The following is a 60,948-nucleotide window of genomic DNA, read 5'->3' on the forward strand; positions in this document are numbered from 1 at the left end:
GATCGCGCCACTGCACTCCAGCCTGGGCGACAGAGCAAGACTCCGTCTCAAAAAAACAAACAAACAAACAAACAAACAAAAACAAAAATTAAAATAAAAGGCTGTCCTTTCTTCATTGAAGTGCTTATACAGTTTTGTCAAAATACAATTGTGCATATTTTGGTGGGTCTATTTTTGGGTTCTCTATTCTACTATATTGACCTATGTATTTACCCCTCCTTAACCACACTGACTTAATAACTATATAGTTATTAAGCTATATAGTAGGTCTGAATACCAGATAGAATTATTTCTCTTACTTCATTCTTCTTTTTCAAGATGCTTTTAGCTATTGTGGGGCCTGTGCCTTTCCATATGAATTTTATGATAACTTACCTATGTCTGCAAGAAAACATACTGATATCTTGATAAGAGTCATAACTATAAATAATTTGAGGAGAATTGATATCCTTACTATGCTGAGTTTTCCTATTCACAAACACAATGCATTTCTTTTCTGATTTCTGTCAGCATTTTAAAATTTTCATCATACAGATCCTATACATGTTTAGTTAGATTTAAATCTAGGTATTTAATTTTTTATGTGCTTGCAAATAGTAATGTCTTTCTAATTTCAGTTTCTACATGTTCAATCTTAGTATATAGAAATCCTGTTAGTTTTTTTGTATTGATCTTGTAAGATCCTAGAACCTCGCTGTACTCATTATTGGAGTATTTTTGTATATCCCTGGGGTTTTTCTATGTAAATAATCATGTCATCTGCAAACAAGAACAGTTTTATTTTTTTTCAAATCTTTATTTCTTTTTCTTGCCTATTGTGTTGCCTAGAATTTTCAGCACTATTTAGAATAATAGTAGTGAGAGTGAATAGGTTTGCACTGTTCCCCATCTCAAAGGAAAGACATTGTCTTTCAATGTTATGTATCCTATTAGCTTGTAGATATCTTGTGGATTTTTAAAAAATCAAGTTTACGAAGTTCTCTATTCCCAGTGTGCTGAGAATTTTTATAATAAATGAGTGTTGGATTTTGCCAAATGCTTTTATTGGTGCTAGCTGACATAATGAGAAGATTTTTTTGTTGTTGTTTTTTAGCTCATCCATACAATGAATCCCATTGATTGCTCTTTGAATGTGGGACAAGCCTTGCAGACTGTAATAATAAATACATTTAAATTGTTTTAGAATAAGATGAGGTATTTCTAAATGTCTTTTGTGCAGCCATAAGGTGAAGAACCAATGAAATAAATCTCTTTTGGTCATGGTGTATAATTATTTTTATACATTGCTGAACTTGATTGGCTAATATTTTGTTGGAATTTTGCTTTCTATGTTCATATAAGATTTTTTAAAATTATACTTTAAGTTCTAGGATACATGTGCACAACGTGCAGGTTTGTTACATAGGTATACATGTGCCATGTTGATGTGCTGCACCCATTAACTTGTCATTTACATTAGGTATTTCTCCTAATGCTATCCCTCCCCCATCCCCCCACCCCATGATAGGCCCCAGAGTGTGATATTCCCCGCCTTGTGTCCAAGTGTTCTCATTGTTCAATTCCCACCTATGAGTGAGAACATGTGGTGTTTGGTTTTCTGTCCTTGCGATAGTTTGCTAAGAATGGTGGTTTCCTGCTTCATCCATGTCCCTACAAAAGACATGAACTCATCTTTTTTATGGCTGCATAGTATTCCATGGTATGTATGTGCCATGTTTTCTTAATCCAGTCTATCATTGATGGACATTTGGATTGGTTTCAAGTCTTTGCTATTGTGAATAGTGCCCCAATAAACACATGTGGGCGTGTGTCTTTATAGTAGCATGATTTATAATCCTTTGGGTATATACCCAGTAATGGGATGGCTGGGTCAAATGGTATTTCTAGTTCTAGATGCTTGAGGAATCACCACACTGTCCTCCACAATGGTTGAACTAGTTTACACTCCCACCAACAGTGTAAAAGTGTTCCTATTTCTCCACATCCTGTCCAGCACCTGTTGTTTCCTGACTTTTTAATGACTGCCATTCTAACTGGTGTGAGATGGTATCTCAATGTGGTTTTGATTTGCATTTCTCTGATGACTAGTGATGATGAGCATTTTTCATGTGTCTGTTGGCTGCATAAATATCTTCTTTTGAGAAGTGTCTGTTCATATCCTTTGCCCACTTTTTGATGGGGTTGTTTGATTTTTTCTTGTAAATTTATTTAAGTTCTTTGTAGATTCTGGATATTAGCCTTTTGTCAGATGGGGAGATTGCAAAAATTTTCTCCCATTCTGTAGGTTGCCTGTTCACTCTGATGGTAGTTTCTTTTGCTGGGCAGAAGCTCTTTAGTTTAATTAGATCCCATTTGTCTATTTTGGCTTTTTTTGCCATTGCTTTTTGTGTTTTAGTCATGAAGTCTTTGCCCATGCCTATGTCCTGAATGCTATTGCCTACGTTTTCTTCTAGGGTTTTTATGGTTTTAGGTCTAATATTTAAGTCTTTAATCCATCTTGAATTAATTTTTGTATTAGGTGTAAGGAAGGGATCCAGTTTCAGCTTTCTACCTATGGCTAGCCAGTTTTCCCAGCACCATTTATTAAATAGGGACTCCTTTCCCCATTTCTTTTTTTTTTGTCAGATTTGTCAAAGATCTGATGGTTGTAGATGTGTGGTGTTATTTCTGAGGGCTCTTTTCTGTTCCATTGGTCTATATCTCTGTTTTGGTACCAGTACCATGCTGTTTTGGTTACTGTAGTCTTGTAGTACAGTTTGAAGTCAGGTAGCATGATGCATCCAAATTTGTTTTTTTTTTGCTTAGAGTTGTCTTGGCTATGCGGGCTCTTTTTTGGTTCCATATAAAATTTAAAGTAGTTTTTTCTAATTGTGTGAATAAAGTCAATGGTAGCTTGATAGGGATAGCATTGAATCTATAAGTTACTTTTTTTTTTTTTTTGAGACAGAGTCTTACTCTGTCACCCAGGCTAGACTGCAGTGGCACGATTTCAGCTCACTGCAACCTCTGCCTCCCAAATTCAAGAGATTCTCCTGCCTCAGCCTCCTGAGTAGCTGGGATTACAGGCATGTACCACCACACCCAGCTAATTTTTGTATTTTTAGTAGAGACGGGGTTTTATCATGTTGGTCAGGCTGGTCTTGAACGCCTGACCTCATGATCCTCCTACCTCAGCCTCCCAAAGTGCTGGGATTACAGGCATGAGCCACCAAAGATTTTGTTTTGTAGCTTTTTTTTTTTTTTTTAACTTTTTCTAGTTTTGGTGTCAAGGTAACAGGAACTGTTTCTTCCTTCTCTAATTCTAAAAACAACTGATTAAAATTGGTCGTAATCTTTTAATATTTGGTAAAATTTGTGAGTGATTCCATTTGGGCCTGGAGATTTCTTTTTGGGGAGCTTTTTAATTACACATTTATTTAATGTTTATAGTACCATTATAGAACAGGCTATATATTTAATCTTGATTGAATTTTGATTATGTTTCATGGAATTGGTCAATTTATTCTGAGTTGTTGAATTTATAAGCATTAATTTGTTCATAGTGGCTGCAGAATCTGTAGTGTACATCCAGTTTATTCCTGCTACTAGTGATTTGTGTCTTTTGTCTTCTCTGTCTTGTTAGAGGTTTATCAATATCACTGATATTTTTAAAGAAAATTCTTTGGTTTTGTTTTTTTTAAGTTGTATTCCTATTCTCAGTTTTATTTTTACTATTTCCTTCCTTCTGTTTATGTTGGGTCTACTTGCTTTTCTTTTTCTATTTTCTTGAAATAATCAGGACAGTCTTAAGAGTTACAAGTGTTTCTATGAATAAATGCACTGGGAGAGCAGGTGTCCACTGGGATTATCAGGCCAATTAGAGAGGGTTGTCACCCTATTGATGACCTTAAGCAGTGGGACTGTAGGAATTAGATCCATGGCCACTTCATGTGTATCACAAGGGTCCTGGATCAGGATAACTGGTCAGCACTGGCTCTTTCGCTTCTTGCATGAAGTCCCTCATTACTAATCACAAAGAGCACAAATTGTTATCCTGTGAAGTTCCATAGTCCTGACACCCTAATATACTCAAGTTTGGTCTGCATTGTTGTTTTGGTACCAGGGGGTATGTGCTAAGTCTTATAATAAGGTTTCATGTATAGGTGAAAAGTCAGAAGTGGTAGCTAATATTTGTTGTGCCTCTGTTGTTGAATATGTTTAAATCTATAATTTACTCCTCATAAAAATATTGAGATAAGTATCAAAATCTTCATTTTGTAAAAAAGGGAATTAAATCTTGAAGAGGCTAAATCCTTTGTATAACATGTAGCAAATGGTAGAGAGGAGGTAAGAGATAGATGCCTAACTCCATCCTACTAAAAAGCTTTCCAGTGCACACTGTTTGCATCAACACCTGCTAGCTGTCATTACATACAGAGGAGGGTGCTCTGATCATGTAATCACAACTGTAGCTTCTAGAAAGGCCCCAGTGTATAATCATGATGAGATATGGTGATGTTGGATTCATATATGTAGTTGTTTTGATGAAGGAAAATAATAAATATATTTACATCGTTTTAGGAAAAATTAGATTTGTTAAATGTCCTTTGTGCAGCTATAAGAACCAATGAAGTAATATTTAAGCTACATTACCTCAGGAGAAGGTGTTGACCATGTCCTGAACAATCCATTTTATAGTTGGGAAATATTACCAGCATGTATGTAGTGTTTAAACCATAAATTATATACACACAGGGTCATAGGACATAATCAATGACATATATAGACAAAATTTGGAGATTGAGATCTGACAAAGATAATCAGTAGAGCCCAGTAGAAAATGAAGTGAAGGATTTGTGTATGTAATTATATTCAGGGTCTATCAAAATGTATACAGCTTCATTTTGTCTGCTTTAAAAGGAAACAAGTTATACATTTTCCTTTCTTTCATTCATACTAAGATGTAGATAAAACACATTTATTTACTTATTTACATTTAAACATTTATTCCACAGCTTTTACTAAGAAGTGCAATCTGTTGATTAATTTGTATTAAGTGCACAGAACTTACTATTCAGTCATGAAAAGGCAACCTAATTTTAAAATGGGCAAAGGACTTGAATAGACATTTCTCCAAAGAAGATATACAAATGGTCAATAAGCACATGACAAGATGCCTAGCATCACTAATTGCTATGGTTTGGCTGTGTCCCCACCAAATCTCAACTTGAGTTGTATCTCCCAGAATTCCCATGTGTTGCAGGAGGGACCCAGGGGAGGTAATTGAATCATGGGGACCAGTCTTTCCCATGTCATTCTTGTTAAAGTGAGTAAGTCTCACGAGACCTGATGGGTGTATCAGGGGTTTCTGCTTTTGCTTCTTCCTCATTTTCTCTTGCCACCACCATGTAAGATGTGCCTTTTTCCTCCCGCCATGATTCTGAGGCCTCCCCAGCCATGTGGAACAGTAAGTCCGATTAAACCTCTTTTTCTTCCCAGTCTCAGGTATGTCTTTATCAGCAGCATGAATACAGCTAATACAGTAAATTGTTACCAGTAGAGTGGGGTGCTGCTGAAAAGATACCTGAAAATATGAAAGTGACTTTGAAACTGGATAACAGGCAGAGATTGGAACAGTTTGAACGGCTCAGAAAAAGACAGGAAAATGTTGAACAGTTTGGAACTTCCTAGAGACTTGTTGAATGGCTTTGCCCAAAATGCTGATAGTGATATGGACAATAAGGTCCAGGCTGAGGTGGTCTCAGATGGAGATGAGGAACTTGTTGGGAACTGGAGTAAAGGTGACTCTTGTTATGTTTTAAGAAAGAGACTGGTGGCATTTTGCCCTTCGCCTAGCTATTTATGGAACTTTGAACCTGAGAGAGATTATTTAGGGTATCTGGCAGAAGAAATTTCTAGGTACCAAAGTATTCAAGAGGTGACTTGGGTACTGGTAAAGGCATTCAGTTTTATAAGGGAAGCAGAGCATACAAGTTTGGAACGTGCAGCTTGACTATGCATTAGAAAAGAAAAACCCATTTTCTGAGGAAAAATTCAAGCTGGCTACAGAAATTTGCATAAATAGCAAGTACCCTAATGTTAATCCCCAAAACCATGGAGAAAATGTCTCCAGGCCATGTCAGTGATCTTCATGGCAGCCCCTCCTATCACAGGCCCAGAGGCCCAGGAGGGAAAAGTAGGCTGGGCCCAGGGTCCCTATGCTGTGTGCAGCATGGGGCCTTGGTGCTCTGTGTCCCAGCTGCCCCAGCCTTGGCTGAAAGGGGTGAATGTACAACTTGGGCTGTGGCTTCAGAGGGTGGAAGCCTCAAGCCTTGGCAGCTTCCACATGGTGTTGAGCCTGCAGGTGCACAGAAGTCAAGAATTGAGGTTTGGGAACCTCCATCTAGATTTCAGAAGATGTAGGGAAATGCCTGAATGCCCAGGCAAAAGTTTGCTGCAGGGGCAGGGCCCTCATGGAGAACCTCTGCTAGGGCAGTGCAGAAGGGAAATGTGGGGTCAGAGCCCCTACACAGAGTCCCTAGTGGGGTGCTGCCTAGTGGAGCTGTGAGAAGAGGGCCACCGTCCTCCAGACCCCAGAATGGTAGATACACCAACAGCTTGCACCACGCTCCTGGAAAAGCCACAGACACTCAAGGCCAGTCTGTTAAAGCAGCCAGGAGGGAGGCTGTACCCTGCAAAGTCACAGTAGCAGAGCTGCCCAAGACCATGAGAACCCACCTCTTGCATCAGCATAACCTGGATGCAAGACCTGGAGTCAAAGGAGATCATTTTGGAGCTTTAATAAAAATTTGGTTTCCCTGCTAGAGTTCAGACTTGCGTGGGCCGTGTAACCTCTTTGTTTTGGCCAATTTCTCCCATTTAGAGTGGGTGTGTTTACTCAATACCTGTACCCCCATTGTATCTAGGAAGTAACTAGCTTGCTTTTGATTTTACAGGCTCATAGATGGAAGGGGCTTGACTTGTCTTTGATGAGACTTTGGACTGTGGACTTTTGGGTTATTGGGGTATTGCTGAAATGAGTTAAGACTTTGAGGGACTATTGGGAAGGCATGGTTTGTTCTGAAGTGTGAGGACATGAGATTTGGAGGGGCCGGGGGCAGAATGATATGGCTTGGCTGCATCCCCACCAAAGGTCAACTTGAATTGCATTTCCTAGAATTCCCACAAGTTGTGGCAGGGACCCAGAGGGAGGTAATTGAATAATGACGGCTGGTCTTTCCCATGTTATTCTTGTTACAGTGAATAAGTCTCATGAGATCTGATGGGTTTATCAGAGGTTTCCACATTTGTTCCTTCCTCATTTTCTCTTGCTGCCACCATGTAAGAAGTGCCTTTTGCTTCCCGCCATGATTCTGAGGCCTCCCCAGCCATGTGGAACTGTAAATCCAATTAAACCTCTTTTTCTTCCCACTCTCGGGTATGTCTTTATCAGCAGTGTGAAAATGGACTAATACACTAATCATTAGTTAAATGCAAATCAGAACCACAATGATATACCATTTCATACCCATCAGATGACTATCATCAACAAAACCCCAGAAAATAACAAATGTTGACAAGAGTATAAAGAGATTGGGACCATTGTGCATTGCTAGTAAAAATGGAAAATGATGTAGCCACTGTGGCAAATAATGTGGCAGTTCCCCAGCAAATCTAACATAAAATTACCATTTGATCAGAAGTTTCACTACATTTAACGTAGTGAAACAGTTAATGTATATACCCAAGAGAATCAAAAGCTGGATCTTGAACATATGCTTGTGCACTGCTATTCTTAGCAGTATTATAAACAATAGTCAAAAGGTGAAATCAACTCAAGTGTCCATCAACAGATGAATAGAAAAAAATGGTGTGTACACACAATGGAATATTATGTAGACTTAAGAGATGAAATTCTGACACACTCCATGACATGGATGAAACTTGAAGGCATTATGCAAAGTGAAATCAGCCAGCTGCAAAAAGACAAATACTGTATAATTCCATTTATATGAGGCACCTACAGTGGTCAAATTTATAGCCACAGAAAATAGAATGATGGTTGTCAGGGGCTTGAAAGAGGGGAGAATGGAGAGATATTGTTTAATGGATATAGCGTTTCTGTTTGGAAAGATGAAAAAGTTCTAGAGAAGAATGGTGGTGATGGCTGCCCAACAGTGTGTATGTACTCGATGCCACTAAACTGCACACCTAAAAATGATTAAAATGTAAATTTTATTATATATATTTTACCACAATTTTGAAAACTTAGCATCTTTGTCTGTCTAGCACCCTCCCCTGATTCAACAGCATAAATCAACTTAGCAAACTAAAAGCCAGTAAACTGATGTTTCATTTATTTCCTGCAAATAGTCTAAAAGTTATCTTTAGCATTTTATTTTAAAAATCAAGTTAGTTTGGTGGCTTGCTTCTCTACCTTAAAAATAGCATGGGTTATTGTTGAATGAGATAGTATGTAATGTAGATAATAAAAATAGTTCACGTGTTGGGCACTTTTGTGCCTGGCAATCTACTGTTTTACACGTTAGCTCATTTATTCCTCACCACAATTCTGTATGATAGCTATCATTTTTGTCATGCACCAATAAGCAAACTGAGGCATGAAGTCTTTTAATAAATTTCCTGAAGATAGTAAACCAGTGTATGGTGCATCCAGGATTTAAGCCCAGGTAGTGTAACTCTAGAAACACACCATTTATTCATTATCTGATTAATTATCTAATAACCATGAATATTACTCTTGATCTTGCTGAGCTTTTGTTTATTTCGTGGGTAATTTTGTTAGAAACTTTCTTACCTTTAGCCACATGAACCACATGCCAGCAGTGTGATAAGCACTTTCATTCATTATCTCAAGCTTCTGTACCTCCAGAGCCTACAACAATGCGTGGCACACTATGTGTGTTCTATAACTTTAAATAAATGAATAATGCAAAAAGAATACGTGCTTAATAAGGAAGGAATGGAATTTATTTCCAGTTCTGTGGCCAGAAGCCATTTGTATCTCGTTTGTGTGTCTAGGACCCATTGGAATGCAATGCAGCCAAGTTAATATTCAGACAAACTGCAAACTAATAAACATTAAGTTTCCCTAAGTTTCCTATTGCTTGACGGCACTTCATTGATGTCAGTGCTGAAATGGGCCAGCTCCACATCAGGACGTGATTGGGAAGAGGCTGTGCACTGATCTAAGAAAGAAATCTGATGAAAATATGTTTCCACTGCATTATTCAAGGAGATAGTATACAAAACTCTGTATATACAAGCATACCTCTAAATGTAATCTGAATATTAAATTTTAAATTAGTGCTGTACTTTTATCTCTAAAATGAAACTCAGAAAGGATGGCATAATTCCAAGAAAAAGAAGTTTGGAAACTTCCTTAACAACACTGTTAAGCATTCCTTAACAACAACACAGGGAGGTGCTGTTTTAAAATAACTCATGGGTCAAATAGCAACTTTTTGGATATTGGTCACTGTTTTGGTGTGGCCTGTGGAATGGGTCAGAGGGGGACAGTTTTCACACTGAAGGAAAAATATGAATATTCTATTCTTGATGGTAAGTCTAATGAAAGGGAAATGGAGAAAGAAGGCAATTTTGTCTCACTTCGCACCATAAGTGTGAAAGGACTCATAGACAATCAGACCAAAAATAAATGTTTTGTTTCAAGTAACCAGATACTTGAGGCAAAAGCATTTTTTGTACCTTCCTGTGTGTAAAATTATCTATCTCATTCACATAAAATTGGTTTTGTTACCATTATCGAGATACTTACAAAACAATGGTTTTTATTTTCAGGAGAATAGTGAGTTCATTTCTATTTGTTTGTTGTTTAGTTAGTTGGTTGACTGTTATGAGGGAGCAGGTGGGAAGGCTGGCTAGATAATTGTCCCAATCAATTACTTTTCTCCTGTGTGTAGGGTTGCTCTAAATAAGGATAGTACAGTGATCAGGCAAGTTACCAAGGTTGCCTGCTTCCCAGGTAATAAACTTCAAATCTGACAAATAGCCATAGGCACTTCATTCTTAATGCCACCAAAATGAATGGTGTCTTTCTAGTTTATTGGATGTTCTACATTAAAAAATGAGACAATGTGAGCATAGCTTTAAATTATTAAAATGGAGAAGATTTATGTTCATACCTTGTGTAAACTGGTTTACAGGATGCATTCTAAAACATGTAAAAAACAGAAGGTAACAAAGTAATCATGCTAGTGGTCAAGGGAGATTTTGCTTAAGTTGTGTTTTTGTAATTTGCATAAAAATTTATATGTTGTGTCAACTAAAATAAACTAGAAATGATTAAAAATCATACATACTATGTGATTATACATTTAGACATTTACACTTGTGTGTGTATTTGGGGAAAAAGACTACAGGTAAATACATCCATATTAATAGTATTTCTGGATTGTGGAATTATGGCATTTTTTTCTTTGAACACTTCAGATTTACAAAGCACTGGATAAGCAGGAAGAATTACTTTTATAATCAGCTATGATGGTAAGTTTGTTTGAGGTGCAGTCTCATTTTTCCCATGTAACAAAGGAGTGGGCCTTGACCCAATCAGACCTAAGTGTTGTTTTTGTTTTAATTTACATCAATCTGTTTATTTCATTTATATGAAAAGCACAGGCATGTCCCAGGTTCATAAAAAGCAAATAAAATCATTGCCCTTTGCTCACCTTGCTCTCAATTCAATAAACTAAAAAGAAAGGATATTTATTGTGAAAGGCACGATTATCTATTCTACATATCTATGTTGAGAATATAGCATGTGCAAGGAATTATTCTAGGTGAAACAGGGAATGCAGCAGTGAAAAACACAACCAAAACAACTTCCTTTAAAAAGCTTACATTCTAATGGGAGGAGAAGACATTAGCGCACCAACTATATATTATGCTAGAAGATAATACATGCCATGGAGATTACAAAAAATAAAACTGAGTACATGAAATGAATTTAGAAAAGGAGTGAAATTGAAAAATGGCTAGTTGCTAGTCAGGGTAAGCTTTATTTAGATGATATTTGTTTTTTCTTTTTTGATAACTTTTTATAGCTTTATGTTTAATGAATATCAAACATACTGTCAATATTTAAAGTGTAAATGAGATGAATTTAACATGTACGTGTGCCCATTAAACAATCACCATGAAAGAGATAGTGAACATATCCAACACACCCAAAGCTTTCCAGTTCATCTTTGTAGTGCACACTCATACCTCTCAGGTGTGAAGTAGTGAGCCATACGCATACACACAAATGCACACTGGGCTATCTCATTGTTTCAGGAGCATTTATTCAAAATGTTACCCTTATGTCCATGAATTGTCTCAGAACTTTATTAAAACTTAGCTGATATACATGTATGTAACTATATTAGTACTACATTTTCTTAATTACTATAACTTTGTAAGTCTTGAGACCAGGTGCTGTTCTCCAAATTTGTTGCCTTTCAAAGTAACTTGTCATTGTAGGTCCTTTGCATATCTATGTAAATTTCAGAATTTTTGTTTGTCAATTTCCAAAAGAAGAAATCCAGCTATGATTTGATTGGGACTGTTATAGATCAATGTGGGAAGAGTAGACATCTTAACAATATTGAGATTTATGACTTGTGAATTCCATTTATTTGTTATCTCAGCAATATTTTGCAGTTTTCAGATGTTCTGCTTTTTTCAGGTTTATGCCTAATAACTACACATTTTGATATTTATAATAATATCAAAATTACTGTAGTATTATAAATGTTTTAATTTTTTTCTCCATTAATTGTCAGGTACCTTTAAATCATAATTTAACTGGATGATACAACTGGATTTTGAAAAAAGTATACATATACGTATATTAAAAGTAATGTATTTTCTTGTTTGGCAGACTGACTCTGCTATCATATCATGTATTAGTCCAAATTCACAATGCTGATAAAGACATACTCGAGATTGAGAAGAAAAAGAGGCTTAATTAGACTTACAGTTCCATATGGCTGGGGAGGCCTCAGAATCATGACGGGAGGCAAAAGGCACTTCTTACACGGCAGTGGCAAGAGAAAATGAGGAAGAAGCAAAAGCAGAAACTCCTGATAAACCCATCAGATCTCGTGAGACTTATTCACTGTAACAAGAATAATATGGGAAAGACCAGCCCTAATGATTCAATTACGTCCCTCTGGATCCCTCCCACTACACGTGGGAATTCTGGGAGATACAATTCAAGTTGAGATTTGGGTGGAGACACAGCCAAACCATGTCATATCATAATGTAAAATTGCACTCAGTACCACGTAGCCTCCTCTCAAGGACAATATATCAAAATATATGGCTTGTTTCAGTTTATTTAGCATCACAAAACTCTAAAATTGCACTTACTTTTAGAAACCTGGAATAATAATATAAATGCCAGCTCATAGACAGATATAAGACTACATATGACAATTTTCTAAATGTCAATCTAACCACTTTTTAATTCTATATTCTCAATGTTTTTCCTCCTCTTGAAACTCACTCTTATTTTTTTTTTTATTTCAATAGGTTTTTGGGGAACATGTGGTGTTTGGTTACATAAATAAATTCTTTAGTGGTGATTTGTGACATTTTGGTGCACCTATCACACAAGCAGTATACACTTTATCCAGTGTATAATCTTTTATCCCTCACTCGGCTCCCATGCTTTCCCTCAAGTCCCCAAAGTCCATTGTATTATTCTTGTGCCTTTGTATCCTCATAGCTTAGCTCCCACTTAAGAGTAAGAATATATGATATTTGGTTTTCCATTCCTGAGTTATTTCACTTAGAATAATAGTCTCCAATTCCATCCAGATTGCTGTGAATGGCATTATTTTATTCCTTTTTATGGCTGAGTGGTATTCCATGGAGTATATGTATATATACCAGATTTTCTTTATCCCGTCATTGACGGATGGGTATTTGGGCTGGTTCCACACTTTTGCAATTGCAAATTGTGCTCCTGTAAACATGCATGTGCAAGCGTTTTGTTCATATAATGACTTCTTTTCCTTTAAGTAGATAACTAGTAATGGGATTGCCGGATCAAATGTAGCCAACTGATCTTCAACAAAGCAAACAGAAACAAAGTGGGGAAAGGACACCCTATTCGACAAATGGTGCTGGTATAATTAGCAAACCACATGTAGAAGAATGAAACTGGATCTTCATCTCTCACCTTACACAAAAATCAACTCAAGATGGATCAAAGACTTAAAGACCTGAAACCATAAAAATTCTAGAAGATAACATTGGAAAAAACTTGTAGACATTGGTGTAGGCAAAGACTTCATAACCAAGAACCAAAAGGCAAATGCAACAAAAACAAAGATAAATAGATGGGACTTAATTAAACTAAAAAGCTTCTGCAGCAAAATAAACCATCAGCAGAGTTAACAGACAACCCACAGAGTGGGGGAAAATCTTCAGAATCTACACATCCAACAAAGGACTAATATCCAGAATTTACAAAGAACTCAAATCAGCAAGAACAAAGCGAACAATCCCATCAAAAAGTGGGCTAAGGACATGAATAGACAATTCTCAAAAGAGGAAATGGCCAACAAGCATGGAAAAATGCTCAGCATCACTAATTATCAGGGAAATGCAAATCAAAACCACAATGCAATACCACCTTACTCCTACAAGAATGGCCGTAACAAAAAAATAAAAAAAGTTAGATGTTGGCGTGGATGTGGTGAAAAGGGAACACTTTTATATGGTTGGTGGAAATGTAAACTAGTACAAGCACTATGGAAAACAGTGTGGAGATTCCTTAAAGAGACGATATTTGAAGAAGAACTTGAGGTGAAAGTCGAAAATGTATAGCAATCTGGCAGAAGAGTGTTCCAAGCATATGGAACAGCCTGTGTGACAACTCTGAGGCAGGGATGTGCCTATCATGAGCAAACAAGAACAAGGAGGCCAGTGTTCCTAAAACAGAATGAGTGAGGAGGACAAATAATAGGTGATGAGGTCAGTGGTAATCAGGGACCAGATACCATGGCCTTGAAGGTTGTAGTAAAAACTTTAACTTTTATTTTGGTAAGAGGAGTGAGGTAATCTAGCCTAACATTTTAAAGTATCATGCAGTTGCTGTGAGGAGAATAGATTGTAGCAGGACAAATATACCAGCAGGAAGACCAGTTAGGAATCTAATGCAGTAACCCAGGTAAGAGATGAGGATGCCTTGGTCAGAGTTGCTAGCAGTAGAAGCAGTGAGAAGTAGTAAGATTCTATACATATTTTAAAGATAGAGCCAAAAGCATCTTTTGTCTGTGGAGATGGAGAGGCCTTAAGAATGACTCCAGAGATTTTAACCTCACCACCTGGATGGATGGAGTTGTCATTACTTGAGATAGTGTGTAATATATTTTTGTAAAGCACAGGAAATTCTGGTACATGCAGATTGACATGAGTTTTAAGTATTCTGTTGGAAATAATGAGTCAGCACTGGCTACACAAGTCTGGATTTCAGAAGAAAAAAGGCTTTTTGGCTAGAAATGCAATTTTGGGAATTGTTGGCATACATAACATTCTAAAATTTTGTGGACAGATGTCAGGACTTAGGCGTAAGGCATACCAGCTTTTAGAGTTGAGTTCAATGCAGTAAAATCAGCAAAGGGAACTGAGAAGGAGGACTAAACATAGGGTAGGAGTAGTAAGTAAAACGAGAAATGAAAATCTCTGAAGGAAGAGAGAATGATGAAATGTACCAAATGGGGTCTGTTTGATATAAAATAAGAAGGAGATGAGTTAGAGACAGTAAATACAGAAAACTCCTTCAAAGAATTATAAATAGGTAAGAAATGTGCCAGTAAGTAGAACAGAAAGTGTAACAAAAGGAAGAAGGCTCTTGTTTGTTTTGAGAAGAAATAATAACATATTTATTTACTCTTGGGAATGATCTAATAGTGAAAACAAATAGTAAAGGGGAAAGAGAATGTGGGGCAAAGTCCTTGAATGAGTGTCCTAGTGCTTAACTGAGGAGAGTCCAAGTAGAGAGGCACAGATTAATGTAGATTCTTACAGATAGTGTTGGGATGGGTGGCAGTTCTCTTCTGACTGTTTCAACTTTCTCAGTGCAGAAGGAGGCTAAATTTCAGACTGTACATACATGTATACATTTAACACATTGAGCATATTTTGTGTTCTGAATACTATCCTAGGCCTTGATGTGATTATGTCATCAGATGTTCTTGCCCTCAGAAAATTTGCACTCTAATGAAGATGTACAATTAAACTTAAAAAATTGTAAATGTTATGAGAAATTTTAGATTTCTATGGAAGTATACAAAAAGGGCATTTAATTCACTTGGCCATGGGTGGCACCAGAGAAATCTTCCCTCGCAAAGTAATCTCTAAGTTGAAACGTGACTATTGAATAGTGGTAGAGGGGCTATAAAGGGTACTTCAGATAGAAGGAATAGTGAATGGAAAGGCTGAAATATGAGAGCTAATATGGCAGTTAAAGGAAATGGCAATGACAGTAAAAGTAAAAAGGTTAATGGAAAGAGTAACTGAGGTTGAAAGACTGGCAGGGGCAAGATTATGTATCCATGTAGAAGACTTTGCAATTTCTCCTTTGAACATTTGGAAGGGACTTAAACAGTGAGAAGTTATGGACAGATTTGCATTTATACTCTAGAAAGAGGCTTGGCTCAAGTGTGACAAATAGAATGGAGTGAATTGAGGGGAAGTCAAGGAGAGCCGGTGAGAGACTATTTCAGTAAACAAGGTGAGAGGCAGTGTGTTGGAAGACTAGCCGTCATGGTGTTGCAGGAAAGTGGGTCCACTCGAGGATATTTGGGAAGAAGAATCAAGTCGGTGTGAGTAGTGATTGAATGTGGATGGTTGAGTGAAGAAAATCAAGCGTCACTAACAGAATATGGCTTGGTGGTAACTTTAAATGAAGTAAGATAACGAGGCTTTGGGGAAAAATTGCTGGATTAAACTTTTGACAATGCTATGTGATGCCCAAGTGGAGTTTTTGAAAAAGACAGAAATGAGTCTAAAACTCAAGGAAAGTTGTTGTTTGATTGAAATCATAAATTTGGAAGTCATCGGCATAGCTATAATTCAATTTCTAACCAACTACAAAGAAAAAAATAAAAACTTCAAAGAACAAATAGGCCAACAAATTGACATTCAGGTCACTGTTAACTTTTCTTATCACTAAGCCTGAAGGCCATTTATTCAGGTTTTCCTTTGTTCTTTAGAGGGTGAATTAGCATGTTCCTTTAATGTTTCCATATGGAATTCTCATGCATTTTGAAGTGAAAGGGTTATAAATGTCATACAATATTCCTTGGCATTTTTATTTTCTTCAAGTAAAGAACATTTTACTATAAAGCATTTATAATGATATTGATTTTGTTGGTCATATTCTCCAGCTACTAATTTTCCACAAAAGCTCGCTTGGGGGAAAAAAAAAGGAAAAACACTTTTTATTAGGATTTGAGCTTAACTGAGTTAGCTTGTTCATGGCAAAGAAGTCACTTATTGCTAACATGGCCCCTGCTGCTGATAGTCTTTCTCCATAAATCTAGCATGTCCTGTGAAAGGTTAATGCTGCAGTTTAGCAGCCAATTCCATCCAAAGTGTAGTGAAAATTAGCATACTTTTTTTTTACTTAGTTATGTGTATGCATATCAAGAGTCTTTTTAAAATTCAGACTCCAAATAATCCAACATTAAATAAATAAAAATAATTGATTGTGTTATGTATAATACTAGAGTTTTATATTCCTAAACTCATTTAAGTTTTTCAATCATACTTTCCAATTGGTCTTGTTATCTTTAATGATGTAGATGAAGAAAATGGGTGCCTGAAAGGTGGGTCTTTCTCCAGAAGTGAGAAATAAGTCATAATTCCCAAGTCCAAAACATCAACAAAAGTGAAAACATTATGGATAAATAATACTCTACGAAGGCTTGAACATTCGTCATTGTGCAAACAGAGAGTCATTGAGAACTGGCTCTGAGAATCCCAAGAATTTTTCTTGCTGTCCTTTTGTATATTGTCATTGTGTGCATTTCCCCAATGCTTTGGAAATAATTTGGAGTCTTTACAATGAAAGATGAGATCTTTATTGTGACAAGACAGAAATCTAATTTATCTCTGACATGGTTCCCCCTTTACCCAGCATAAATGGAGTGCCAGCTCAATGATGTCATTCCCTATAATATAGAATATCAAACAAGGAAGAAGTCATTTGGGGTCTGCACCAGGGAAAACAATGAACAATGTCTTTCAGTTTCTTGTGAGCACCACTGCAAAGGTTCCTAAATTTATCCCTAGCGTTTCCAAAAGGTAGAGATTGAGTATTGCACAGAACTAGTGTAACTAGCCTCTCAGGATCATTCTAAAGATAAAATGAGATAATTTGAGTAATGAGATCTAGCATAGTGACTTGAACTTAATATATTCTTATTTTTTTCTTTCTATGTTTCTAGGTTGATTACTTCAGGCTAGAAAAATACCTTTGAATTTTGAAAGAAAATCTCTCTCTCTCTCTCTCTCTGTGTGTGTGTGTGTGTGTGTGTGTGTGTGTGTGTGTATGTATGTGTTTGCAACTTTGGCTCTCTAAAAGGAAAAGTATAAAATTTTCTAGTTTCAGTTTTCTGCACCCTAAAATGTTAGGGTACTAACATTTAGATGTTAATTTCATCTAGGCTTAGATGTTAATTTCATCTAGGCCTGGAAAGAATAAAACAAACTTTCAAATCTGCTGATGTCAAAAGATTAAAGTATCTGTGCTAAAAATACATAAACAAAAACAGCAACAACCACAATATTCTAATGAAATGTAATAAGTGTAAAATAAACATATAAAATAAAAAAGAGAAAACAATAGAAAGGAATAAGCTAACAGAAGCTTTAAGCAATGTTACCCAATGAGAGTTTTGGAGGAATTTTGGAATTTTCAGGAGTTTATATGAAAAAGTGTAAGTTTAGGAAAGAGAGAAAATTATGGGCAGATACAGAAGGCATAAGCCATGTAGCATGTTTGGGAAACTTCACAGAATTTGAAACTGGCGAAATAAAAAGGCCAAAATTCTACATTGAGGCTGGGTTCTGATTGTGGTCTACCTTCTATGCAAAGGAACTGGACTTTTTCCTCAAAACAAGGAGAACCTTTGGAGAGCTGCCATCATAGGAATGCCTGGATCTGGCCTAGACTTAAAGATTAATTTTGAGTCACGATAGAGTTGCTCAAATTCAAAGACAAGTTTCATTCTTGACTCATCTCCACCCCTTACAACCTCCCATAACAAATGAACACAACAATCTGTTCATTTTACTCATTAAATATATTTTGAACCTGCCTCTTCCTCTCTACCCCTTCTGACACAATCCTGATATGAGCCACCATCACATGTCATTTGGATCTTTTACCTCGTTTTCTGACTTGTCTCTCAAGAAACCCTTTATCCCCAGATCCAATCTATACAACACCTAAAGGTCTTTTTAAACTACAAATCTGATCATGTCACTCCTTTGTTTAAAACCATTCAATGCCTTCTTCTAACACTTAAAGCCATGCAAAATAACCTACAAGGCCCAGAGAAATCTGGATACATTCTACGTCTTCAGGTCTACTCTGTACCACTGATCCCCTGGCTTCCCAAACTCCAGCCCTATCACACTTTGCTCAGCCCTTGTCTGCAACAATACTAATTCTGCCTAGATGCTATTCCTCCTGATTGGAACACCTCTTCCCAACATCACCTAGCAACATCAACCCTGCCTTCCCTTCAGCTTCAGACTGCTTTTTCCCTACCCCTCATCATGCCTGCAGTTACCTATCCAATACTTATCTTCCTGGCTCAACTGGAAATATGCAGGGGCCTTGTCTTGTTTGATGGTGAAACCAACATTAATAGCATAGCACCTATCGTGTTGTAGATAATGAGATTCTATGAAACAAACTTGCTGAATAAACGAATAAAGTGACTTGCTGTCACTGTACTACAAAGCCACAGAAAACATCATCTCTTGTCCTCAGAGAACTCACAATCTAACAGGTGAGAGAATAATGAACAAAACATGAGTCGATGTTTTATCCTCCTTCATAGGGACAAGCAGGGGCCATGATAACACAGAGGAAAGAGCGAATAAAGAAAAATCTTTGTGGCAGAGGTGAAGTTTGAATTAGTTCTGAGAGAAAGCATTGAAGACACTGTAGTCAGGCTGTCAGAACCTCAGGAAAAGGAAGAAGGAGGCAAGGATGCGTGCAATATAAAATCATGAATCATTATTGTCCCTGGATCCAATAATTACATATTTGAATATTCGATAGTGACATCAAAAAGCACAGAGAACAGTAATAGACTTTATCTCCCTGAAGTAGAAATAAGTGTGAATTGTCCGTGCTGTGAAGCTGGTGTGCAGAGTGGTTGCTTTGGTAGTTAGTGAGCCCAATTGTCTGCCAAACATCCTTATTGCTTAATGGTATCGTGGTTTTAAAATGTATTGCCATACACACATTCATAGTTCAATTTACTACATCTGATATGTTGTATATGGTATGTAGATACTCGAACATCTTACAGCATAACTATTAATTTGAAGAAGTCCAATCTAAATGTTAAAATATATATCATGTATACCTAGTAAATGTATACATGCTCACATATGTATAATCTTATGAATAGAGTATATAGTAATAAAATAATCCTATTATCTTATACCACCCTAAATATTTTTCACACATTATCTAATATTATTTTCACAATATTCCCCAAGATACTGATGTTAGTATATCCATTATACAGTTTAGGAAACTAAAGGTTTGATAGGTTAAGTAACATGTCCTTTACCTGAGGGTTAGAACGAGGATTTTAACTCATGTTTTCCAGCTCCATAGCACATTCCCTAATATGATACACTGCCAAAATAAATACATTAGATATTTAATTATACACTGGAAATGAGGAAAAATATTAAGGTTTTTCAATGCAATAAATGAGAGAGGCAATATTCTTATGGCATGGTTATGGCAGATAACAATAACGGTCTTTAAGATTCAAAGGCAACCTCCTGCATGTGTGTTGAGTTTGTTGGTTTTACTTTCAGTAGGAAGCACAGCCTGCATGACTAAGCTTTCCTACTGCTGTGAGATTAATTTCAGGTATCAGAGGTGTACTGGTGTGCAGTGATGGCTGGATCTAATGCTCCTGGAGGCACACCTATTCCTCATGTCATGCTCAGTCTTTTCTGTTGCCCTTCCATGTGTAAAATAGACTAAGCTTCCTTGGTATTGTCTTATAAAATATATAACAGAGAACTTAAAGTGAAATTGCTTTGTATTGCAGAATAAAGGAAAAAAGCCAGATGAGAGTAATTGCAAATATGCATATTCCTTTCATGTTTGAGTTTTTACTCTTTTATTTAAAAAACATTAAAACATCTGTCCCACTCTAGGCCCTTTATATAAGTTGATTCATCCTTGCAGATCAGAAGGCCAGTGATAATAGCAAAAGTACAGGGATGTTTAAGACTTTCCCAGTAACTTTACAGCTCTCTTCTCTACATCTCTTATTCTTTGCTTTTCTACACATACATTTCCATTGGTGCACTGCTCCCATTTAGCTCATGAGACATCCTACCAGACCTGTGATCTGATTGGTCCCTAGGTTAAGCGTAATGAAAGTTTTAGAGAAGGGCTTCACCACAGACCGCTTCTAGACTTAGTCTGACTGCCTATCCTGATGTTCTTCCCATCAGTGTGGGCAGATTGAACATATTAATAATGCTTGGTGCCAGGGATTGTGGTAATAAGACACCTACATGAGAAGAGGCAGAGCTTGTTTAGTCACTTATTTTATCAGAGCTTTCTGTTTTTTTCTTTTTTTCTTTTAGGCACTTTTTATTTTCCAAAAAAAAAAAAATTGTCGTTAATATGTAAACATCTCATTCTCTCAAAAAAATTCTACAACTATACAGCTGTTTGCTCCATTATTTGCATAGGAAATGACCACGATACAAAAATAAGAGGGAAAAAAAGCAAAACAGCAACCGATTTATGCTTTTCATGTAGGTGTGTTTCCACGTATAAACATTTTGAAGCCTCTTACAAAATTATTTACATCGTTTGTCATCTATTTACATCTTTTAAGAGCAACTTTTCTAACAAACAAAACTATAATTTATCAAGTTATGAAAATTGTCTTCTAGAAAAACTTACTATATTACCACAAAATAAATAAAGATAAACAATATTTTAAAAACAAAATTAAATTTTCATTTCAATTAAGACCCCTTTTGGCATTTTGCTTATTTATTCTGCCCTTTGGTTAACAGCATCAGCATCACATTACTATTTTATATTGCATATCTGTAGCACTTGCTTCCTTAAGTTTTCAACATATCATTTATATTTAAAGGCAGACACTGAGTCAGTATTAATAGATTAACTAAACTGCACTGTAATTTAGATAAAATTACTGTGTCTCACTGTATATTACATGCAAAATCCACACAAATTGTCATTTAACCAACAGTACCGCACGAGCGAACATCTCGATATATGAAAACTGCATCATCAACTCAACGTTTCGGTACATGAAACTGCATCATAAATGCAACATTGTCATATGTGAAAACGACATCCTAAGTCCTTCTTTTTAAAAATGACATTGCATTTAGCTTATTGTAAGAGGTTGAACTTTTGTATTTTGTAACTGTCTTTAAGCTCTTCAGTTTATAATGAATAGAAAATGCCTTTTGTATTTAAAATAATCCTATTTTAATCAGTGCATGATATTTGCTTTTTAAAAATTCATTTGAATGATTATTCCTTCCCTCTAAAATGATTTTGGCAATGTTGAGAGGTACCTTACCACAAATCCTAGCTGTAAGTGTATTCATGGTTATTTTCAAAAGACTTATGACTTTTCCCCAAAAGAATCCTAAAAAACTTGTAATAAACCCATAAAGCTGATTTGCATATTTACAAAATTTTGAATAGCAAATATAGGCAACTCACATATGTATATATTTTTTAAAAACCCACACATTTGTTCAGTGGCTATTTGTGAATTGCCAGGTACACTGTATCTCTAAGGAATTACCTACTATTGAAAAAAACTACTCAATGCCAAGTAAAATCTTGACATACAATCCATTCTTCTTCTGGTGCCTGCCAACTGATTTGTTTACTGAACACTGTCACATTAAATGATGGTGCCTAGGTAAAAACGCTGCACACACTCCCCTCCACCCCCACCCCTTACCCACGTTGAGATGTGGCTGCCTGTCATGAGATGAGATCTGCTTGAGTAAAGCCATATACATTACAGCAAGCATTCCAGATTCTTAAAATGACCAAACACTTTGGTGTTAATACAATGTGTTCCTTGTTTTCTCAAATATACACAATATACATTTCCAGTTTTAGTTGTGGTTTTGTTTTTGTTTTTTTTTTTTGTTTTTGTTCTTTTGTTTTTATATAGGAACAGTTAGGTCTGTCGTTTGAGAGGGAGCCCAGGGGACCTAGAACGGGTCACACGGGCAGTGCTCAGTTCTGGTGCCTCTTCATATGCAGGGCCAGGTGGTCAGAGCACGAGAAGCTGCGGTTGCACACCCCACACTGGAAGGGCTTGGCGCCTGTGTGCTTCCGGTAGTGGTGGGTCAGTTCATCCGATCGCGCGAACCTCCAGTCGCAGCCTTCCCAGGTACACTTGTATGGCTTTTCACCAGTGTGAGTCCTCAGGTGAGCTTTTAAATGAGAAGACTTGGTATAAACTTTTGTGCAACCAGGGTAATCGCAGTAGCGGATGCGTCGTTTCCCCAAATCGGGATTACTCCTTCTGTTGTATCTGACAGGTTGGATGTTTTGTGAGTTAACTGGCAGGGTGGTGGGTAAATTTGGATTGTGAATTGCCAGTTTAGAAGCAACTGTAGCAGCATAGGATGGAGGTGGGGTTAAATTCTGGAGCATCTCTGCTTCTCTATCTGGACTTCCAGGCTCTGAGCTTGGTGGTGAAGGGGGAAAGTAAGTGGCCTGTTGTGGAAGAAACTGACGTGGCATTGTGTATGTGCAAGGGGGCATGCCCTGGAATGGTTTCACTGCAGTCTGCGGAACAGCAGAGGTGTGTGTGTTAAGGCCTGCCATGGCAGCTGACATAGAAACATTAAGAGTGTCCATTGCTGCTGTCTGGTTTGTAGAACTGAGCATATCTAGATCCCGTGTATTCAGTAGCTGGTACAGGTGGCCCTGCTGGGGAGGGACAGAAAGATGAAGATCTGGTGTAGGAAGTTCTTGTTTGATGAAAATATTGTTCACCTCTGGAGCTGCGGTCTGGTGTGAGCTGAATATGCTGGTGAACTCAGGGAGGGTCCGGGTCGGGGCCGGAGGAGGGGCAGTCGTTACACTCTGGTGGCTGAAAATGGCAACAGGTTCTGTCTTGATGTGTGTTACGCACAGTCTCTGGGATTTGTAGAGGCCAGTTCTCAGGTGAGTGATGTCAGGGAGGAGGACGTTCATGTTGATAGTGTAAGGTACCCTTCAGTGTCAGTGAAGAACTGGTCTACGACTGAGGCACTGTCTCGTCTATACTTTTTATGCTCTGGAATTATAGCAACTGGAGGAAGCTGAGGTGTCAGATACTTCATTTCACATCTTGTCTGGACCAGCTCCTCTGGAGGCAGCCGCGGGCCGGCGGCGGGTGGCTGGGCCGGCTGCGGGGCCTGCGCAGGCGCGGGGTGCGCCTGCGGGCGGTGGCGCGCGTGCTTCAGCTTCTCGCCAGGAAAGAGCGCCGCGTCGCGGGCCGGATTCTCGGCGCCCAGCACCGGCTTGAGCTGCGCGAACACGGGCTCGTACTGCGGCGCCGGCGGCTGGGGCACGGGTCCCAGGCGGGCGCTCATGCTCAGCACCCGCGTAGCCATGGGCACTCGGGGGCGCGGCTCCGGGCGTGGGTCGAGCGCACTTCCCACCTCACCCACGCTGGCTTGGGCCGGCGAGCTCAGCGCAGGGCTGCCGGCGGAGGAGGGGAGGTTTCGGGTGGACCTCTCAGACAGCAGCAGGCAGTTTTCTAAGGCGCGCACGAAAAGCAAAACTCTTCCGCTCTTCCACAGGTAAACGCCAACGTCCTCCGGGCGGCCACTTTCTCCTGCCCCGCCCCACCGCGCTCTCAGGCTCTCCGGAGCCCGCTCCCGCCACCGCCGACCTCCGCGAGAGAACTGCGAGCGCGCGTACCTGCCCCGTGACTCTATCAGAGCTTTCTAAAGCAAGGGAATCAGCCATCATCACTGTGTTAGCTGGAAACTCATAGGTAGGCAGGGGAGTGGAAAACATCATAGTGAACAGAAGAGAAGGGTTCAGGTATGCTTTGATTGAATGTGGTTGGCATGAAGAAGCTGCAGTTGCACTAATTAGAAGCAGGGCATCCTCTGTAATTGGTTTGGGGAGCATATTGGCTTTTTCTGATTGGTCCTGAGGTGGAAGCAAAAATAAGGGAAGCTATAGTCATTGAACAAATCCTATCTGTTCTGGGTCAGTTGCTGCAGAGCTTTTGGTTTGGTTTCCTGGGGATGATTGCTGCTGAGATTAGGGATCAGAGTACAGGGGTGATATTGGTTGGAAAGTGGAACCTTTATAGGGAAGAATCAAGGGAGGATTCAGCCATCCCTGATTTTGAAGGATTAGTAGAAGTTTGCCAAATATCAAAACAAGGGAAATTGTCACAGAGAGAACAGCAGGCACAGAAGTATAAAACAACAAGGCATGTGAAAGGGCCCTGACTATATTTTGGAGTTTTGAGAATATGACTAGGGCCAAGTTCCACAGAGCCTTATACACAAGGCAAAGGAGTTCAATTAACCCTAAAACAAATAAGGATCTAGAAGGAATTTACAGCCCAGAAGTAGTGCTGTCAAGCTTGCTAAGTGACAAAATATGCTGGACAGGGGGTAGCTATTTGTGAAAAAGGCCTTGGGATATCTAGGACTCAATGACTAGAGCAACAGTCAAGCCAAGGTCAGTAGCAAGATATTGGGATGAACAATACCACGTCAGGTAGACAGGATTGTAGGAGTACTGGAAACAAGATTTAAATTCAGGACATAGACAAGTCACGTGAGGTAGCAGCACACAGAAACAAGAACTTACCCTCATGAGGCTATTTTAAAAGGCCTTAATATGAACGATTCTGCTCATAATGGTGAACATCTTTAAAGTGCTGCTCAGCACCTGACATGTAAGACTGAACTGGATGCACATTTTGAATATGCAAAACTCTTTGCAAAGATAATTGTAATTGTCCCGTTTCTATTATTATTGTTTATAATTACAACACAAGAAATCAGTATCCAGGGATAAATACATGATAAACAATATTAAAATGTTTAATCCAGTAGTTTTAGATGAGAATTTATTTTAGCTAATGACCCCAGGTGTCATGCTTCAGAACAAGGGTTTGCAAACTATGGCCCCCAGGCAAAATCAGGCATGCACCATTTTTGAGAAGGTCTGTTGGAACACAGCAATACCCACTTATTTATGTATTGTTTATAGCTACTTTCACACTACAACAGCAGGGCTGAATCATTGTAACAGAAATTGTATGGTCTGTAAAGCCTAAAATATTTGCTATCTGGGTTTTTTTTTTTCCTTTCCCCTTGAGATGGAGTCTTGCTTTGTCACCAAGCCTGGAGTGCAGCGGTGTGATCTTGGCTCACGGCAACCTCTGCCTCCCGGGTTCAAGCAGTTCTTCTGCCTCAGCCTCCAGAGTAGCTGGGATTACAGGCACCCGCCTCCACGCCCGGCTAATTTTTGTATGTTTAGTAGAGAAGGGGTTTCACCATGTTGGCCAGGCTGCTCTCAAACTCCTGACCTTGTGATCCGCCTGGCTTGACCTCCCAAAGTGCTGGGATTACAGACGTGAGCTACCGCACATGGCCTGCTATCCGGCTTTTTACAGAAAAAGTTTCCCAGCCTTTGACTTAGAACCCAGGGCAAATGGAACAAAATATATTCTAATTACTTGACATGAAAATAAACATAATATGTGAATCCTATCTTATGTGCATAATCTTCATAGGAGGTAATATCAGTCCCATGGTGTAGATGAGGAAGGTGAGGTTCAGGGAGATTAAGTAATATTTTGAGCAGAATATAACAAATATCCAAAGTATGGTTTTGACTTATGTCTAACTAGCTTCAAAGTCTTTCCACTTTGTCAGATTTTCCCAATTGTAACTTGCTATTTAATTTAGCAAACATTGAATATTTACTTCCCCGGTACCTGGTAGGTCACTGAGGTAGATTCTATAGAGGTAACTTGCCTTCAAGAAACTAAAATCTAGTGAAAGAACCAGAGAACCAGACAAACATGGCAAAGCATGAACAAAGGCAGGCCGTATAGGTTTATCAAGTGTAGAAGTTAAGAGCCTGCCTGTCTTGAAGTCCTGGGTCTGCTACAGGTAAGCTGGGCAACAAATCTAGTTATGGGATCTTTCTGTCATGCAATTTTCATGTCCATTAGGAAAAGATGATAGTTACTTGTCTTATGAAGATTGTGAGGAATACTGCATTATTTTATTCAATGCATACTACTGAGCATCTACTAGAAACTGATATTGTCTGAGGCATTTGAAATACCTCATTGGACAAACCACCACTGCTTTGTAGAATTTATGATTGCCAGGGGAAGAGAAACAATAAACTGTAAGCATTATTAATAAGTTAATTATATAAAATATTAGAAGAAAATGAGCACTGTTGAAAAAAGATAACTAAGTATAAGAGAGTATGGAGATCAGCAACATGGGGCAGTGGGGAAGGGGAACTGCAAATTAAATAAAGCCATCTGAGAGAGCCTCCTTTAGAAGGTGAGTTAGGAGTGAAGACTCAGAGAAGGTGAGAGAGTTGGCCATGTGCATTTCTGGCTGAGAGCACTCCCAGCATGAGGTGGTTGAGGGGAGCAGCAAAAGTCTAGGCCATGTCTGAGGTAATAACTGTGCTATCCAAGGAGAGGTAAGTGTGCCAGAATGGTTAAGTTGGAATAACCAAGGGAAAATAATTCAAAGATGAGGGATCAGAGGGGGTCTGGTTCATGTAAGGCTTTAGGGGTCTTGTGAGGACTTTGAATTTCAATCTATCTAGATATCCTTGCAAGGCTTTAAGAAGAAAAGGATATAACCCTTTGAATATTTAGAATAATGCTTTACTTAGCTTATAGTAAGTGCTCAAGAAATATTAGTTGTAATTATTTTAATGTTGTTATCATGTTGTGTGTATCCCTAATGGGGGATAGCTCATTGTCTATGAAGGAGGTCAGTGTATAAGATGAGACTGGAGAAGCAAATAGTTGCCAGATTATAATTAGTGTCGCACCAAGAAGATGTTGTACTTGATTGTGAAGATGGTAAGAAACGGAAACAATTTGAGACCCATGGTCACAGGAAGACTATGAGTTTAGTCTTAAGCTAACCCAATTTGGCCTATTTGTCTCCTTCCTAGGAGACTGAGATAGCTGAGATCTGCTGGGGTAGAACTGGAAAATCTACTTCATTATTTCTAGGCCAGATCTTGGCATTCCTATGATTATAGCTCTCCAAAGGCTCTCCTTGTTTTGAGGAAAAAGTCCAGTTCCTTTGCATAGAAGGTAGAACACAATCAGAACCCAGCCTCGATGTAGAATTTTGGCCTTTTTATTTCATCAGTGCCAAATTCTGTGAAGTTTCCCAAACATGCTACATGGCTTATGCCTTCTGTATCTGCCCATAATTTTCTCTCTTTCCTAAACTTACACTTTTTCATATAAACTCCTGAAAATTCCAAAATTTCTTCAAAACTCTCATCGGGTAACATTGCTTAAAGCTTCTGTTAGCTTATTCCTTTCTACTGTTTTCTCTTTTTTATTTTATATAAGTTTATTTTACACTTATTACATTTTATTAGAATATTGTGGTTGTTGCTGTTGACTCTATATGAAAATAACTGCCCTCAAATTATTTTCAGATCACAAATTTTTAATGAAAGGAGATGGTGGCCGGGCGCAGTGGCTCACGCCTGTAATGACAGCTCTTTGAGAGGCCAAGGTGGGTGGATCACTTGAGGTCAGGAGTTCGAGACCAGCCTGGCCAACATGGTGAAACTCTATCTCTACTAAAAATACAACAATTAGCTGGTCATTGTGGTGGGTGCCTGTAATCCCAGCTACTCTGGAGGCTGAGGCAGGAGAATCACTTGAACATGGGAGGCAGAGGTTGCAGTGAGCTGAGATCATGCTACTTCACTGCAACCTTGGTGACAGATCAAAACTCTGTCTCAAAAAAATAAATAAATAAGGAGATGGTATGTAATCAATATTAATTTTGGGCCTCTCATGTTAGCTAATACGTTTAAACCTAGGACAAGATAGAAACTGACCGAGATTATTAGCATGTTTCAGTGCATAATATTTTAAAATAATTCAACACTGACACATAATACTATACTATTCCACTTAGATATTAAAAAATGGTAACAGAAGTCTCACGTTCTTGTCCTGGCATGGTGGCTCACATCTGTAATCCTAGCACTTTGGGAAGCCAAGTGGGGAGGATCCCTTGAGCCCAGGAGTTTGAAACCAGACTGGGCAACATAGTGAGACCTATCGCTACAGAAAATTTAAAAACTAGCTGGGCGTTGTGGCAAGCACCTGTAGTCCTAGCTACTGGGGTGGCTGAGGTGGGAGAATTGCTTTTCCCAGGAGTTCGAGGCTACAGTGAGCTATGATCACATCACTGCACCCCAGCCTGGGTGATACAGTGAGAACCCTGTCTCTTAAATAAACAAACAAAAAATAATCCCAGAACTCTAATGTTCTTATATGATATAGGACTTTTAAAAATTAGTCGGGCATGGTGGCGCATGCCTGTAGTCCCAGCTACTTGGAAGGCTGAGACACGAGAATTGCTTGAGCCTGGAAGGCAGAGATTTCAGTGAGCCGAGATCATGCCACTGTACTCCAACCTGGATGATAGAGCGAAACTCTGTCTCTAAATAAATAAATGAATGAATGAATGAAAGTATACCAAAAGTTTTAACTTAACAAATTTTATTTATGCCTCACATTGATAAAGTGATAAGAACTAATAATACTAACACACATATAGGATATTTTCCAAAATTTTTTTTTAAAAAAATTAAACCCTTATGATATAGGAAATAATTTATTTTATTTATTTATTTTGTGAGACGGAGTCTCGCTCTGTCACTAGGCTGGAGTGCAGTGGCGCGATCTTGGCTAGCTGCAACTTCCGCCTCCTGAATTCAAGTGATTCTCCTGCCTCAGCCTTCCGAGTAGCTGGGACTACAGGCATATGCCACCATGCCCAGCTAATATTTGTATTTTTAGTACAGATGGGGTCTCACCGTGTTGGCCAGGATGGTCTCGATCTCTTGACCTCATGATCCACCTGTCTCAGCCTCCCAGAGTGCTGGGATTACAGGTATGAACCACCATGCTCAGCTGCAAAGTGATTTAAATTTATCAACAATTTTATCTTAATGCAAAATTTTTGTCATTTGTGATATTTTCCAATAGCTTATCTGAAATCGTTAGAATCAGATTTCAAAATAAGATTTCAAAGTCAGATTTCTTTGAAATCACAATTCAAAAATATTTAGATTTTAGAAAGGTAACGTGGTAAATATACTGCATATTTTGGAATATCCCTAGTGGCAAATCATATGAATAATCACATGAACTGGGATCAATAAAGGCTACCCCTGGCCGGGTGCGGTGGCTCACACCTGTAATCCTAGCACTTGGGGAGGTTGAGGTGGGTGGCTCACCTGAGGTCAGGAGTTCAAGACCTGCCTGGCCAACACAGTGAAACTTCATCTCTATTAACAATTAGCTGAGTGTGGTAGTGGGTGCCTGTAATCCCAGCTACACGGGAGGCTGAGGCAAGAGAATTGCTTGAACCCAAGAGGTGGGGATTGCACTGAGCCAAGATCGCACCATTGCACTCCAGCCTGGGCAACAGAGCAAAAACTCCGTCTCAAAAAAACAAGACTATAATACTCCTACATCATCATAGATCAGATTTTACCAAACTTACGTTTAGGTATTCATAAATGTTGAATTTTGTAATTCCGTATGAAGAATTGTAGATCTGCATATATTTTCAAATACTAATAGTTATAATTCCATAGTTTATAAGTCAAATTTTTGGTTATTTTCATTATTAATACTTTTCCATTCATCTACCCTTTCTAATAGAGAATACAATATGTTTCGTTTTCTTTTTTTTTTTTTGAGATGGAGTCTCGCTCTGTCCCCCAGGCTAGAGTGCAGTGGCGCAATCTCAGCTAAGCGCAACCTCTGGCTCCCAGGTTCAAGCAATTCTCCTGCCTCAGCCTACTAAGTAGCTGGGACTACAGGTGCGTGCCACCATGCCTAGCTAATTTTTGTATTTTTAGTAGAGACTAAAATTTTAATTTTGTATTTTGTATTTTTAGTAGAGATGGGGTTTCATCGTGTTGGCCAGGCTGGTCTAGAACTACTGACCTCAAGTGATCCACCCACCTCAGCTTCCCAGAGTGCTGGGATTACAGGTGCGAGCCACCCCACCTGGCCAAGAATGCAATGTGTTTCAAAGTTGATAGTCTAGTCTATCATTTATCCACGTTTCTATGATGAACTTAAGTAATTTCTAATTTCTCCCTATTGGAAATAATGATGCTACAAATAATTTCATTTATGTATATTTTTGTTCATTTGAACAGTTTCCTTAGAATAAATTCCAAAGCATAAGCCACTAGAGCAAAGAGAATTAAATCCTTTTATTTTTAAAAACATTGGCAGATTTCCTCCAGAAAGCACTATGCTAATTTACAATGCCCCCAGAAAAATATTACTATGCCTTTTTGGTAGTATTATTAACCGGACCATCGGTATTCCTTTCTTATGCCCATTTGATAGTGTAGGATGGTTCATTTACTTTTTTTAATATTAGCATTTCTTTAATTGCTACTAGTGAAAAGAACACAGTGCCATATATACATGTATGTATTAAATGTGCATTCATTTTCTTTGTCCTTTTGTTGATCAAGGTCTTAGTGGTGGCCATATATATTTGAATATGTTTTCAGTTATTAACCCTTCATCATGTTATAGTTACTTTGGTCATTTTACTGATGCTTAATTGGTAAGAATCAATTTCACTAGGGATAAAAGTCAGAAGAACAGAAATTGTGAGTTCCTTTGTGAAGATCCAAGGACCTTCAAGGACCCCAGAATAGGCAAGAACAATCATTCCTATTTTTCATCTTCAATGGAAAAAAGAGCCCATTATACCTTTCTAGCCTATTCTGGAATAAATAACAATTAAATTTTAGTTAGTGTAAACTAACAAAGAAAACACTGTAAGTTAATGAAATGTAGTCTCTACAATTTGTTAGACTTCTTTTTTTTTATTTTTAGGTAGACTTTGTTTTTGAGACGGAGTCTCGCTCAGTTGTCCAGTCTGGAGTGCAATGGCTTGATCTGGCTCATTGCAACCTCCGCCTCCCAGGTTCAAGTGATTCTCCTTGCCTCAGCCTCCCTAGTAGCTGGAATTGCAGGTGCACAGCACCACTCCTGGCTATTTTTGGTAGAGACAGGGTTTTGCCATGTTGGCCAGGCTGGTCTCCAACTCCTGACTTCAGGTGATCTGGCTGCCTTGACCTCCCAAAGTGCTGGGATTACAGGCCTGAGCCACCGTGCCAGGCCGCAAGCTAATTTTTGTATGTTTAGTAGAGACGGCTGTTTCTACTAAACATGTTGGCCAGGCTGGTCTCGACTTCGACCTCGGGTGATCCACTAGACTTGGCCTCCCAAAGTGCTGGGATTACAGGCTAGAGCCACCACGCCTGGCCGGCATTTATGTTACTTAAATTACAAAGTAACTGGCCGGGCGTGGTGGCTGACGCCTGTAATCCCAGCATTTTCAGAAGCCGAGGCAGGCGAATCACCTGAGGTTGGGAGTTTGAGACCAGCCTGACCAACATGGAGAAACCTCGTTTCTACTAAAAAGAAAAAATACAAAATTAGCCGGCATGGTGGCACATGCCTGTAATCCCAGCTACTCAGGAGGCTGAGGCAGGAGAATCGCTTGAACCTGGGAGGCGGAGGTTGCAGTGAGCTGAGCTCACACCATTGCCTTGTAGCCTGGGCGACAAGAGCTAAACTCGTCTCAAGAAAAAAAAAAAAGAAAAGAAAAGAAAGAAATTGGCCAGGCACAGTGGTTCACGCCTGTAACCCCAGCACTTTGGGAGGTCGAAGCGGGTGGTCGAAGCAGGTGGAACACGAGGTCACGAGATCAAGACCATCCTGGCTAACAACGGTGAAACCCTGTCTCTACTAAAAATATTAAAAAAAATTAGCCAGGCGTGGTGGCGGGCGCCTGTGGTCCCAGTTACTCGGGAGGCTGAGGCAGAAGAATGGCGTGAACCCGGGAGGTGGAGCTTGCGGTGAGCCGAGATCGTGCCACTGCACTTCAGCCTGGGTGACAGAGCGAGACTCAGCCTCAAAAAAAAAAAAAAAAAAAAGGAAAAGAAATTAGAGCGGGGCACTTTGGCTCATGCTTGTCTTGTAGTCCCAGCACTTTGGGAGGCCAGGGCAGGTGGATCACGAGATCAGGATCAAGACTAGCCTGACCAACATAGTGAAACCCCATCTCTACTAAAAGTACAAAAATTAGCTGGGCGTGGTGGCACCCACCTGTAATCCCAGCTACTCAGGAGGCTGAGGCAGGAAAATGGCTTGGACCCGGGAGGCGGAGGTTGCAGTGAGCCGAGATGGCGCCCCTGCACTCCAGCCTGGGCAACAGAGCGAGACTCCATCTCAAAATAAATAAATAAAAAAAAAAAAACCAATGCAGGAAACCGAGAGGAGAGGTTTGGAAGGTGGTTTAGTGAGGTAATCCATATTTTCTGATGATAAATTGGCACCCAGTCAATTTATTCATCAGAAGGGAATACATCAGCCTGGAGTGGTGGCTCGCCCCCGACCCTGTCAGCGTCACCAGCAGCGCGGATCCATGAGCCAGAAGCCTCTAGGGCGCCTAAGTCAGGGGGTGGGTCCCCGGCTGCAGGAGGGCAGGAACCGACGCTCAGTGCCACCCTGGAGGCTGCACGGTGCCCAGCGCCAGCCAGGGTCCAGCTCCTGGATCGCAGGTCGAGGAGGGGCCACGGGCGGCTCACTGCAATCTCCACCTCCCGGGTCCAAGCCATTTTCCTGCCTCAGCCTCCTGAGTAGCTGGTATTACAGGGATGTGCCACCATGCCCGGCTAATTTTGTATTTTTTTTTTGGTAGAGACGGGATTTCTCCATGATGGTCAGGCAGTTCTGGATCTCCTAGGCTCAAGCAATCTGCCCCGCTCAGTCTTCCAAAGTCCTGGGATCAGGACTTTGCGATCCTGAGCAGATCGCTTGAGCCTAAGAGTTCCAGACCGGCCTCACCAACATGGAGAAACCCCGTCTCTACTAAAAAAATACAAAATTAGCCTCCACCGTGGACTCAGGTGCAGCTCCCACCTGAACATGGCACACGGCAGCAGGGGCTGCAACCTCGACCCTGTCAGCGTCACCAGCAGCGCGGATCCTTGGGCCAGAAGCCTCCAGGGCGCCTAAGTCAGGGGGTGGGTCTCTGGCTGCAGGAGGGCGGGAACCGACGCTCAGTGCCACCCCGGAGGCTGCACCGTGCCCAGCATCAGGGTCCAGCTCCTGGATCGCAGGTAGAGGAGGGGCCGGGGCGGCTATGTCAAGCGGGCCATGTGGCATGGCGCCCCCCACGTTGCGCTCCAGGGAGGCCCGCCAGCCTGGCAGCGCCTCAGCAGCAGTTGCCACCTGCACGCGGTGCCCGGAGAACGCGGCCAGGGCGCCTCCTCAGCCTGCTGAGCTGCGCATGCGCTGCTGGCTAACGGCTCTGCTCAGCGCATTTCTACTGAGAGAGGCCTGAGTGTGCGAGAGCTTGGCGAACACAGAACTTTTTACGGGTATCGAGGCGGTGCGTGGACTGAAGAAGGGCGAGGGCCATCGGCTGGGGTTGGGGGGGGCGTGGCTAGGAAGGGCGAGCCGTAAACGAAGGCCAACGGTGGGGGCTGGGGAAGGGCGATCGGGAGGCGCGGGCTCTCTAGCAGGTGGCCGCAGCCATGAAGGGGCTCCTTCCCGCCGCTGGCAAGGGCGTGCGAGGCCCGGAGCGCCTGAGCCCCTTCAGCGAGCTAGTCTATACCAGCAACGACTCCTACATCGTCCGCTCCAGGGATCTTACTTAAAAAGATCCATAAAGCTGCCTGCCTGGGCCAAGTCCAGAAGCTGGAGAAGATGACAAAGAGGAAGAAGACCATTACCTTAATACAAATGACGCCCAGAAGAGGTACCAGGCCCTGCCTGAGCCGGGGCTGCAGGAGGAGGTGGCGGCGGTGGGAGGATCGCCCCTTCAGAGTCGGGGGCTAGGGGGCCTGGGGACGAAGGGAGCAGGTGGAGGAGTAACGGGCGGCGGGGCGGCCATTCTGGGCCCTGGGGTCTAGGCCTTCTTCCTGGGCAGGCCCCCCAGGCTTGGGATGTGGGCGCCCTGCAGGGCGGAGGGCCCAGGCCACCTTAAAATCAACCCAACTGTAGCTGCTTTCTCTTTCACTCCCACTTCCTCTCACAGAGCACTGTGTAGAGAATTTTAAAGTGATTTAACTCACAAAATTAAGTACATACAGGGTTTTACTTTTAATGTACAGGTTTTAAAAGATAATGTTAGATACATCATGAAATGGTGCATAATGATATAATTCCCATAATATATGTACTTCTTGGCTAAAAATTCTCTGGATGAAGTCCAATATCCATTTTGGTATCAATGAATGTCTATGTAAATATGTTCTTTGCTGAGGGACCTTAGAAGGAAACTTCGAGGTGGGAAGATGGTTTATGTTCTTGAACTTAAGAAGACTCATTTTTCTCAAGATGCAAGTTCTTTATCAGTTTTACGTAAACCAAATAAAGCTATCAACGTTTTAACATTTTTTAAATTACACAGGCTGTCTTTTACCATTGTGATGACATTTTAAATATTTTGTAATGGAGTAGAAAAGTCTTGCCCTTCTAGATATCAAAATGTGGTATTAATTTGCACAAGATGGGCTGGGAGTGGTGGCTTACGCCTGTAATTCCAGCACTTTGGGCTGCAGAGGCGGGCAGATCATCTGAGGTCAGGAGTTCAAGATCAGCCTGGCCAATATGGTGAGACGCCATCTCTACAAAAATACAAAAATAAGCCGGGCATGATGTCGGGTGCCTGTAATCCCAGCTACTCCGGAGGCTGAGGCGGGAGAATCGCTTGAACCCGGTAGGCGGAGATTGCAGAGAGCCGAGATCCCACCACTGCAATTCAGCCTAGGTGACAGAGTGAAACTCTGTCTCAAAAAAAAAAAAAAAAAAAAATCACAGATTGTTTAATAACAGCTGAAAAGACAGGTAAATGAATACAACAGAATAGAAAATCCAGAAACACCCAAATATATGTAAGAATTTAGAACTTGGTAATGGTCACACTTTATACCAGTAGGAAAAGAATTAGTTTCCTAAGTGAAATGCCTGCTTTTTGGAGAAAACTAGATTTTTATGCCACAAAATAAGTTCCTGTTGGAATATAGATTAAAAGTTTTTAATGTACAAAATGATAAAAACACCAGAAGAAAACATAAATGCTTATTTACACAGATACATTTTTATGTTGACAAAACCTTTCTAAGAAGCTCGGAAGCAAGCACTCTGAAGGGCAATTTAGTAAAACAAAAATTAAATCACCCTGCATATGAGAAAAAATAAAAGGCAGCATACTTGTAAAAATATTTACTACACATGTATGTGTGTGTGTGTATACATATTAGATTTAAAAATCTTGGCTTTATAGAGAATTCACTCAAATCAACAAAAAACCCTTTAATTTAAAATTGGGAAATTTAAATTAGAGATCTAAATTGCAGATCTAAAAAAGTACTTGGCCTCTAATTAAAAATTGGGCAAAGTCCTCTTTTAAGATCTGCAACTGACCTATGCGCACAGGAAATAATATTTAGTGTTCCTGGTTAGAGAAGGCATTTAAGTTAAAAAAGGAATCAAATACTGTTTTCTATCCACAAAGTTTGTGAGGATAAAAAGCAGTGATATTTGTAGTACTCCTTAAAGTTTAAGTTGCAGATGACTTCAAATAGACAATTTGATGGTAAGTACCATATTTAAAAAATTGTATATGCCCATTAGTGATCAACTCTATTATACTAAAATATTTTTAGAAAATAATGAAACATACATGCAATTTCTTTTCTGAGCACTGCTTAAAATATCAATGTATTTAAAAGAATCCATTTAATGGCTCTTATAAATACATTTCAGTGAGTTTACGGCATGGGATAATATGTGACCACTCAAGCTAGAAATATATACAGAAGTATGTTGACATTCGAAAATGTATTTTGGTGTACCAAGTGAGGGTAAAGTTCCGTTTGACTGTACATACACATAGACTATGGTCTTGTGTTATCTGAAATTATTTACAAAATATAAAATTTGTTATTTGAGGACATTTGTTTTAATATAAAATGTTTTTTCTTTTTATTATCTTTGATTTCTGCATTGAGCATGTACAATGTTACTAGTAAAAGTTTATTATTAATAAAATAATTTTTGGGAAGAGAAGCAATGTGAATTTTGCACAGATAAAAATAGTTTCTCACTTTCTATATTTTAATTTTTATTTTTTGCGGATTAGTATATTCTGTGAACTTTTAGCATCTTCAGAAGAGAATCTTTTTATCTGTGCTTATTGATTTACATATACATTTTATTAGAAACATTTTTATTATATATAGATTTATTACATATATGTCAATAACTATAATCATTTTAGTGTAGTTTTATTATTAGAAAAATAAAAGAGCAAACATAAGTGCTTTATTTGTAGCAGGTTTTTAAGATATTGAACTTCTCAACTGTATTGATCCATTCTTATTTCTTATTTTTTTATTCTGTATTTTTTATTTTTTATTATTATACTTTAGGTTTTAGGATACATGTACACGATGTGCAGGTTTGTTACATATGTATCCATGTGCCATGTTGTTTTGCTGCACCCATTAACTCGTCATTTAGCATTAGGTATATCTCCTAATGCTGTCCCTCCCCCCTCCACCCACCCCACAACAGTCCCCAGAGTGTGATGTTCCCCTTCCTGTGTCCATGAGTTCTCATTGTTCAATTACCACCTATGAGTGAGAACATGCGGTGTTTGGTTGTTTGTCCTTGCGATAGTTTACTGAGAATGATGCTTTCCAGTTTCATCCATGTCCCTAAAAAGGACATGAACTCATCATTTTTTATGGCTGCATAGTATTCCATGGTATATATATGCCACATTTTCTTAATCCAGTCTATCGTTGTTGGACATTTGGGTTGGTTCCAAGTCTTTGCTATTGTGAATAGTGCCGCAATAAACATATGTGTGCATGTGTCTTTATAGCAGCATGATTTATAGTCCTTTGGGTATATACCCAGTAATGGGATGGCTGGGTCAAATGGTATTTCTAGTTCTAGATCCCTGAGGAATCGCCACACTGACTTCCACAATGGTTGAACTAGTTACACTCCCAGCAACAGTGTAAAAGTGTTCCTATTTCTCCACATCCTCTCCAGCACCTGTTGTTTCCTGAATTTTTAATGATGGCCATTCTAACTGGTGTCAGATGATATCTCACTGTGGTTTTGATTTGCTTTTCTCTGATGGCCAGTGATGATGAGCATTTCTTCATGTGTTTTTTGGCTGCATAAATGTCTTCTTTTGAGAAGTGTCTGTTCATGTCCTTTGCCCACTTTTTGATGGGGTTGTTTGTTTTTTTCTTGTAAATTTGTTTGAGTTCATTGTAGATTCTGGATATTAGCCCTTTGTCAGATGAGTAGGTTGCAAAAATTTTCTCCCATTCTGTAGGTTGCCTGTTCACTCTGATGGTAGCTTCTTTTGCTGTGCAGAAGCTCTTTAGTTTAATTAGATCCCATTTGTCAATTTTGGCTTTTGTTGCCATTGCTTTTGGTGTTTTAGACATGAAGTCCTTGCCCACGCCTATGTCCTGAATGGTATTGCCTAGGTTTTCTTGTAGGATTTTAATGGTTTTAGGTCTAACATTTAAGTCTTTAATCCATCTTGAATTAATTTTTGTGTAAGGTGTAAGGAAGGGATCCAGTTTCAGCTTTCCACATATGGCTAGCCAGTTTTCCCAGCACCATTTATTAAATAGGGAATCCTTTCCCCATTTCTTGTTTTTGTCAGGTTTGTCAAAGATCAGATAGCTGTAGATATGCGGCATCATTTCTGAGGGCTCTGTTCTGTTCCATTGATCTATGTCTCTGTTGTGGTACCAGTACCATGCTGTTTTGGTTACTGTAGCCTTGTAGTATAGTTTGAAGTCAGGTAGCGTGATGCCTCCAGCTTTGTTCTTTTGGCTTAGGATTGACTTGGCGATGCGGGCTCTTTTTTGGTTCCATATGAACTTTAAAGTAGTTTTTTCCAATTCTTTGAAGAAAGTCATTGGTAGCTTGATGGGGATGGCATTGAATCTATAAATTACCTTGGGCAGTATGGCCATTTTCACGATATTGATTCTTCCAACCCATGAGCATGGAATGTTCTTCCATTTGTTTGTATCCTCTTTTATTTCATTGAGCAGTGGTTTGTAGTTCTCCTTGAAGAGGTCCTTCACATCCCTTGTAAGTTGGATTCCTAGGTATTTTATTCTCTTTGAAGCAATTGTGGATGGGAGTTCACTCATGATTTGGCTCTCTGTTTGTCTGTGATTGGTGTACAAGAATGCTTGTGATTTTTGTACATTGATTTTGTATCCTGAGACTTTGCTGAAGTTGCTAATCAGCTTAAGGAGATTTTGGGCTGAGAAGATGGGGTTTTCTAGATATACAATCATGTCATCTGCAAACAGGGACAATTTGACTTCCTCTTTTCCTAATTGAATACCCTTTATTTCCTTCTCCTGCCTGATTGCTCTGGCCAGAACTTCCAGCACTATGTTGAATAGGAGCGGTGAGAGAGGGCATCCCTGTCTTGTGCCTGATTTCAAAGGGAATGCTTCCAGTTTTTGCCCATTCAGTATGATATTGGCTGTGGGTTTGTCATAGATAGCTCTTATGATTTTGAGATACGTCCCATCAATACCTAATTTATTGAGAGTTTTTAGCATGAAGCTTTGTTGAATTTTGTCAAAGGCCTTTTCTGCATCTATTGAGATAATCATGTGGTTTTTGTCTTTGGTTCTGTTTATATGCTGGATTACATTTATTGATTTGCATATGTTGAACCAGCCTTGCATCCCAGGGATGAAACTCACTTGATCATGGTGGATAAGCTTTTTGATGTGCTGCTGGATTCAGTTTGCCAGTATTTTATTGAGGATTTTTGCATCAGTGTTCATCAAGGATATTGGTTTGAAATTCTCTTTTTTCGTTATGTCTCTGCCAGGCTTTGGTATCAGGACGATGCTGACTTCATAAAATGTGTTAGGGAGGATTCCCTCTTTTTCTATCGATTGGAATAGTTTCAAAAGGAATGGTACCAGTTCCTCCTTGTACCTCTGGTAGAATTCACCTGTGAATCCATCAGGTCCTGTACTCTTTTTGGTTGGTAAGCTATTGATTATTGCCACAATTTCAGAACCTGTTATTGGTCTATTCAGAGATTCAACTTATTCCTGGTTTAGTCTTGGGAGGGTGTATTTGTTGAGGAATTTATCCATTTCTTCTAGATTTTCTAGTTTATTTGGATAGAGGTGTTTGTAGTATTCTGTGATGGTAGATTGTATTTCTGTGGGATCGGTGGTGATATCCCCTTTTTCATTTTTTTTTGCATCTATTTGATTCTTCTCTCTTTTCTTCTTTATTAGTCTTGCTAGCAGTCTATCAATTTTGTTGATCTTTTCAAAAAACCAGCTCCTGGATTCATTAATTTTTTGAAGGGTTTTCTGTGTCTCTATTTCCTTCAGTTCTGCTCTGATTTTAGTTATTTCTAGCCTTCTGCTAGCTTTTGAATGTGTTTGCTCTTGCTTTTCTAGTTCTTTTAATTGTGATGTTAGGGTGTCAATTTTGGATCTTTCCTGCTTTCTCTTGTGGGCATGTAGTGCTATAAATTTCCCTCTACACACTGCTTTGAATGTGTCCCAGAGATTCTGGTATGTTGTGTCTTTGTTCTCGTTGGTTTCAAAGAACATCTTTATTTCTGCCTTCATTTCCTTATGTATCCAGTAGTCATTCAGGAGCAGGTTGTTCAGTTTCCATGTAGTTGAGCGGTTTTGAGTGAGTTTCTTAATCCTGAGTTCTAGTTTGATTGCTCTGTGGTCTGAGAGACAGTTTGTTATAATTTCTGTTCTTTCACATTTGCTGAGGAGAGCTTTACTTCCAACTATGTGGTCAATTTTGGAATAGATGTGGTGTGGTGCTGAAAAAAATGTATATTCTGTTGATTTGGGGTGGAGAGTTCTGTAGATGTCTATTAGGTCCACTTTGTGCAGAGCTGAGTTCAATTCCTGGATATCCTTGTTAACTTTCTGTCTCGTTGATCTGTCTAATGTTGACAGTGGGGTGTTAAAATCTCCCATTATTATTGTGTGGGAGTCTAAGTCCCTTTGTAGGTCACTCAGGACTTGCTTTATGAATCTGGGTGCTCCTGTGTTGGGTGCATATATATTTAGGATAGTTAGCTTTTCTTGTTGAATTGATCCCTTTACCATTATGTAATGGCCTTCTTTTTCTCTTTTGATCTTTGTTGGTTTAAAGTCTATTTTATCAGAGACTAGGATTGCAACCCCTGCCTTTTTTTGTTTTCCATTTGCTTGATAGATCTTCCTCTATCCCTTTATTTTGAGTCTATGTGTGTCTCTGCACGTGAGATGGGTTTCCTGAATACAGCACACTGATGGGTCCTGACTCCTTATCCAGTTTGCCAGTCTGTGTCTTTTAATTGGAGCATTTAGACCATTTACATTTAAAGTTAATATTGTTATGTGTGAATCTGATCCTGTCATTATGATGTTAGTTGGTTATTTTGCTCATTAGTTAATGCAGTTTTTTCCTAGCCTCAATGGTCTTTAGAATTTGGCATGTTTTAGCAGTGGCTGGTACCAGTTGTTCCTTTCCATGTTTAGTGCTTCCTTCAGGAGCTCTTTTAGGGCAGGTCTGGTGGTGACAAAATCACTCAGCGTTTGCTTGTCTGTAAAGTATTTTATTTGTCCTTCACTTATGAAGCTTAGTTTGGCTGGATATGAAATTCTGGGTTGAAAATTCTTTTCTTTAAGAATGTTGAATATTGGCCCCCACTCTCTTCTGGCTTGTAGAGTTTCTGCCAAGAGATCAGCTGTTAGTCTGATGGGCTTCCCTTTGTGGGTAACCCGACCTTTCTCTCTGGCTGCCCTTAACATTTTTTCCTTCATTTCAACTTTGGTGAATCTGACAATTATGTGTCTTGGAGTTGCTCTTCTTGAGGAGTATCTTTGTGGCGTTCTCTGTATTTCCTGAATCTGAATGTTGGCCTGCCTTGCTAGATTGGGGAAGTTCTCTTGGATAATATCTGGCAGAGTGTTTTCCAACTTGGTTCCATTCTCCCCGTCATTTTCAAGTACACCAATCAGACGTAGGTTTGGTCTTTTCACATAGTCCCAAATTTCTTGGAGGCTTTGTTCATTTCTTTTTATTCTTTTTCTCTAAACTTCCCTTCTTGCTTCATTTTATTCATTTCGTCTTCCATCAGCGATACCCTTTCTTCCAGTTGATCGCATCTGCTACCGAAGCTTCTGCAGTCTTTGCGTAGTTTTCGATACTTGGCTTTCAGCTCCATCAGCTCCTTTAAGCCCTTCTCTCCATTGGTTATTCTACTTATCCATTCTTCTAATTTTTTTCAAAGTTTTTAACTTCTTTGCTATTGTTTTGAATTTCCTCCCGCAGCTCGGAGTAGTTTGATCGTCTGAAGCCTTCTTCTCTCAACTCGTCAAAGTCCTCCTCCGTCCAGCTTTGTTCCATTGCTGGTGAGGAACTGCGTTCCTTTGGAGGAGGAGAGGTGCTCTGTTTTTTAGAGTTTCCAGTTTTTCTGCTCTGTTTTTTCCCCATCTTTGTGGTTTATCTACTTTTCGTCTTTGATGATGGTGATGTACAGATGGGTTTTTGGTGTGGATGTCCTTTCTGTTTGTTAGTTTTCCTTCTACCAGACAGGACCTTCAGCTGCAGGTCTGTTGGAGTTTACTAGTGAGACCGCAAATTCAGCTGCCTGATAGTTCCTCTGGAAGTTTTGTCTCAGAGGATTACCCGGCCAAGTGAGGTGTCAGTCTGTCCCTACTGGGGTGTGCCTCCCAGTTAGGCTGCTTGAGGGTGAGGGACCCACTTTAGGAGGCAGTCTGTCCGTTCTCAGATCTCCAGCTGCCTGCTGGGAGAACCACTACTCTCTTCAAAGCTGTCAGTCAGACAGGGACAATTAAGTCTGCAGAGGTTCCTGCTGAATTTTTGTTTGTCTGTGCTCTGCCCCCAGAGGTGGAGCCTACAGAGGCAGGCAGGCCTCCTTGAGCTCTGGTGGGCTCCACCCAGTTCGAGCTTCCTGGCTGCTTTGTTTACCTAAGCAAGCCTGGGCAATGGTGGGCGCCCCTCCCCCAGCCTGGCTGCTGCCTTGCAGTTTGATCTCAGACTGCTGTGCTAGCAATCAGCAAGACTCCGTGGGCATAGGACCCTCCCAGCCAGGCGCAGGACACAATCTCCTAGTGTGCCATTTTCCAGGCCCGTTGGAAAAGTGCAGTGTTAGGGTGGGACTGACCCGATTTTCCAGGTGCCGTCTGTTACCCCTTTCTTTGACTAGGAAAGGGAACTCCCTGACCCCTTGCGCTTCCCGAGTGAGGCAATGCCTCGCCCTGCTTCGGCTCACGCACAGTGCGCTTCACCGACTGTCCTGCACCCACTGTTTGGCACTCCCTAGTGAGATGAAGCCGGTACCTCAAACAGAAATGCAGAAATCACCAGTCTTCTGTGTCGCTCAGGCTGGGAGCTGGAGACCGGAGCTGTTCCTATTCGGCCATCTTGGCTCTCCCCCCGATCCATTCTTTTAATCCATTTACCGCATGTAAGCTGCATGCCTATTGGGTAAAAGATACATTCTATGAACTCTCAGGACCGTTTCATCCTTAAAAATTTCACATTTACCTGCTCGGCCTGAGCAAAATGAGAGATTTTAAATTGGAGTATTAGGACTGAATCTCAATTGAAACTTTTCCTCTCATCTTTCAAAAAAAAAGCACTTCTGAAGTGAAAAACTAGTAAAATATAACTACCAACCATGATTTTGGAAATTTGTAATAGCTTTAAATAGTGATATGTATCATAGGAAATACCTAATTTACATGCATTCTATAAATCTAAATATGAGTTTACATACATTCTGTAAATCTAAACATGGAATAAGATGATCCATACCTATTTATTTGAATCTCAAGTTTTCTTTGGCTTGAAGCTTTTAAAATATTAAAGTACTTTGTTTTAATAATTTGTTGTTTTTATTTCAACTCTCCTTTTGCATAGTACTCTTAAAAGCTAAAATTTCTTTCAGTGTTAATCCTGTGACTAGGACTGCCCTCGTCCTGTTGTATATACCATATTCCACTTCTTGGAAGACACTGTGAATTGTGTGATGCCTCCTTATTTTATGCACCAATAAAAGACTGTTTAAGTTTCTGCCAAATATAGTTGTAGTAAATAATGAACCATAAGTGGCATTTCAATGTCAGAAATGTTAAAATATGAGAAATTGAGCATCTTAGAATCATTAAAATACAGTGTTATCTCTAACTTTTAAAACACACCACAAAGTAGGCATAATTGTACCATTTTACTTAAAATGTTGTCTTTGTTAAGTAGTAGTAATAATTATAATATCTAACAATTACTGAGCTGTTATATGTGCTAGGAACTCTCCAAAATACTTTGCATAGATTCTCATTGAGGCATTATAGTGATAACCTGTGAGATAATTGCTGTATTCATCTTCATTTTGTTGATGAGAAAATTGAGGTGCAGAAAGTTTAAGTGACAGCTAGAAAGTGAAAGATCTTAAAGTAATATTCAAGCCCAAGTAGAACTGAATCCAAAGGCCAAGCTCTTTCTATTCAAATAGGCCACTCTTTCATTAATGTAGTGAGTAATGAGGGTGAATGAATGTTGTACTTTCTTCAGGAGAATATTAAGTATTTGTTTTGAAGGCAGAGAAAGAGCATGGTATTTAATGCTTACAGTTACATAAATCCTTGTATGTTTTGGGACAGTGGACTAAACTTTGCCAAAAAGTCCTCTCACTCTCGTAGGACTGCTCTACACTGGGCCTGTGTCAATGGCCATGAGGAAGTAGTAACATTTCTGGTAGACAGAAAGTGCCAGCTTGACGTCCTTGATGGCGAAGACAGGACACCTCTGATGAAGGTAAATAGTAGCCAGATTTTTCAGCAGGAGATGGATTTGGTTTAAATACATAGAATAAAAATGAATTTATCTCATTGAAATACAACTAGTTTTGAAACCTGTGGAATATTTATTTTGATTTCCTATAATTTATAATTTATAATAATTTACAATTTATATTATAAATTATACAATTTACAGTAATTCTTGCCTTAATACTGACAGGCTCTACAATGCCATTGGGAGGCTTGTGCAAATATTCTGATAGATTCTGGTGCCGATGTAAATCTTGCAGATGTGTATGGCAACACGGCTTTCCATTATGCTGTTTATAGTGAGAATTTGTCAGTGGTGGCAAAATGCTGTCCCATGGTGCAGTCATCGAAGTGCAGAACAAGGTAGACATTAACCAATGTTATTTTCAAAATATTTGAAATCCATTTGTTTTAACATTAACATATGTAAGGTTTTTTATATTTGGAAGCTCAAACATTCCTTGAATGAAAATAGTTTGAAAGAACTTAATTGTCTAAGATTTTACTTTAAATATTAATGTTTTTACAAGAACTATTAGAGAGTATGGCTTTTCTCGGCATTTATGATAAATATTTGAACGTGTTAAAGGTAAAACTTCTTCAGATATTCTTTCCCAACCAAGTTTTTTTTTCTTTCCAATTAGTGTAAAACTAGAGGAAAGCAAAATTTGCCTGCATAAATTGAGTCAACATGTAAAATTTAGGAGACATGCAGAAATCTGGATTTCCTCTTAAAGGATTGAATCTGGTGTCTCTTGAGCCCATATGACTGTTTGGTATGCTAAGAAGACATTCCAGCTTTACACAAAGCATATGTTTCCAGTTTGCTACTGTGCCCACCTAGTTACATCACTTACTCAAGTTACCTCTTTTGCCTCTGTAAGTATTTCAGTTACCAATTCCTCTTCCATAGTATATTTTGGTAAAGATTTCAAGGTATTCAAGGCAGTTGATAGGTGTTTATAATATATAGTTTGTTTTACATTAATTCATTAATAATGGGGTTGACTTCTAGAATTTAGAAGATTTTTTAAACAATGACTTTTCTTTATATAAACCGTAAAGAATCATCTTCTATTAGAATGCCTTTAAGCCTTTTTAGATTAATCATGGTTATATTTGAAAGGTTATGCATATTGCAGATAATATTATATCCTTCTCCTCAGAATTGTCCCTTAAAATTCAAGTGTTTTAGTGGCTTCTATTATGCTAATGCATATAGATGAGTTAGAACTTTCATTAATAAGCCATTTTATTAATATTTTTGGTATTTTGCCAAAAATTAAGTAGCGATTACAATAGAAACCAGAATAAAAATGGATTATTGCATTTTAAGAAGTAGATATTCATTAGAATCTGAGGATTATCATTATAATTGAGAATAAACTTTTATACTGAATTTCTAACAGCTGAGATAAAATTCTATTGTCTTGTAATAGGAGAAACCCCATGGACCATTTAATAGTAGGCAATCAAAGTTCATTTGAAGCCAATCTCTTTTAATTTAGAGTTGCTTCCTTAGTGACCCATGCAGAACAGGAGTGCCTGACATTGGCATCTGGGATCTTGGGATTATTGATAGAAGAGAATCAAGCGAGTTTGTATCACCCAGAGGAAACCTCCATTTTTCTTGGGAAGCTTGCAGAGTTGTATCCCTGAAATTCTAATTTGTCAAATGTTAATGTCTGCCACAAAAGTATATTGTCAAATAAGGGATAAGCAAATTTCAAGTCATTTATTGAATACTGGACATTTAATTCACAGTTTTATAATATTTCTTGAATGTAGATAATGGTAGAATCTGTTGGGGTCCAGTGCTTCTGGTAAGGTAATTATTCTTTGGCATATAGTTTAAGAAACACTAAATTAGAATACTAATTTAGTCGAAAACAAAGTATTTACTACTATGTCTTAGAGTTTAAGGATATAGAGATAAAAGATACAGCCCTTGCCCTCAATAATCTCTTGGTTTAGATGGGAAACCATAAAATCATTACAATATAATGATTTTTGGAGATAACCAGAGTTATGCGGTGATGCAGAGGCTGAATATTTATAGCGGACGGTGCAGTACATGGGAAAGCACAGAAAAGAGAGAAAGAAAGGACTGCTGTTGATTTACTTTCTATTTTATGTGTTTAAGTTCATAGGATATTATATAAGGTATTCAGTTCAGCTGAGAAATATGTAATTTCATGAATCATAAATTGTTTTGCTATTTTACAGGCTAGCCTCACACCACTTTTACTATCCATAACGAAAAGAAGTGTGCAAATTGTGGAATTTTTGCTGACAAAAATTGCAAATGCGAATGCAGTTAATAGGTGTAAGTGGTACAGTAGTTCTTTTTTTATTAAAAAATAAGTTGAGTAGTGTTCTAGAGTAATAACACTCAAGTCAGAAATATTAAATTAATAACATTTACTTAAAATTATTAGATTATGAGAAAATATCAACACAAATGATCAGAAGAAAAGCAATTATTTGGACTAGTCAACATAAAGAACAGTATATAGTAGGATTTATCTTCTCTTATTATATTGACTGATTCCTATGTGTAATCTGATGTTTTGGTTGCATTACCTTCGAAAGTGGTTCTGTATTAGTTTTAAGAAGTATGAACTTTTTTAGTTTACTTGGTAATTCAATATTGAATGATTAATACTTTTATAGTATTTTTCTAACTTCTGTTTTTTATACACTTTTTTAAAAATGCAGTATTTGCTGGGCATGGTAGCTGTTGCCTGTTATCCCACCACTTTGGGAGGCCAAGGTGGTTGGATCACTTGAGGCCAGGAGTTTGCGACCAGCCTAGCCAACATGGTGAAACCCCATTTCTACTAAAAATACAAAAATTAGCTGGGCATGGTGGCACATGCCTGTAGTCCCAGCTACTCAGGGGGCTGAGGCACGAGAATCGCTTGAACCTGGAGGCAGAGGTTGCAGTGAGCTGAGATCGTGCCACCACACTCCAGCCTGGGTAACAGAGCAAGATTCGGTCTCAAAGAAAAAAAAAAGAAAAATTAAATAGAAACAGAAGTTTAAAATCATTTTGTCTTTAGGATGACTGCTTTGTTTTCTTTGTAGAATATTAATTTTAGGTTATCCCTACGTGACTATTAATTGCTATCACCAGATACTGTGAATTTATTATTATTTTTCCTTTTTTATTCATAGTGTATTTTTATTTTTAATTTGTATGGGTGAAGGGAAGAAAGGCATCTTTAACTGGATTAACATTTTAGTTAATTAAGATAAGCCATAGGTGAGTAATAAAGAGAAAAGAGATAGGCTTTTGATTCACACAAGACTGAGTTTAATTTCTAGCTTCCTCACTTGATAGGTGTGTGAACTTGCAAACATTACTTAAGACCAAGTATGATTTTCTATATGAAAAGGAGAATAATAATATGTCCTTTAAGGACGATTGTGTTGAAGTAACATTATGAATATCAACAGCATTTAATTCAGGGTCTCATACATTCTTATCAGCATCATTAACTAAACGTAGCATGACTACTACTAATATCATTATTCCTAATATTATTTTAAGCCTTCAGATTGCTGTCACTTGTCTGACTTCTAGCTGATTTTGAAGTATAAACTATTATATCAGACTAAGGAACAAATAGATAATTTTTCATTTAAATCTTTGCCTCTTTTAGATTAGTGAACAGAGCATAATTTCTTGCCTCTCAAAGGACTTTATATTAGCCAATTCTAGTGTGCCATATCCCAGTGGGACATGAGTCTTTTTGCTCCTTCCTTTTAGCCTTGGTGGTGATTTACAAGGATAAACACTTGAGCACTCAAGATACTTGTGTTTGTTAGTACATGTAAATGGTTAATTCTACACTGTCAGGCACATATTAAATTGGTTCTGCTCATAATAATGAAGTTATCTCTTTGTTATTTTAGCACAGCCCTCATGCTTGCTGTATATCATGGATCATCAGAGATAGTTGGCATGCTTCTTCAGAAAAATGTTGACGTCTTTGCTGCAGATACATGTGGAGTAACTGCAGAACGTTATGCTGTTGCTTGTGGATTTCATCAGTAAGTGTTTACATTTAGAGGCTAGGTGAGATTTTATAGTTTGTTTCAGGTAGCTTTTGAATGACAGTGAGTTCATTTCATCAGCCAGAAACTAGGCAAAAAGCTAGACTAGTTAGAAGGAGTATTGGGTCCAGGATTCTTTATTTTAGGACTTTCAACAACTTTATCCCTAGGGATCCTAATGTTGTCTACTTGATTTTTCTAATTAGTTATTTGGGTCTTGAAATGTCCACTTTAGCAGAAAACCTGATAGTGTCGTCTGGGGGCTGTCTTCCATATCTAAATACTTGAATTTTTTTAAAAAATCTAAGGGGTTCCCTAAGTCCAAGGAAGACATTCTTTTTGCATAAGTCAAAAGGATTGGGGGCAGAAATCACCATTCTATTTATTTTGTTGTTTCCATTGATTCTGTTGCTGCATCATTGCCATTGAAACTGCACCTGCAGTCTGGTAATGATTGACCTTTGTGACCAGGATGCCCTTACTAACACAGATCCTTCAATCTTCATGGTGATCCATATGTAGACTTCAAAGTTATTACAGTTTTTTAAAGTTCACATACATATTCTCAGCCATTGTTTCCAAAGTACCAGCACCCTGCTCTGGCAGCTAGAACTTTTAGCTTTAGCCACACACATAGTGAGCAAATTGACCCTTCTCCTCCACTCAAAACCTGATGTGAAACCCACATCTTAGCCTGGACTTGGCCTAGACCTTCATGGTAAGTTATCCTTTGAATGACTTTTTTCTATTTTCTCTAGCAAATATTAGTTGTGATAGTTTAAACTGTAAGTCAGGTTGAAATAATGTTACAGGAAGAAATTAGAGATCCATTTTTATTTTGTTACCAGATCTATTTCCCTGGCACTTTATATCCTGTGTAGTGCCATTTTGTAAGTAGTGGAAGGTCTCATCTTATTCTGTAAGATCCCTTGTCATCTTTCCAAATTTGTAGTGGGTTCCAACTTGTGGTTATACCCTCAAGTGATTCTTTTTTCCTAAAAGTAAAAATCTCCCATGCTACTTGCATCTCTATCTGGAGTTTTTAAAATATTTTCAAATTCTGCATTACCATGAAGCCATTCAATAGACTTCACTCTATCTCAAGTAAGTTGGTTAGATTTAACAGAGCTAAGCCTCATCCATCATTGATCAGTCTTCAGGTATAAAAGTAGGGACTTGTGCTGGCTTCAGTGGTACGTATACTAAAATTGAAACAATGTCGAGAAGATCAGCATCGTCCCTGCACAAGGATGACACACAAATCTGTGAAGTGGTGCATATTTCTTGCAGTCCCCAAAAGGACATTTGACTACTTTCTAACTAGCTCCAAGGAAATGATGTGTCAAAGCAAAATGCGTGACACCAAGTATTGCAATTGTGATTTTCATACAAAAAATATTTATGTAAGGTGATGTATGAAATGAGATGTGGTGAGTAACACATAGGATCTTGTGTGCAGTATGCTGTTAGTAGGCATCTCAGAAATGAGAAAATACCAACTTGCATCTTCCTTGTGGAACTTACAAAAACAGTGGAGGGTTTTGTCTTCCACATCAGCTGGAAATGATCATAGTGACTAAGCATCATTCTATCAAAGATTTGTTGGTTCAGGTTTAAGGAGGTAGATAAAGAGTAGCAATAGTCCAAGCCAGATGCTGACATCTATTAGTTTTCTGCCCTTGGTGTGATTGATGAGCTCAGTAATAGAGGATAATCAGGTTATCCAATTTGATGAATTAATATATTTATAAATAAATTTCATTACAAATTATAAAATAGCTTAGATGCCTTGAATTACATGCCACAAAGAGTAGAACATCTAATAAACAAAAGTAGGAATTAATAACAGAAAACTGCAACATTTGAACATTATAACCTATGAAGAAACACTTTTTTAAAAAAATTAATTTTTTGTAGAGACAGGGTCTCCCTATGTTGCCCAGGCTTGTCATGAACTTCTGGGCTCAAGCAATCCTCCTGTCTCAGCATCCCAAAGTGCTTGCATCACAGGCATGAGCCACTGCACCAGGCCAACACATTGGGTTTTATTGGGAATTTTAAAATAGTTTCAGCAATCAGGTTCAAGAACAAATTATTTCATTGCTTTGCTATTTCTTTGAGCATTTTTAAAATGTTATCTTGTTAAATCTTTATAATACTCTAGTGAAATAAGGCTCTAAAATCCTCATTTTTAGAAGACATTGAGCCTAAGAGAAGCAACTTGTTCAAGAAAAAATACCTGTTGGTAACCGTGCTAGGACTTTTTCTGAGTTAGGGACATTTTCCATTAAGCCAAGCTAACTCTAGTTAATTTACTGAGTTATACTGCCCTAAATGCATGAGTATTTCATCTTTATTTCTTCTTTAATTAGAAGCTTAATAAGTTCATAGAGCTTACAAACTTAAAGTCTATGGAATAAGTAATGTTCTGATGTTAGCTCTGATATTGTCTGAAATATTCTAAGAACTTAATAAATTTGGTAAATGTTTTTTATAAAATCAGTGTTAAAATGGTAATTTTATTTATCACATTTTTATCCATAGCATTCATCAACAAATTTTGGAATATATACAAAAATTATCTAAAAATCATCAAAATACCAATCCAGGTAAGACTTCTGATAGTAAACTACCCTTGGTGGTGCTATCATAAGATTATGGAAGTGTTGATCACAAAAAAGGCAATTCAAAAAGCAATGTGTAAATAGCATGTGTTTACATATATGCATATATGTGGGTGTGTGTGTGTATATGTATATATAGTTTTGATTTGATTTTTTAGTTTATAATTCAGAATTAGTTAACAATTTAGTTGTAGGTAGTTTATAATCTCAAAAAATATTATCTGAAAAAATATTTGTTCAATTATGTTCCCTAAATCCTATATAATACTTTTGTATAAATAAGTAACACAAGTTTTAAGTTTGTATATTTCATATTTCCTCAACTGTTCTAACAACTTAGGCTTGTTATAAAATGTATAACCCTTGGTGTGATTGATGAGCTCAGTAATAGGGGATGATCAGTTTATCCAATTTAATGAATTAATATATTTATAAATAAATTTTATTACAAATTATAAAGTAGCTTACATGCCCTGAATTACAAGCCACAAATAATTGAACATCTAATAATGAAAAATAGGAATTAATAACAGAAGCCAAGATGGCTGAATAGGAACAGCTCCAGTCTACGGCTCCCAGCGTGAGCAACGCAGAAGACGGGTGATTTCTGCATTTCCAACTGAGGTACCGGGTTCATCTCACCGGGGAGTGTCAGAAAGTGGGTGCAGGACAGTGGGTGCAGCACACTGAACATGAGCCGAAGCAGGGAGAGGCATTTCCTCACCCGGGAAGCGCAAGGGGTCAGGGAATTCCCTTTCCTAGTCAAAGAAAGGGGTGACAGACGGCACCTGGAAAATCAGGTCCCTCCCACCCTAATACTGTGCTTTTCCAATGGTCTTAGCAAATGGCACACCAGGAGATTATATCCTGTGCCTGGCTCAGAGGGTCCTACCCCCACGGAGCCTCGCTCATTGCTAGCACAGCACTCTGAGATCAAACTGTAAGGCGGCAGCAGCGAGGCTGGGGGAGGGACGCCCACCATTGCCTAGGCTTGAGTAGGTAAACAAAGAGGCTGGGAAGCTCGAACTGGGTGGAGCCCACTGCAGCTCAAGGAGGCCTGCCTGCCTCTGTAGACTGCACCTCTGGGGGCAGGGCATTGCCAAACAAAAGGCAGCAGAATCTGCAGACTTAAACGTCCCTGTCTGACAGCTTCGAAGAGAGTAGTGGTTCTCCCAGCACGCAGCTGGAGATCTGAGAATGGACAGACTGCCTCTTCAAGTGGGTCCCAGACTCCCAAGTAGCCTAACTGGGAGGCACCTCCAGTAGGGGCAGACTGACACCTCACATGGCTGAGTACTCCTCTGAGACAAAACTTCCAGAAGAACGATCAGGCAGCAACATTTGCTGTTCACCAATATCTGCTGTTCTGCAGCCTCTGCTGCCGATACCCAGGCAAACAGGGTCTGGAGTGGACCTCCAGCAAACTCCAACAGACCTGCAGCTGAGGGTCCTGACTGTTAGAAGGAAAACTAACAAACAGAAAGGACATCCACACCAAAAACCCATCTGTACGTCACCATCATCAAAGACCAAAGGTAGATAAAAACCACAAAGATGGGGAAAAAACAGAGCAAGAAAACTGGAAACTCTAAAAATCAGAGGGCGTCTCCTCCTCCAAAGGAACACAGCTCCTCACCAGCAACAGAAGAAAGCTGGACAGAGAATGACTTTGACAAGTTGAGAGAAGAAGGCTTCAGATGATCAAACTACTCTGAGCTAAAAGAGGAAGTTTGAACCCATGGCAAATAAGTTAAAAACCTTGAAAAAAAATTAGACAAATGGCTAACTAGAATAACCAATGCAGAGAAGTCCTTAAAGGACCTGATGGAGCTGAAAACCAAGGCATGAGAACTACGTGACGAATGCACAAGCCTCAGTAGCCGATTCTATCAACTGGAAGAAAGGGTATCAGTGATTGAAGATCAAATGAATGAAATGAAGCCACAAGAGAAGTTTAGAGAAAAAAGAGTAGAAAGAAATGAACAAAGCCTCCAAGAAATATGGGACTATGTGAAAAGACCAAATCTACATCTGATTGGTGTACCTGAAAGTGACAGGGAGAATGGAACCGAGTTGGAAAACACTCTGCAGGATATTATCCACGAGAACTTCCCCAATCTAGCAAGGCAGGCCAACATTCAAATTCAGGAAATACAGAGAATGCCACAAGGATACTCCTCGAGAAGAGCAACTCCAAGACACGTAATTGTCAGAGTCACCAAAGTTGAAATGAAGGAAAAAATGTTAAGGGCAGCCAGAGAGAAAGGTCGGGTTACCCACAAAGGGAAGCCCATCAGACTAACAGCTGATCTCTCGGCAGAAACTCTACAAGCCAGAAGAGAGTGGGGGCCAATATCCAACATTCTTAAAGAAAAGAATTTTCAACCCAGAATTTCATATCCAGCCAAACTAAGATTCATAAGTGAAGGAGAAATAAAATACTTTACAGACAAGCAAATGCTGAGAGATTTTGTCACCAACATTTGAATATTATAACCTTTGGGGGTCTGTCCTGCAGACGGTTGAGACACATAACCAGATACTGATATTCAGTGAAAGAGCAGCAAGGATTCCGAGCTGATTACAGACACCAAGGAAGGTGCTGTAAAGAGTCAGCAGCCACAGCCCTGGCTAGCTGGCCTTGTGGGCATTTATTAGTAAAGTTTTAATGACAAAGGCTTTGAGTCAACACACCCGTGGGTAATTAACCTGGTTGTCCTGACTCCAGAGAGCCATCCTGCCCATGGGTGATCAAAGGTTAGTCTTAAGACCACATAAGTAAACAAGCTATTTAGATAAACTACTCTACCTTCCTTTGTACCCACTTTAAGCTATTTACACAAGGTAAGAATTAGGCTGCTTTCAGCCATAACCGTATCTTTAGACTTTTACAAAACCCTCTGGCCTTCCAAGAAGATTTATGTCTATGTCCTATAACTTCATATTAAAATGTTTCTCACCAGCGTGACTGAACTCTCACAATAACCTATGAAGAAACACGGTTTTATTGATTGATTGATTGATTGATTGTAGAGACAGGGTATCCTTATGTTACCCAGGTTGGTATTGAACCTCTGGTCTCTAATTTTTACAATAAATTGTTTGCATTTAGTAAATTAGAATTAATTACAGTTGAGTCTTGAGCAATATGAGAGTTAGGGTGCTGATCCCCCATGCAGCTGAAAATCTGCTTCATATGAAAATCTGTTTCTTTTGACTCCTCCTAAACTTTACTAATAGTCTACTGTTGACCTGGAGCCTTACTGAAAGCACAGTCAATTAACTCATAGTTTCTATTTTATATGTACTATATACTGTATTCTTACAATAAAGTGAGCTGGAGGAAAGAAACTTTTCTAAGAAGGAAAAATATATTCACTGTTGAGTGGAAGTGAATTATTTATACATAAAGGTCTTAATTCTTATTGCCTTCATGTTGAGTAGAGGAGAGATTTGTCTTGCTGTCTTGCAGTGGCAAAGGAAAAGAAAAATCTGTCTGTTAGTGGGCTCCTACAGTGAAAACCCATATTCAAGGATCAACTGTGTGACACAGTGACTTGTGTCACTGAAAAAGTAACTATCTTTAGAATTTGAATCTTAATAATACTTTCCTGGCACCATAAACAAATGTCAACGAGAATTACAAAACTTAGCCAGGGTGCTTCAGTACCAATAGGAAATTATTTTCCAAAGATACTTACTGAATGCAGAAGTCAGAAAAGCAATTCTTTGTTGAGAAGCGCAGGTTATGTTACATAGTGTTGTACCAACAAGGTCTCACGATTATCAACTTCATTTCCTCTAAGTTGAAACCAAATAAGATATATTTATTTCATTAGAACAAGATATGTTGTTCTATCTGCTGGATAATTTGTGTGTTAATAGTAATTTGTTATAACAAGATACTCTGTTTCTAATAGCCAAAATATTATCATTATAAGTATTCAAGTAGCTTAACTCTAGGCTCAACCAATTAAAATAAAGTTACAAAAATTTTTCATAATAACAAAAATGCTACTGTGATACCTAAATGTGACATAATGCATTGTGCAATATGAACTATATGAGCACATCTTTAATTTATTATATCTTTATTAAAGGACCTCTATAAGTTAGGTTTTGCAAGTTACAGGAGACAAAGATAGAATACCTATAGTTTGGGTCTTTAAGGTGCTCATAAAACAGTAAAGCTGTCCTTATTGAATTTCTGCATTTTTCCAACAGAATTTCCTAAAAAATGTTTTTTATTCATTTATCCACTTGTCCACTTAACAAATAATTGTCAGGTATCTTTAAGGTACTAAGCATCTTCCTGGTTATTATCATGGTCATTTTTTATTATTTACTACTTTATCAAGGTACTAAGCATTTTTCTTGTTATTATCATCCTTTTTTATTATTTATTACTTTATTTAGTGTTTACTCAGTGCCAGAAACTCTTTGGAAGCTTATAATTATTACTTATTATGTCATGTCATTACTGTATTCAGCATGTGTCAGACATTTTATATCCAAGGTGAAGAATTAAAGCTTTAAAAAGTTTGGTAGTGTCCAGGCACAGTGGCTCACTCCTGTAGTCCTAGCACTTTGGGAGGCCAAGGCAGATGTATTGCTTGAGCTCAGGAGTTTGAGACCAGCCTGACTAACATGGTGAAACCCGTCTCTACTAAATATGAAAAATTAGCTGGGTGATGTGGCCCACGCCTGTAATCCCAGCTATTTGGGAGGCTGAGGTAGGAGAATCGCTTGAGGTAGGAGAATCGCTTGAATTGCATTGAGCTGAGATCACACCACTGCACTCCAGCATGGGTGACTGAGTGAGACTGTGTCTCAAAAAAAAAAAAAAAAAAAAAGAGAAAAGAAAACTTTGGTAGTATTTAAGGAAAGCATACAGAATGAGTAGAAGTTGGATAGGTGAAGAGTCAGGAGGATTATATTTAGTAGACGAAAAATTTAAACAGATTGTATGTTTGGCAGAAGGAACATTTGCAGGAACACCTGAGGAGGCTGCACCCTTGGCAGAAAGAACACCTGACACAGCTGAAAGCTTGGTGGAAAAAACACCTGACGAGGCTGCACCCTTGGTGGAGGGAACATCTGACAAAATTTAATGTTTGGAGAAAGCGAACATCTGGAAAGTTTGAACAGTCAGCAGAAGAAACACCTAGGGAAGTTACGAGGCCCGCAAAAGAAACATCTGAGAAATTTACGGGAAGACCTAGGAAGATCGCACGGGAGAAAAAAGAAACACCTGTAAAGACTGGATGTGTGGCAAGAGTAACATTTAATAAAACTAAAGTTTTGGAAAAAGGAAGATCTAAGATGATTGCATGTCCTACAAAAGAATCATCTACAAAAGCAAGTACCAGTGGTGAGATGCTTGAGCGAACTTTGTAAGGTTTATTGGCACTTCGGGTTCCCTAGTGAAAAAAGTGTGATATGGGAGTATTTGGGAATGACTTGAATATCTAAATAAGGTGAGCTTAGTCAACACTTTTTAATAGTATAGGAATAAGTAGCTCTTATTCTGTAGGCCCTGGAAAAATTCTCACAGTTCTTCTGGCCGTAAATACTAGATGAACTAACTCACAATGGCTAAAACCATAGGAACCAAAGTTGTTTGGTGGTACAGGGATATCATAGGACCACACTTTTTTTTTTTTTTTTTTTTTTTTTTTTTGTGAGACAGAGTCTCGAACTGTCGCCTGGGCTGGAGTGCAGTGGCACGAGTGATCTCGGCTGACTACAACCTCTGCCTCCCAGGTTCATGTGACTATCCTGCCTTAGCCTCCCAAGTAGCTAGGATTACAGGTGTCCGCCACCACACCTGGATAATTTTTTGTATTTTTAGTAGAGGTGGGGTTTCACTATATTGGCCAGACTGAAACTCCTGACCTCATGATATACCCGCCATGGTCTTCAAAAGTGCTGGGAATTCAGGTGTGGAACCACCGTGCCCAGCCAGGATCCCACCTTTGGTTGGTTAATTAGCAACAGCTCCAATAATCATGCTCTCTCAAGACAATATTTAAAGGCTGGAAGGGCTGCTTTTGTTCACATGTTTCTTTTAAATAGGGAGAAAACTTGGAAGCTTGCAGTAATCTTCCTGTAACATTTTATTGGCTGGATTACACCACATGCTCATATCTAAACCGGTCACTAGGAAAGCAAATGTAATTACTGTGATTAGCTTGGAGTAATGATTTCTCTTTTTGAGATGGGATTGGGGTAATGGAATACTGAATATCTAAAGAAACTTGTGTTTCTGCAGCAAGAAAGAATAAATAATATCTATGCATAGGAAGCCAGCAATGTTTTCTGCAGGGATTCATTGGAAAAGTTTGAGCAGGGGAGTCACAAGATTAGATTAGAGTATCAGGGCATACTGGTTATGGTCTAAGGCAGAGATTGGCAAACTTTTCCTGTAAAGTGACAGATAGGGAATACGTTAGGCCGCTGGGCACGGTGTCTCACGCCTGTAATCCCAGCACTTTGGGAGGCTGAGGCACGTGGATCACGAGGTCAGGAGTTCGAGAACAGCCTGGCCAACATGGTGAAACCTCGTCTTTACTAAAAATACAAAAAGTAGCCAGGTGTGGTGGCGTGCACCTGTAATCCCAGCTACCTGGGAGGCTGAGGAAGGAGAATCACTTGAACCCGGGAGGCAGAGGTTGCAGTGGGCTGAGATCCTACCACTACACTCTAGCCTGTGTGACAGAGCAACATTCCATCTAAAAAAAAAAAAAAAAGAAATATGTTAGGCCATGTGGTCTCTATAACAGCTATTGAACTCTGCATTGTAGGGTGAAAGCAGTCATAGATAATGTGTGAGCAAACAGGCAAGATTGTATTCCAATAAAACTTTGTATAAAAAACCGTTTGGTAAGCTGAATTTGGCCTGTGGCCTATAGTTTGCTGGCCCTTCATATAGAAGAAAGATGGAGGGTAATTACATAAAAAGATTTAAAGACGAAGCTTTTGTAGTAGTTCATGCTATAGTCTTTTTTTTTTGTCACCAATATGTGGCCTAGTATCAATCTATTATAAAAGTTTGACCCATCCAGGATAAAAAGAATCAAGTTCAGAAGCTCAATTTACACATTTAAACATGTAGGTCTTTCTTTGCCATTATTTTATTTTGATTTCTTTTACTGCATTTTTTTTAACTTAAAAATAACTGTAGTAATTGGTAGGGTTTCTTTGTCCCTGTGAAAGCCATCAGTTAAGAGGCTGTGTCTAACTAGGAAATTTGAGTGAATTCACTTCAGAAGAATTTAGAATATTTCTGTTATATACTTGTTTTCTGTCTCATGGCTTTCAGTATTCCTTGGGCCTTGTATGGACCTTGATTTAATTCTATGAAATGTGGGAAATTTAGTTACTTAAGGCAGTCATTTTTCCTTTAAATTTGTAATGTTCCAAGAAGGCACAAGTTGATTCTGAAGATATTGTTGCATTAAGGAAATACTATCTCATTGTAATTAAAGCAGTTTTTAATTTATATGCAATACAAGTTCTTTAAGCTTATTTATCTAAAACACATACACACCAAATATACTGTCATAGCATATTGAAATTTAAAAGGGTTGGACATATATTTTGCTAATATCAAAAAGCTAATATTTTGGAGAATCTTATTTATTGATAAATCTTTTTTGAAGAAATGTGTAATAAAGATTGCTTAGCCAATCGAACTAAATAATACTAAAAAATAAAAGCTTAGAAAGTAATGAGAGCTGGCAGGTAATTAAAGTTATCTGAGTGAATAGCAAATATCTGACATAGTGTGCTTCACAGGAGAAGAGGATATGACTTCTTTCCTCTAAATAATTAATTTAGAGGAAATAATACAAATTAATCAAATTTTTAATTTTTTTGCATTCTAATGAATATAAAATTAATTTTTACATTTTTAAGATTGCAGCTCTAACCAATTGACTATAGAAGAGGTGGTGGTTATCTACCAATAGAATATACAGGCTGTAGAAGAAAGTCCACAGATTCATGAATGAAAATAGATTTGTATATGTTTTAAAAATTTATAATAATAAATGTTCTCATGAATGTATCTGTGATTAACCTTTTATAGATCAGAGGTTCCCATCAGAATCCAAACAAGAGGAAGATGAAGAATATTCTTGTGATTCTTGGGTACTGTGTATTGTTGATGTTATTCTCTAAAAATATTAATATTGAGTGATGTGAAAATATTAAGTCAGAGGCTTTGACTTGGTTTTCTTACCACTGCCTGTGCTCAGAAGAAATTCTGATATTTCTAAAAACATGCTTGGCTGGGCGCGGTAGCTCATGCCTGTAATCCCAGCACTTCGGAAGGCCCAAGGTGGGAGGATCACCTGAGTTCAGGAGTTTGAGACCAGCCTGGCTAATATGGTGAAACCCTGTCTGTACTAAAAATACAAAATTAGTTGGGTGTGGTGGCACATCCCTGTAATCCCAGCTACTCAGGAGGCTGAGGCAGGAGAATCACTTGAACCCGGGAGGTGGAGGTTGCAGTGAGCTGAGATTGTGCCATTGCACTCAGATCGGGCCATTGTACTCCAGTCTGGGTGACAGAGTGAGACTCTGTCTCCAAAAAAAGAAATACTTAAAAAATATATGTGTGCTTTTGTCAGGTTTGTCAAAGATCAGATAGTTGTAGATATGTGGCATCATTTCTGAGGGCTCTGTACTGTTCCTTTAATCTATGTCTCTGTTTTGGTACCAGTACCATGCTGTTTTGGTTACTGTAGCCTTGTAGTATAGTTTGAAGTCAGGTAGTGTGATGCCTCCAGCTTTGTTCTTTTGGCTTAGGATTGACTTGGCGATGCGGGCTCTTTTTTGGTTCCATATGAACTTTAAAGTAGTTTTTTCCAATTCTATGAAGAAAGTCGTTGGTAGCTTGATGGGGATGACATTGAATCTATAAATTACCTTGGGCAGTATGGCCATTTTCACGATATTGATTCTTCCAACCCATGAGCATGGAATGTTCTTCCATTTGTTTGTATCCTCTTTTATTTCATTGAGCAGTGGTTTGTAGTTCTCCTTGAAGAGGTCCTTCACATCCCTTGTAAGTTGGATTCCTAGGTATTTTATTCTCTTTGAAGCAATTGTGGATGGGAGTTCACTCATGATTTGGCTCTCTGTTTGTCTGTGATTGGTGTACAAGAATGCTTGTGATTTTTGTACATTGATTTTGTATCCTGAGACTTTGCTGAAGTTGCTAATCAGCTTAAGGAGATTTTGGGCTGAGACAATGGGGTTTTCTAGATATACAATCATGTCATCTGCAAACAGGGACAATTTGACTTCCTCTTTTCCTCATTGAATACCTTTTATTTCCTTCTCCTGCCTGATTGCTCTGGCCAGAACTTCCAGCACTATGTTGAATAGGAGCGGTGAGAGAGGGCATCCCTGTCTTGTGCCAGTTTTCAAAGGCAATGCTTCCAGTTTCTGCCCATTCAGTATAATATTGGCTGTGGGTTTGTTGTAGGAAATGATTCCCTATTTAATAAATGGTGCTGGGAAAACTGGCTAGCCATATGTAGAAAGCTGAAACTGGATCCCTTCCTTACACCTTATACAAAAATTAATTCAAGATGGATTAAAGACTTAAATGTTAGACCTAAAACCATTAAAATCCTACAAGAAAACCTAGGCAATACCATTCAGGACATAGGCATGGGCAAGGACTTCATGTCTAAAACACCAAAAGCAATGGCAACAAAAGCCAAAATTGACATATGGGATCTAATTAAACTAAAGAGC

At 38.8% G+C, this 60,948-nt stretch overlaps 1 non-coding gene and 2 pseudogenes across 1 annotated transcript; 2 read left to right on the forward strand and 1 right to left on the reverse strand.

Annotated features, from left to right (window-relative positions):
- Positions 1-22,412: 22,412 nt before the first annotated feature.
- LOC129480261 (Krueppel-like factor 5) lies at positions 22,413-23,898 on the reverse strand (annotated as a pseudogene).
- A 9,666-nt stretch (positions 23,899-33,564) lies between these two features.
- Positions 33,565-56,817, forward strand: LOC129480809 (putative ankyrin repeat domain-containing protein 30B-like; annotated as a pseudogene).
- LOC129481382 (U6 spliceosomal RNA) lies at positions 49,735-49,841 on the forward strand. The gene has a single exon (XR_008657390.1). It is a non-coding gene; the product is annotated as a U6 spliceosomal RNA (small nuclear RNA).
- Positions 56,818-60,948: the final 4,131 nt, after the last annotated feature.

Source organism: Symphalangus syndactylus, chromosome 4, assembly GCF_028878055.3.
Source record: "Symphalangus syndactylus isolate Jambi chromosome 4, NHGRI_mSymSyn1-v2.1_pri, whole genome shotgun sequence".
Taxonomy (NCBI): Eukaryota; Metazoa; Chordata; class Mammalia; order Primates; family Hylobatidae; genus Symphalangus; species Symphalangus syndactylus.